Source organism: Prionailurus bengalensis, chromosome B1 (genome assembly GCF_016509475.1).
Source record: "Prionailurus bengalensis isolate Pbe53 chromosome B1, Fcat_Pben_1.1_paternal_pri, whole genome shotgun sequence".
Taxonomy (NCBI): Eukaryota; Metazoa; Chordata; class Mammalia; order Carnivora; family Felidae; genus Prionailurus; species Prionailurus bengalensis.
In genome coordinates, this window is record NC_057344.1 from 201,929,714 (window position 1) to 201,997,959 (window position 68,246).

Below are 68,246 nucleotides of genomic sequence, written 5' to 3' on the forward strand. Positions count from 1 at the left end.
GTTAAAAGAGAGACAACCACGACGGGCCCAGGGCGGAGTCGCTTGTGCTAAGCCCACGTCGCCAAATGGAGAAACTTAATTAGTTTCGGCTTCTCCCAGCTGTGGAATCTCAGTCCCGTCGTCAACCTGGAATCTCCTGGTCCGCACCAGCGAGGCCATCGGCCTGATAGGTCCCTGCCGTCCCCTAAAGGAAGGTGACCTTGACCCCAAACAGCCCACTCTGCTAGTAACTTCCTTGTCTGGCCCCCTTCTGCCTCCAAAAATCCTTCATTTTGCACGGCTCTTCGGAGCTCCTTGCTGCCTGTTGGGATGCTGCCTGACTCATGAATCATCCCATAAAGCCGGTAAGAGCTTCAACATGTGCTCAGCTGGATTTCATTTTTTAACGGATTGCTTGTGGGCCGGATTTTATTTCTTCTCTCCTCTATTTGTAATTTATTGTTTTCCTTTTCAGTTGAATCAAGCTTCTGTTTTATTCTCTCTAGTCTTTCCGTTTTCGTCAGTAGTTACTTCCTGGGATTTTTTTTTTTTTTTTTTGCCCGAATAATCATGAATAAATCCATATTTCTTTCTTGGAATATCAAAATAATCGTTATACTTCGCCATCACCCAGAGGGCTTTGTCACCTGTGCTCCGTCCTCTTTCTCTCAAACAAGATAAAGCCTGTGAGCCACGTTAACATCCCCACTCTCCCCATCCGTCTCTGACAACCTCAGGCTTCCGTTCAGGTCTCGGAGAAGGCGGTCCGTGCTCCTGTGGGCCAGCAGGGCGTGAGCGACAAAGAGGGAGGAGGAATGTCAGTCTCAAAGTCCTTAGAGGCAGACGCCAGCCAGGGTCACCATCTCCCTTAACGCCCCAGGAGGGGTGCAGCTCCAGTGTCCTGAGAGTCCTGCTGTCCTTCTGACTCCTCAGCCAAGCATGAGACGGGATGCGAGAGCAGGAAAGGTAGGTTGCAGGGAGGCCACCTGCTTCTGGAGTTTTGGTGGATAAGACATTCTAAAATGCTCTTCTGCTGCACCCAGAGGCTGCACAGATTAGAACAAACTTGCCTTTCAAGGCATTGCTGAGCTTGCAAGAATGTAAGAGAAATCCCCAAAGGTGGCCAGAAGAGGGGTGAATAATAAAACCAAATGCACGAGCAAAGAGCAAATCCAGACCTACCAAGAGCAGAAATATGGGGGGTGAGGAACTATGTCCGGGAGGGGTTGAACCAACCGTGCCATTGAAAATCTTCCAACTCGTGCAAAGCTACCAGTTTGTGTATCCTGATTATAGGTGGAAAGAGTTAATAAAAATATAAATACAAATTTGGAGAAAGAATTCTGCGAAGTTGCAATTATGGGATCGCTCTCAACTCTCTGGAGGCTTGTGCCCAACAGACACAACCACAAATCCCTGCTGGAGTAGCTCTCTCAACCAAACCTGTTAGGATTCTCCCAAATTAAGTGGCTCAGTCAGTTGGGTGTCCGACTTTGGCTCAGGCCACGATCTCACGGTTCCTGAGTTCGAGCCCTGCATCAGGCTCACTGCTGTCAGCACAGAGCCTGCCTTAGATCCTCTGTTCCCCCACCTCAAAAATAAATAAATCTTAAAAAAAATGTATGTTATACACATACATGGAAACAAAACACCATGAATGAGTCACAGAAACCAAAAGCAACTCATATTGGAATTATCAAATGAAAAATATAAAATGGCTTTTTGTGAAATATTTCAAGAAAGGGACGGTGACTGAAGAAACAAAAGACTATCAAAATTAGCCAGGCAATGTTCGCAACATCCCTGGACTCTACCCACTATACGCCAGCTGTGACAGTGACAGCCAAAAATGTCTCCAGGCGATGCCAATTTGTCCCTGGGGGACAAACCACCTGCACTTGAGAACAGCCTGTTCTGGAGCAAGGTACAGGATCAGACACTACAGAAAACAGATCACTGACCAAGCGGCAAAACACAACATTAACATTTTGAACTGATATGGGATTTTGTCAAATCTAAAAAGCCGTCAGTTTTAAGATTTAGCCTTCTTTCAGGTAATGCTAAGAATGAGAATACCCTACAATTAAAGTGTGAATCATTTTTTTTAAATCACAGAAAATTAAAGATGCAGCACAGTTTCGGAGAATTTAAATGTGAAAACAGGTTGCAGGGACAATCTGTGAAAAATATTACTTTAATAAAACAAAAGAGGAAGAAAAAATTGGCCAGGCAGACAGACGCGGGGCGGGGCGGGGGGGGGGGGGGCGGGCGGGAACCTTTTTGAAACTTCAGTTGCTACCAATGATATGAGTCTAACCTCTGTGCACCGAATACGATATCTGCATATGTATGTTACATGTGCAAAAAAGTGACAGAAGTGAATAAATCCATCGATATAATGAGATAATTGGTAGGTGAAGCAGACAAGTTAATGAGGTTATAGGAAATTGAAAAATGCTATTAATGTCTCTTTTCATTCGTTTAGCAAATGATCAAAGACCTTAAAGGAGAGAGCAGAAGCTCATGTTGATACCCGAAAGAGCCCTGTTGACCTTGAAAATAAAAACGGCCAGTTATTTTACCAGCAAAAGACGGGTTTTTTCGGGGCTAGCAGAGAATTGCAACCAGCACAACCAACCAGTGGCAAAAGCATAGGTGAGCGTGCACAACAAACGAAAGGAACCCTCTTTTAGAGGAAAGGGGAACTTAGGAGGGCTGTTGTCAACACAAAGTCCATTGGAGTAAACTGGGAGTTTGAAGTGTAGCGGCTTCTCATTGGCTGGACTGTTGCCAGGGCGAAGTAAGCCCCTCTTCCTCCTGCTAAGGATCATAAAGCAGCGGCCAAAGTAGAATCCACCTGCAAGGTGGGGCGCCTGGGTAGCTCAGCCGGTTAAGCATCTGACTTTGGCTCAGGTCCTGATCTCGCGGTCGTGAGTTCCATCAGGTCTTGATCTCGTGGTCTGTGAGTTCGAGCCCCGAGTGGGGCTCTGTGCTGACAGCTCCGAGCCTGGAGCCTGCTTCTGTTTCTGTGTCTCCCTCTCTCTCTCTCTCTCTGCCCGTCCCCCATTCTCTCCCCCCCCCCTCTGCCTTTCAAAATAAGTGAATAAATATTTAAAAAAAAAAAAAAAAACATCTGTGTGCAAGTTTTTGTGTGGATGCCAGTTTTCCAGTCATTTGGATAAACACCAAGGAGCACAATTGCCGGACTGCATGGGAAGAATATGCTTAGTTTCGTAAGAAACGGCCAAACGGTCTTCCACCGCAACCGTGCACCATTTTGCATTCGCCCAGGCGATGAATGAGAGCTCCCGCCGGTCCACATCCTCACTAGCATTTGGGGTTGTCAGTTTTCTGGGTTTGGGCCTTTTTAACAAGGCCGTAGTGGCATCTCATTGTAGTCTGAGCCATTTATTTTTATTCATACAAAAAACTTACGAGCTAGCTGCCCCGGATATATTAAGGAAGCCCAAAAGTTGGATTTTTAGTAGAGCAACTGTAACCGCTTTTTTTTTAAAAAACCCAGATTTTTTTGTTTTGACAGAGCTGAAGAATGGAACCGGCCAACAAGGCAAAGGGCAGCGTAGACATCAAGTTTATTAGGGAGAGAATGAAACAAAAGAAAAAGCCTCCTGTTACCGGGACGGGCTCCTTAAGGAGGAGGCCTCAGAGAAGGAGGTTTATATCAGTTAGTGGCTCGTCCTTTTGAGGCGGAGGAACCCTGTAGTTGCTGCACCAGGATACGGTTCTGGTTCCAGGCGGTTCGTTCCAGGGAGTGGGTATTTCAGAAGGTCCAGTACTTTCTGCTTCCTTGTGTTAACAACTTGTTGTTATCCCTATCTACCCAAGGTCAACCGGTCTCCTGTCTCACAACCAAAATATAAACAACCTGAGAAAAGTCTAAAATGTAAGGACTTTACATGTGTATATGCTTGGTATTTACAACACATTTTTATGACTGCTTTATCTTTTCATTCTTAACTCTGCCATCTTCAAAACTAGGATTTGTGTCCTTTTAACGGACAGGAAAACAGAAGCCCAAAGCGAGGCACTTGTGCAAGCTGGATTCCTGACATTTTTACTGCTGTTCTGTGACTGGGTCAACGGGCTAGGAAATTAACTTATCTTTGCTGAAAATTCTGTTTAAAGTTTGCTGATGTGTGCCGAGCTCTGCCCAGGGCTTCAGGGACACAGAGCTGAACAAGAAGACACCCCCCCCCCACCCTCTGCCCCCTCCCCCCCCCCCCCCACGGGGCCTTCAACTGGTAAGGTGTTCGGGCTCAACAAAACCTTCTTCACATCCACCGAGCTTTGGGTCCCCTGGGACCTCAGGATGAACCACACTAGGCCTTGGACTCTAGAGTTGGGGGACTGAGGGGTGGGGGGCTCCGCTTGGTGAAGAGACACCCAGACATTTCTGACTGCAATCCCGGAAGAACGGAAAACTACACTTAAAGACAGCTGCCAGGGGTCCGACTGCCCTACTAAAGAGGAGGGGGCTACCACAGTCTGGGGATGTTCGTTTAGTGTAGGAAGATCGCGTTTATAACTTAAAAGTACCCAACACAGTGCTCACGGAGGCCGCCAACAAGAGGGCGCCCCGGGAAGGGCTCACCCCAAAACGAGGGGTGCGGAGGGGCGCAGCACAGAGGCGGAAGGGGGAAGGGGCGATGAGGCGGGGCGCGAGTACGTGCGTGCGCGCTCGCCGCCGCGGTGGGGCGGTTGCCCCGCCCCCCATTGACGTGCGCGCGGCCGCACCTCGGTCGACGGGAGGCGTGGCCGTAAAGAGGCACGGCCGTGTCGCGAAAGGGGCCGCAACGCTCAGGGCGCTGGTTGACGGCTGGGACTCCATTTTGTTCGCGGCTTCTCTGCTCGTAAGTCGCTTGTTTCCGTGGCTTGTGCGAGGCGAAAAGTTTTAAAAGGGTAAAAGTTGTAAGGAATATTCTGGAACTCTGTTGGTAAGCCTAGCGAGTCTCCATTTTCTCTCCGCAGCAGACGTCGATACCGCGGTTCCGGAGAGGCGGGGAGGATGCGGCCCTTGGACGTCGTCGAGCTGGCAGAGCCGGAGGAGGTGGAGGTGCTGGAGCCCGAGGAGGATTTCGAGCAGTTCCTGCTGCCCGTCATCAACGAGATGCGGGAGGACATCGCGGCGCTGACCCGGGAGCACGGCCGGGCGTACCTGCGGAACCGGAGCAAGCTGTGGGAGATGGACAATATGCTCATCCAAATCAAAACGCAGGTGGAGGCCTCGGAGGAGAGCGCCCTGAACCATCTTCAGAATCCCGACGAGGGAGTCGAGGGCAGAGGGACCAAACGGTGCGAGAAGGCGGAGGAGAAGGCCAAGGAGATCGCGAAGATGGCAGAGATGTTGGTGGAGCTGGTCCGGCGGATAGAGAGAAGCGAATCGTCGTGAAGGAGGGCGGGCGGTAAGGCCGGGGGCCGCCGGGGCCCGATGCGGGTCCTGGTGGTTGCCAGACCCTTGGTTAATCTCCGACGAGACGTGTTTAATAAGGGTCCACGTGGGGTGGAAGTTGGAGGCAGGAGAAATACAGGCGTGTTCGATTTTTACCCCGGGTGTGCGTAGCAATCCGTTAAAAAATCCTCTACGCTGCTGATTTGGGAAAGCCAGGTTTGGGAGTGTTGGGTTGAAACCCAAAGGCCCGCTCAGTAGAGTGGCTGCAGAACCGTGATCGTACAGGCCTTTAAGGAGACAAAGTCACAACAGGGGCCGTTGAGCAAGGGGGAATAGAAAGCGGATTATCCGAGGGCAGGGCTCTTACTGGACGAGTTCAGGTTTTGCCAGAAGACTGGAATGGGTCAGGGGGCCTGGAGAAGAGCTGGCGTCCTGCACGGTTAAAGGTGTGCCGGGCTTTGGTTTGTTTGTTCCTTCAGGATGAACTTCTTAACGATGACTTTTCTCCGATTGCGCTTTAGGTTAACAGCCAATGGATTCTGGTCAACTGATGGAGATTGGCTGACATCGTTGAGAAGCTGAAACCAGAGAGCCTTTTGTTTTCTCTCTCTCTCTCTCTCTCTCTTTTTTTTCCCCCCACTCTGTCTACACTCTGTCCTCACTTACACTACGTTTCCGCAATGGTCTGTGGTTGATGACCTCAATATAAGTTTTGACTGTTCGATGTTTTTGTTTGGGAAGGTAACTTTTATTTGGAAAATGCTCTCACACGAGAATTAGGGCCTAGATTGTAAGCTTTTGCAGCAGTCATGTTTGTTCCTGGGCTTTGGTTATTTCGAAATTTCGAGGCGCTTTGCTCTTTCTTGTGTGACTTGAAAGCTCCCTGGCACTTTGAGTCTGTGTCACACGAGACGCAAGAGTTGGAGTTTTCCAGCTCTGGAGGTGCCCAAGGCGCGCTGGGTTACTTCTAGAAGAGTACTTCCTGCGGTAACTGCTAACGAAGCTGAAGAAGGGACCAGACTTGGACTTGGAATGTGAATGGGGCTGATCTGGCTAGGACTTGGTGAATCAGAAGAAGGGGTGGAGGAGGGTAGTGTCTGTATTTTGGGACTTTAATTTCTGTGTGAGACCAAAGGAGAAGAGATGTATTTTGTTCGAAATTTACATTTTATGTGGTACACTATCTGATGTAACTTGTCTGGTCAGTTTGTTTGGACAACCCAACTCAGCTTTATTTGACGTGGAACCTAGAATAGGAGACAAGATCTTGGTATTCTGTACAAGATGATGTGATACCCTGATGCATCTCGGGGATTCTGGGCATAAAATGAAAGAGATACTTGCAAAGGCTCTTGAGGGGCAGGGAAAGGAAAGGAGGACTGTCTGCGTTGGACCCTAGACTGGACAGGGACTAGGTATTTTTGAAGTTCATAAGTTGTCCTGCTCTAAGTTCATTTGAGTAGCAGACCTGACAAGCATTTGAGGTCAAAACCCTACCATGTGTAATAAAAAGAAAAAAAAAAAAAAATGACCATGTTAATAAAAGTATTCATTTGCTTGAAAAGACAAAAGACCTAAAAAAGTTATTGACTAATTTTTTTTTTCTCTCAAAATGAAATCCTTTCCTTTGTCATCATTGCCAAATGGAGAATGAGTGTCCTAAGCCTCTGATCGTGGGGAAGATTTAGCTCCGCCTGCTACTAAAAGGAACTGGTCAGGGGAAGGACAATCTCGGTTCTTAGTGCAGGAAAGAACCCCTTAAAATCCGGTCGCCCCCGCGGCTCTCTTCAGACAGCCAGGCCAGAGTACTTTCACTCTTTTAACCTAGACGATCGGAACGTAATTGTACCCTAGTCCTTGCGTTAGCAATATTAAGGGAAGCCGCAATTACAGTGGTGTGGTGGGCCACACGCACCCCTCCCAGCCCCTTCGGCCGTGAAGGGCTTGCTCCCCGGCCGCCGGAAGTGCTGCCGACAGCCTTCAGCTGGTCAGTCCTTTTGAGAAGTTCCTCTGCTTAAGAGCTGCCCTAGCCAAGGCCAGGCCCCCTTTCCTGGGCGGCCCATGTCCATTGACTGATGGGCTGGGGGTCCCAGGGCTCTTTTCCTCTCGCTGCAAGTTGGAACAACTTGGAAGGGCGTCTCTCTCAGCTCCCTGCAGGGGGTCTGCTGAGGCTTTTGCTGGGTCTGCCTCATTGCCCCACTTCTCTGCCTCATCTTACTGGACCTTCCCTTCCACGGGAATGGATCCCTAATAAATTTAACCCGCGATGTAATTTTCATCGTGGAGTCCGCTTCCTCGGAAGCCCAACGGATAAATGTAAAAACCGCGGCAAACCGTGTGTCAAAAGCTACATACCATGTCTCTGGAAGCGTTAAGAAGCATTTCAAAGCAAATAACTGGTGAACGTGGCCTGGAAAGAGGAATACAGCTCTGAGGACAAAAGAATGAGAGACCTCTCAGGCACAGGGAACAGTGTGAAAAAAATGGCGGAAGTTCCAGATTTTCTACATAGGTTTTAACAGAAGTGGGTAGGATGGAATTATGAACGGAGAAGCAACGACCACCAAAAAAATTTGCGAAAACTAGGAAATTAATATTGGTATGATACAACTAACTAGATTCCAGACTTTTCTGATTTTGCCAGTTTCCAGTAATGCCTCTCTTCCTGTCTCCGGGTGCCATATTGCGTTTGGTTACTTTTAAAACGAGCAGCACAATGGCACAAAATTCAAAAGATAAAAAAAGTGGACCCATTTTCCCCATCTTCCCGAGGAAGGCAACGGTCTACCAGTGTCTTGTGTACCTTTCCAAATTATGCATGTTTGAGCATATACATAATTCTCCCCAACCTTGGGGGTTTTTTGAGTTTTTGTTTTTACATAGGTGGTAGTACACTGTACAACCTGCAAATGTCCTTTGTGTGTTTTCTCCACCTAAAGCTCTGGTTTGAAAATCTTAGCCTATCTAAACATCTAGACGCGCATTCTTTTCTTCAGCAGCTACATGGTGTTCGTTGTTTATCGTCCTACGGAGTGTGAAGTAATCAGACGATTCTTAGAGGTTTGCAAACTTTAGTCCTCGATTACTTTCAGTAACTGCTTACTTCCTCTTCGTAAGCAACCACTAATTCCAGAGTCCCCAGCTCCTGAAGTCTCCCGGATTGCTAGCAGTTGGAGGAGTAATTGAGTCTCTTGCATTTTGTAAGCAAAGAATGTTCTAAGGAGCCATTCTGAGAGGCAGTCTTAGGAGACTGTACAATCACATCATTGCGTACAGCCAAGGTTGCCGGCATTTTTTATTGTAGATCTGTATGTCCTTTACAAGCCCCAGGCTCTCTGTCCTTTTCCCGGCTGTCCTTCAGAGCTCCGGTCACGGACAGCTGTGCAGGAAGGACCCCTGGGGTTGTTGGCCAGGTTCTCTACATTGCACAGCCTCCCTGAAGCCGGGACCTATCTCTGTTCAGGTGCTTCAGGTGTGACAAATGTCCTTTTATTTATTTTTTTAATGTTTATTTTTGAGAGAGAAAGTGCACAAGCGGGGGAGGAGCAGAGAGAGAGGGAGACAACAATCTGAAACAGGCTCCAGGCTCTGAGCTGTCAGCACTGAGTCCGACGCGGGGCTCAAACTCACAAACCATGAGATTATGACTTGAGCCGAAATCGGACACTTAACCTACTGAGCCACCTAGGTGCCCCTACAAGTGTCCTTTTATATCAAAATCCTATCACAGAAAGAAACGTGGGGGCTACGGGAGCATGGTGGTCTGGAGAGGCATTGGAGAGGAGACAGACAAAGTGGTATGTAACAGAAGCTCTGATGAGAAATGGAGGCAAAGTAGGGGCCCCTGGGTGGCTCAGTTAAGCATCGGACTCTCGATCTCAGCGGAGATAATGATCTCAGGCTCATGAGTTCAAGCCCTGCGTTGGGCTCCATGCTGGACGGTGTGAAGCCTACTTGAAAGAAAGAAATGGAGGCAAAGTATGCAAACTGTTCACAATCCGCTGGTCTCACACTTGGTAAGAATCAGGCTGGGAAGACCACTAGGTCCCGCAGAGGCTTCTGCATCCAGCTGTTTCATCAGCTGGCGTGACCCCTGGGAAGAAAGCAAACTTAATTCTAATGACGTGGTAGGACCGACAATAGCCAAGGATGCAATCAACACTTGGACGAGCATCCACAAAAATGACTCCGGGGGCCCCTGGCTGGTTCAGTTCGTAGAGCTTGTGACTCTTCATCTCGGGGTCGTGAGTTCAGACCCCACGTTGGGTGTGGAGCTGACTTTAAAAATAAAGTGGAAAGCTTTTTTTCTTTTTTTTTTTTTTTTTAATGACTCCAAGTGAAGGGAAGACACTCCAAAGAGTTCTTAAACTTGCTGAAGATAAAACCCTGGAGTCCAAGCTACCACGGAACAGAGGGGCTGGGAAACAGATCTGGCTCCCAGCCATCCTGCTACTGCTCTCTGTGTGATCTTGGGCACGTACTGGCTTGTCTGGGGTGACTTCCAGCACGGGCATTCTGTGTGACCTCTAGAACTAAAGCTCATCTGGGACAAAATGCTGTAGGGATCATTCGTGCTATTCGCCAAGTACATTCCAAGTATCCACCTTCCAGGCACGCAGTGGAACTGGACTTCCCAGCCCTCTTGTGCTTGGGGGGGGGGGGGGGCGGGGGGAGGGAGGGTATGGGAAGGAGGAAGAGGGACAGTGGGAGAGACTAACCCTGGTCAATGAGCTGTGAGGAAAGCGGCACATCTATAATCCAAGCCTGAACCTCCAACAAGAGACCCCCCCCAGGGTTCTGTCTGTGGCACAGGGACGAGCAGCATCCAAGATGGTGGTGGATCATCAGCCTATGTTCCTTCAACAAGAGTAGATCCCCTGCCAACCGATGACGAACATGTAGCACAAAGGAGGAGACCCGTATTGTTCCAAGCGCTGAGATTCGGGGGTTGTCAAGATGACGTGACCTACGCTAACCGACAGCTCTTCCTCTCCCGTGTTTTGATGGAAGGGTCGTCCTTCCTTCTTTCTAGGCTTATATCCTCGTTTGTCATCCACATCCCTCCCACTTGCTCAGGGCATTCATTGTCCAAACAACAATCTTCTTTCTCACTCATTCATTTGTAGCTGTTCACTTTGCCCTGCCCTCAAACAACTCCAAGGTGAAAAAGCCCCAAATCCAAGTCCCTGGTCCTGGAACCTTCCCCCTTCCAGGGAGCAGATAACTATGGAGTGGTCTGAGTTTCCACCATCTTCCAAAGATAAACGCAGAGCTGTTACCTGGTTGACACTGGCCAGATAAATAAATCCATCCAGAGCTTGCTTTAGTGCTGCTCTGAAAAAGCTAGGGCTTCCCCTGGTCAGTTCTGTTTTCTCCTTTCCTGATGCCCATAATTCTCTGTGGTTCCTTTCTCCTGTTTGTACCCCATCCCTCCTTCCTCAAACCCCATGATTCACAGAACCCTCCGTTCCATTGTTATCCATTATTCCCAAACTCGCCCATATTATTCTTTGCCCCTTGGAAGACATTTCTTTACCACCAGCTGCGACTAGACTCCCCCAAGCCCTGGGCTTTCCTGCAGCCTCTTGGCGATGGTTCCTAGCGGCACTCAGCTGATCAAGGGCTGCAGTTTCCATACTGGGGTAAAGCTGGGGGAAGGAAACCAGGAATAAAAGATTAGGGTTTTGACGAGGACATTGTTAGAGCAGTGAATGGTAAACACTGAAGGGATAAGTGCAGAAATGCAGAGCAGGAGAAAGCCGCTGTTAATGTGAATTGACGGGTCGGTGAGTTTAAAAAAAAAAAAAAAAAGGTGTTGGAGACTATAGTACACATGTCACCCAGGAGGATGGGGACATGGTCAGAAAGGAGGAGGGCTGAGCAAGGACTTGGAGCCGGTTTGGGGCAATAACAAACCCCAAGTCACCCCCGGGAATGAGCAGCCAAGGGACATCAAGGAGAGCCCATCAGATGTGAGGAGGGCACGGGGGCCCCCGTGTGGGATGGCCACGGACCTTGCCCAGGATGCTGGCAGGACACGGGGCGGAAAGGAGCCAGGAGCTGGGTGCCGAAGTGTGCAACGAACGAGGGGGATTGGATGGGGGAGAGCAGTTGGAGGGTGGCAGCGGTGGGGAGGTGGAGAGGGCGGTCGGATGAGCAGCAAGCCCTCTAAAGGAACGCCGCTTTAGACAAGAGGAAGGACGAGGAGTGCCGTGACAATGGCCAGGGGAGAAGGCCGGCCCCAAGTCCTGACCGAGGCACGAGAGGAGCGAGCAGCTTTCCCTTCACGGGCCTGAGGACCACGTGGCAGAGTTCTCTGGGGACAGGCTGGCAATGGGTAAGGGTGGGGCGGAGGGCAGGGAGCCAGGCAATGGCCCACCAGTTCCTACAGGACCAGAAGAGTGTCTGAGCTGGAGAGCATTATGGGAAACTTGTCCTAAGAATAGCGCCCTAGGCTGATTTCTACTAGGTTCATCAATGGGACAGATGGGGTGATGGGCATAGTAAATTCAAAGATTTTTTTTTTAAGTAATCTCTCCACCCAGCGTGGGGCTGAAATTTACAACCCCAAGGTTAAGAGTTGCACGCTTTAGGGTTGGAGCCAGCCAGGCGCCCCCAGCATGGTAAATTTAGTCCTGAGTGCAGGCTGAGGGCAGATGGGCATGGCCTTGGCATGACCACCATGGCAGAACCAAAGAAGTGGCAGCCGGAGGTTGTGAAGTGTGCTTCCTACAGTAGCTTCTTCGAAGGAGACCTGAGAGGCCACCTCTACTGGTCATTTGGGGTTGAAAATGGCAGGGGTTAACTGATGAATGGATGAAGAAATTGTGGTTTATATACACAATGGAGTACTACACGGCAATGAGAAAGAACGAAACGTGGCCCTTTGTAGCAACGTGGATGGAACTGGAGAGTGTGATGCTAAGTGAAATAAGCCATACAGAGAAAGACAGATACCATACGTTTTCATTCTTATGTGGATCCTGAGAAATTTAACAGAAACCCATGGGGGAGGGGAAGGAAAAAAAAAAAAGAGGTTAGAGTGGGAGACAGCCAAAGCATAAGAGACTCTTAAAAACTGAGAACAAACTGAGGGTTGATGGGGGGTGGGAGGGAGGGATGGGTGGGTGATGGGTATTGAGGAGGGCACCTGTTGGGATGAGCACTGGGTGTTGTATGGAAACCAATTTGACAATAAATTTCATATAGGGAAAAAAAAAAAAGGAAAATCTTCAACAAAACAAAACAAAACAAAAAAATGGCAGGGGTTTCTGCATCCCAAACTGAAACAGTTTTAAGAGATGGCTCCAGGGGTGCCTGGCTGGCTCAGTCAGTAGAGCGTGAGACTCTTGATCTTGGGGTCCTGAGTTCAAGCCCCACATTGGGCGTGAGGCTCAGTCATTGAGTGTCTGACTCTTGGTTTAGGCTCAGGTCATGATCTCAAAGTTTGTGAGTTCGGGCCCTGCATTGGGCTCTGTGCTGATGGTGCGGAGTCCGCGTGGAGTTCTCTCTCTCTTACTCTCTTTCTGCCCCTCCCCCGCTCGCGCGCTCTTTCTCTCTCAAAATAAATAAAAACTTAAAAATTACATATATATGTATAAATTAAATTTTCTTAAAAAGACAAGCGTTGTCTCCAGAAGAAGCCATCTTACAGATGAGACAAGCCTGAGGCCCTAAAGTCTCTCTCAAGCATGTTCTTTCTCTAAAGGTTCTTCCCCAGGTAGCAGGTGCCGGCCAAGCGGTGAAGACCAAATTACGACTGCCACCTTCCTATCAAAGCCACTGGCTCCACCTGGGCACCACTGAGTCGAGAGGCTAGGGGAAGGACATAGCACAGAGACTCATTTACAAAAAAAAAACAACTAGTCTTCACCAGATTGGTGGCTGTAATTACACGCACAGTGGAACTGACTGCAAGAAAACGGACAGGAAACATCCTGGGGTTTTGAAGAAATTATACTGGCAAAGAAATTCCAAGCAGGGTGTGCTGAATCCCATGGCTGCTCAACCTCTGTCAGAATTCCTGAGCCCTGCGCCCTGCGGCCGCAGGAAACAGGCTTCGGAAGCTGCCCTCCCCTGGAAGGGTACATATTTCATCTGTGGCCCGGGAGGGTAGAAGTCAAGAGCCTCCCTAAGGAGCTCCTCCTGGAGACGGAGACCAGGAGGGGCTAAATGGGCTCAGCCGGGCGCTGTGCACTCCTGCCCGTGGCCTCGACACAGACACGCTGTGTGCTGCCCTTGGGGAGGCTCAAGATGGGGCAGCTGGCATCCCCCCAGGGGGTTCTCCCAGTCAGAGGACCACAGATGAAAGACACGGTCCTTCTACAGCTCACGGTCACTGGCGCTAGGCCATCACTTCTGCTGTTTCGTTTGTTGGCAGCGACCCCGTCCACAGTCCCGGAGGGTAATCGAGTTCTGTCACAGGTCTGACCCCCTCCCCCAAACTCAGGAAACTTCTAGCAGAAGCTTCTGCCCAACAGTCAAGCTTACCCTTTAGAAACAAACTAACTGACTGATGGAACAGAGAAAGAAACATTTTTTTTTTTAATGTTTATTTATTTTTGAGACAGAGAGAGACAGAGCATGAACGGGGGAGGGGCAGAGAGCGAGGGAGACACAGAATCCGAAACAGGCTCCAGGCTCTGAGCTGTCAGCACAGAGCCCGACGCAGGACCTGAACTCACGGACCGCGAGATCATGGCCTGAGCCGAAGTCGGATGCTCAACCGACTGAGCCACCCAGGCGCCCCGAGAAAGAAACATTTAAAAAGACAACTGCTCAGAAGATCAGAAAGTGCCAGAAGTGCCCGACAGTTACCTCCATTTCATTATAACGTTAAAACTCCCCTCCGGATATTCATCCCAAACCCTAATAGGGAGTCAGGCTCTGGAAATTATTCTTCACAATCTTCTTACTTGTACAAATAAAGATGACCTTGTGAGACAACTCCCCCAGTACAGTCTCTGCCTATAACTCATAACTAACCAAGGGGCAGAACCATGAGGAGAAAAGAAGCAAAAAACTTGTGGGCATGTTTTTTAAACTACCACAGCTATTAACCATTATATTCTCATGATAGTTTTTTTTAACGTTTATTTATTTTTGAGAGAGAAAGAGACACAGAGTGAGAGCGGGGGAAGTGCAGAGAGAGAGGGAGACACAGAACTCGAAGCAGGCTCCAGGCTCTGAGCTGTCAGCACAGAGCCCAATGCGGGGCTCGATCCCACGAGCTGCGAGATCATGACCTGAGCCGAAGTCGGCCGCCCAACCGACTGAGCCACCCAGGCGCCCCTAATAATAGTTGTTTTTTTTTTTTTAAGTTTATTTACTTATTTTGAGAGAGAGAGAATCCCAAGCAGACTCCAAGCTGTCAGCACAGAGCGGACACAGGGCTCAAACTTACGAACCGTGAGATCATGACCTGAGTCGAAATCAAGAGTCGGACGCCCAACCAACTGAGCCACCCAGGTGCCCCTCTAATGATGGTTTTCTAAACATCATCGGTTTGAAAGAATCTCAGTTGTTAGTATTAGTAGGAGAGCTTAGCAAGGTGTCTAGAAACGAAATCGAAACATGAAAGTCAGCAGTGCTCCCATGCACCAGAAAGAGAAAATGCATTTTCTACAAGGTGTCCTCTAGTCCGTGCATAGATAAATGGATAAAGAGGATGTGGCAGGCATACACATGGAATATTACTCAGCCATAAAAAAGAATGAAGTCTTGCCATTTGCAACAACGGGGATGGAACTTGAGTGTATGATGCTAAGCAAAATAAGCCAGCCAGAGAAAGACAGATACCAGTTGATTTCATTCATATGTGGAATCGAAGAAACAAAACAAAACAAATGAACAAAGGAAAAAGAGACAAAAAACAGACTCTCCGCTACAGAGAACAAACTGGTGGTTGCCAGAGGGCAGGTGGGGGGGGGGGGATGGGGGGGTTACATGAAGGGGATTAATGAGCACACTTACCGTGATGGCCACCTGAGTAATGTACACAATTGTTGAATCACTATTTTGTACACCTGAAACTAACAGAACACTGTGTTATTTATACCGCAATTTTAAAAATAAGTAAATAAAAATTAAACCCAACTACCTCTGGAGTGCCTGCCTGGTTCAGCCTCCAACTCTTGATTTGGGTTCAGATCATGATGTCACAGTTCATGAGACCCAGCCCCATGCTGGGGTTCTCTCTCTCTCTCTCTCTGCCCCTCACTCGACCCTCACAAAATAAATAAATAAACTTAAAAAAAAACCTACCTCGGGGCGCCTGGGTGGCTCAGTCGATTAAGCGGCCGACTTCAGCTCAGGTCATGATCTCATGGTCCGTGAGTTCGAGCCCCGCGTCGGGCTCTGTGCTGACAGCTCAGAGCCTGGAGCCCGTTTCAGATTCTGTGTCTCCCTCTCTCTCTGACCCTCCCCTGCTCATGCTCTGTCTCTCTCTGTCTCAAAAATAAACGTTAAAAAAAATTTTAAAAAAAAACCTACCTCTCAAAAAATAATAATAATAAAATATGTCATTTGTAATAGGATCAAAACAGTTTTTTAATGGTGTGTTATTTTTTCTTAATTTTTTTTAAAGTTTATTCATTTTTGAGAGACAGAGCATGAGTGGGGAAGGGGCAGAGAGAGGGAGACACAGAATCCGAAGCCGACTCCAGGCTCCGCTCCAAGCTGTCAGCCCAGAGCCCGACGCGTGGCTCGAACTCACAAACCACAAGATCACGACCTGAGCCGAAGTTGGACGCTCAACCCACTGAGTCCCCCAGGCGCTGCTTGGTGTATTATTTTCCTAAGAATACTGTAATTGCCACAAACTGAGTGGCTTAAAGCGGTGGCTTAAGAGTGGCTTAAAGTGGCTTAAATCCATTCTCACAGTTCAAGAGGATAGAAATCAGAAATGAAGCTGTTGGCAGGGCCATGCTCCCTCTGAAGTCTCAAGGAGAGAATCTTTCCTTGTCCCATCCGGCTTCTGGTGACTGTTGGCAATCCTTGGTGTTCCTTTGATCAGCTCAACAGAAGGCATTCTGATTCTTTTCCAAATTGGCCCAGTGCATCGAAGAAGTCTCATCAGGTGGGTCTGGTTGTCCTGGTGAAACTTAAACAAGGAATTCAAAGTCAGAACAAGCAGAAAAGCCAGGACATTCCCAAAGAAGCAGAAGCAGATGGGGGGGGGGGGGGGGCGGGGAGGCTTATCCTGCTTAACCAGATATCGGTACTTACTACAAAGCCTACTTAGTATAAAGTAATTAAGTCACTAGAGTAACAGCCCAAAGATGGAGACTAATGGAACAGAATGCAGACATGCGACGAATTGACAGAGTTGACACCTGACAGCTGTTACATCGCAGAGCAGACGAAATGGATAAAATATTCAGTAAGCAGGGCCGGGATAACTGGGCACAAACGGGGGGAAAACCGCTAGTAGATCCCTGCCTCGAACTGTGTTTCTAGGTGGATTGCCCACGACCATGAGAAAACCAACATCAAGGCTTTTAGAAGAGAGTATATGACCTCAGGGTGGTCAAGGATTTCTTCTTTTCTTAAATTTGTTTTAATGTTTATTTATTTTTGAGAGAGAGACTGAGTAGGAGCGGAGGAGGGGCACAGAGAGAGGGAGACACAGAATCCGAAGCAGGCTCCGGGCTCTGAGCTGTCAGCACAGAGCCCGACGCGGGGCTCGAACCCACGAACCGTGAGATCATGACGGATCAAGTCGGATGCTCAACCGACTGGGCCACCCAGGCGCCCCAAGCATTTCTTAAAATAAAACCGGGGGGCGGGGGGGAAGCATAAAAGGAAACCTTGATATTTTGTCTTCATCAAAATTAAAATATTAACTTGTACAAGGATGTTTGGAGCAGCATCACTCATACTAGCCAAAGGGTAGAGACACCGCCAGTGGCCACCAATGGATGAACAGATAAACAAATTGTGTCACGTTCGTGAAATACTTTTTGGCCCGAACAAGGAATCAAGTGCTGATACATGCTACAACTTGGATGAAGCTCGAAAATATTATGCAAAGTGAAAAAAACCCAGACACAAAAGGCCACACAGTGTAGCATTCTTTTTTTAAAAAATTTTTTTAAGTTTATTTTTTTTAGTAAATCTCTACACCAATGTGGAGCTCTAATTCATCACCCCGAGATTAAGAATCGCATGCTCTTGGGGCGCCTGGGTGGCTTAGTCGGTTAAGCATCCGACTTCGGCTCAGGTCATGATCTCACAGTCCGTGAGTTCGAGCCCCGCGTCGGGCTCTGTGCTGACGGCTCAGAGCCTGGAGCCTGTTTCAGATTCTGTGTCTCCCTCTCTCTCTGCCCCTCCCCTGTTCATGCTCTGTCTCTTTCTGTCTCAAAAATAAATAAACGTTAAAAAAAAATTAAAAAAAAAAAAAAGAATCGCATGCTCTTCCCACCAAGCCAGCCAGTGCCTCTGTATGATCCCTTTTATCAACGTTTATTTATTTTTGGGACAGAGAGAGACAGAGCATGAACGGGGGAGGGGCAGAGAGAGAGGGAGACACAGAATCTGAAACAGGCTCCAGGCTCTGAGCCATCAGCCCAGAGCCTGACGCGGGGCTCGAACTCACGGACCGTGAGATCGTGACCTGGCTGAAGTCGGACGCTCAACTGACTGCGCCACCCAGGCGCCCCTGTATGATCCCTTTTATATATTTATTTATTTTAATGTTTGTTTATTTTTGAGAGGGAGAGACAGAGCACAAGTGGGGGAGGGGCAGAGAGAGAGGGAGATAGAATGGGAAGCAGGCTCCGGGCTCTGAGCTGTCAGCACAGAGCCCGACGTGGGGCTCAAACTCACAAACCGTGAGATCATAACCTCAGCCGAAGTCAGAGGCTTAACCAGCTGAGCCACCCAGGCGCCGCTATTCCTTGTATATGATGTTATGGACCAAACTGTGTTCCCCCAAATTTGTATGCTGACATCCTAATCCCCATCGTGACTGTGTTCGGAGACAGGGCCTTTGTTTTAGTCCATTGTAGCTGTTGTGACACAATACCACAGACTGGGGGGGGGGGGGGTGCTTATAAGCAACAGAAATTTATTTCTCACAGTTCGTAGATTTGAAATAATCTAACGATAAATCATCAGCACTCGTAGTAGAGTTTAGCAAGGTTTCTAGAAACAAAAATGGCTGTAAATCCAAGATCAAGACACCCACATGGCTGAACTCTGGTGAGGGCTCTCTTCCTGGTTGATAGCAGCCGGGGACTTCTTGCTGAGCCCTCACAGGGCACAAGGAGAAGGCCAAGGCTTTGGGGAGTACCGTGGGGGTCTCTTTTATAAGAGCATTAATCCCAGTCAGGGGGGGCTCCACCGTCATGACCTAAGCCCTCCCAAAGGCCCCCCTTCTAACACCATCACATCGGGCCTTAGGATTTCAACATACGAATTTGGCAGGGGTGGGTGGGGCGGACACACCATTCAGATCATAGTAGCCTTTAAAGAAGTAATAAAGGTGAAATGAGGTCACAGGGGTGGAATACTAAGCCAACAGGACTGGTGTCCTTACAGAAAGAGGAAGAGACACCAGGGATGCTCAGTGAGCACAGAAAAGACCATGCTAGGACACAGTGGCGAGGTGGCCATTTGCGTGCGAGCCAGGGACAGAGGCCCAGAAGAAACCAAATCTGCCAACACCTTGACCGTGGACTTCCAGCCTCCCGAACTGGGAGAAAATACATCTCTGTTGTTTAAACTCACCCATTCTGTGGTATATCGTGGAAGCCTCAGCAGAGGAGTGCGTATGATATACCAAGAACAGGCAAATCCGTGGAGACAGAAGGGAGACTGATGGTGGCCAGGGGGTGAGGGGAGGGAGGCTGCGGGGCGATCACTGAGTGGCACTGGGGGAGCATTGAAAAAATTTTAGAACTAGAGAAAGCTGGCGGTAGTATAACACTGTGAATACACAAAATATCACTGAATTGTACACTTTATGGAAATTTAGTTATATATTACATGAATTTCGCCTCAAATTTGTTTTATTTTTTTTTTAATTTTTTTTTTAATGTTTATTTATTTTTGAGACAGAGAGAGATAGAGCATGAACGGGGGAGGGTCAGAGAGAGAGGGAGACACAGAATCTGAAACAGGCTCCAGGCTTTGAGCAGTCAGCACAGAGCCCGACGCGGGGCTCGAACTCACGGACCGCGAGATCATGACCTGAGCCGAAGTCGGACGCTCAACCGACTGAGCCACCCAGGCGCCCCAACCTCAAATTTGTTTTAAACACTAGAGCATTCAGCCGGGGGGGCTCAGTCGGTTAAACGTCTGACTTTGGCTCAGGTCATGATCTCACGGTTTGTGAGTTCGAGCCCCGCGTCGGGCTCTGTGCTGACAGCTCGGAGCCTGGAACCTACTTCGGATTCTGTGTCTCCCTCCCTCTGCCCCTTCCCTGCTCATGCTCTCTCTCGGTCTCTCAAAAGTGAATAAACATTAAAAATAATTTTTTTCTTTTAATGTTTATTTATTTTGAGAGAGAAAGCATGTGAGCAGGAGAGGAACAGAGAGAGAGAGAGAGAGAGAGAGAGAGAGAGAGAGAGAGAGAGGAGAGAATCCCAAGCAGGCTCCACGCTACCAGCACAGACACAAGGCTGATCCTACAATCCTGGGATCATGACCTGAGCCAAAATCAGGAGCAGATACTCAAATGACGGAGGCACGCAGGCACCCCACTTTTAAAAGATTTTGTGTTTTATTCTAAAATTTTTTTTAGTGTTTATTTTTCAGAGAGAGAGAGACAGAGCACTAGCAGGGGAGGGGCAGACAGAGAGGAAGACACAGAATCCAAAGCAGGCTCCAGGCTCCGAGCTGTTACCACGGAGCCTGACTTGGAGCTCCAACCCATGAACCGTGACATCATGACCTGAGCCAAGGTCGGACACTTAACCGACTGAGCCACCCAGGTGCCCCAAGATATGTTTTAAAATTTCTTTTAATGTTTATTTATTTTTGAGACAATGCGAGAGACAGAGTGCAAGCAGCAGAGGGGCAGACAGAAGGAGACACAGAATCCAAAGCGAGCTCCAGGCTCTGAGCTGTCAGCACAGAGCCCGATGCAGGGTTCGAACTCACGAACCGCGAGATCATGACCTGACCCGAAGTCGGACATTTAACCGACTGAGCCACTCAGGCGCCCCAGCCCCAAAATATTTTTTAAACTAAAATCTTATGTTTATCAAAGGAACCTTAATCAGAGTGGGAAGTTAAGCCCGCACACGGAAGGGAGAGACTCTAAATTGTATGAACAGAGCTCAAAGGATAATAAGGTTGTGACAAGTCCTGAAGGATCTTTATCCACTTTCCCCCATCCTTAGGCTCACGACTGACTTTTTCCTCACTTCATGTAAACGTCCTGTGGACTAAGTTCCAAGCCCCACTCACAACCAGACCTCTCCGACACTAGTTTTCTACTGATGCTATAAGAAACTACCACAAGTCTAGCGGCTCAAATCAATACAATTTATTATCAGCGTTCTGAATGTCAGACCTTAGCAGGTTTCTCTGCTCTGGGTCTGGCAAGAACAAAATCAAGGGGTCGGGTGACTGACCAGGAGGCCCTAGGAAGGAACTAGTTCCAAGCTCATTCACGGTGTTGGCAGAATACAGTTCTTTCCTGTTGTAGGACTGAGGTCCCTGCTTCCCTGCTGGCTGCCAGCTGGGGGCCACCCTTAGTTCCTCCGTGCCTCTCTCTTGTCCTTGCACCCGGCCGCCTGCAACCCAGCACCAGCAGCCCTTTTCAGGCTTGAGATTTGCCCAAAGTCTCCCAGCCAGCATATCAGGAAGCTGGGGTCCAAATCCGGGATCTAATTCCAGCGCTTTGCCCACAACCACCAGAGACACACGGTCTACTAACAATACCATTTGCCACCGTCCGATGGTTTCATCAAGTCTGCAATGGGCCTCGACGCCATTTCCCCCCTAATCCTTTGAATGACCCTGACAGCTTTCAGAAGTGGACCTACTCGCTCCGTCTGATCACTGGAAAGCTCAGTCCCAAACAGGCAGCACTCAGGCAGGCAGGATCCCCCAGTCTTTCCTTTTAGCCCGTCCCGGGGGGCCACAGGCCTAGAACATAAAGTCACCCACTTATCGCCTCCCCCGTTCCCCCCTCCCCCAGATAGTGTAAGGGAAAAAAAATTATGGAAACCCTGCTGGGTGGCAGGCCTTGAGAGCAGTGTGGGGACAAAGTGAGGGTGGTGGGGCGGGGGAGGGGGGGGGGGGCCGACTGCAGCCCGGTGTTCCGGGAAAGTGCATCTCTGGGGCCGAAAACTCATTTTTGCAAGGGTTAAAACCTATGCCGCGAAACCCCTACCTCCTGAAGACCTGACCCCAGGTCCTCGACAGAGAAGAGCCACGACCGGGAGAGGCGAAGGTACACAACTGCGCGCGTGCGCGCGCGCCACCCCCCAAGCACGCGGCGGGGGAGCCCAGGGGGCGTGGCCGTAAAGGGCTTCTGGCTCTGTCGCGAAAGGGGCTGCGAGGGCGCCGGGCGCTGGTGGGCGGCGGGGAGGCCAAGTGGGACGTGGCTTTCGCTCTTTAAGGGGAGAAGTTGGGGGAAAGTTTTGCTTAAGAGGAGACAAAACTCCGAGCCCGCCCCTCGCCTCGGCGGCGCTCCCGCCGAGCTCGGCCCCGCACCTGGCGCTCGCGGCCGGCCGGCCTCCAGACCCGGCGGAGCGGCCCGCGGGGGCGGCCGGGCGGCGGCGGCGGCGCGATGTGGCCCGAGGGCGCGGACGAGCGGCGGGCGCCCGAGCAGCCCCGCGACCGCCCCCGGAGCCCCGCGCGCGCCGCCCTCGAGCGCGAGCACGTGCGCGCGCACCTGCGGGCCCGCCTGAAGCTGCTGGAGGTGGGGATCCTGCTGGACCGGCTGCAGAACGAGGTGGACTCGGTGGAGGGCGCCGTGGGTCAGGGCCGCTGCGGGAGCGGCGAGGCGGAGGAGCGGGTGCTGAAGCTGTACGAGAAGGCGGAGAGGAAGGCCGCCGAGGTGGCGCGGATGGGGCGGAGGATCGTGGAGCTCCACGGCCAGATCGACAGCTGCGGCTTCTCCTGAAGGACGCGGGCGCGGGTAGGTGTCGGCCGGGGCGGGGGCGGGGGGGAGGGCTGCGCGCCGGGGAGGGGGAACGGGGTGGGGGGGCAGGCCCCGAGGGTCGGGCTTGTCGGTTGGTGAAGTGATTTGGCGTTCTTAAAAATGACACGTGAAGGTTATTGGTAGCAAGTAGAACAAGAAAAGGTGTAGGGCTGCCTACTGGCTGGGGGCGGGGGGCGGGGGGCGGGAACCAAGGAAACCCTAGGCCGTAAAGCAAACTACGGGGGAGGAGAGGAGAATTTTAAAGTGGGAAACGGCAGACCAGTACTGAATAGTTCAAAATTTTGCCGGGAGTGCGGAGCGTTTCGCTTGACCCTTTTCTGCGAGAAGCGGCATTCTGCATGCGCAGTTTCACGGTTTATCCCGGGACAGTGGACTCTTACAGGTGTCAGAGAGAAAGCTGGACGCTCGTCGAAGCGGTAAGGATGGATCTTAGTGAGTGGGAACTATTGCAGCAGGGGAGATAATCCAGCGTGAACTGAAGTCGGCTTCCCCGCGCCGGACTTTTTAAAGATGAGATTGTGCGGGGGGGAAGGCACTGAAGGCTAAAAAGACGGCTTTGGTCCGTGTGACGAAGCCATCTGGATTTGCTAATTGGAGCGTATTCAGAGAAGCAAACTCTCATCTTTGTGACGGGCGCACAGGTGCCAGCTGAACCTTTCGGGCACCCTATCTCCCTACACCCCTGCGGAGAATGGGAGGGCAAAGAGATGGCTTTCCCGTCCTTGAGGAGACAGTTTTGGGTAGTAGATTTACGTTTCAGAGCACGCGGAGAGCCTTTATAAGTGCAGACCTTCCATAAGGTAGCTACTCTAAGAGGGGGTCCTAGTGCTTCTCCGCCTATCGGTAGGTTTTGGCTGGAACAAACAGTAAATTTTCCCAGCAACTTTGACCTTCCCCCCACCCCTCGCAGGCACTTGAGGGAGGGCTGGGGTCACAGCCTTAAGATGGGGAAGCCATGCTAGAGTTTGGCCAGATCTCTGAGTGCCAGACCTTGAACAGAGTGGTTGTCGATCGAGAGCTCTACGATTCTCACAGGCAACGTCTTGATAATAAATTTCTCCCAATTGTCCAATAGGTTCACCGTCAGACTCTGGGTGACCGGTCCGCTGACGCCCTGGAAAAGCTGAAACCCGAGAACCTGTTGTTCTCACTTCTTTGTTTTTCTGTAGACGTCGTTTCTACGTATACTGTTAAATCCGCATGTTAGTCTGTGTGGTGACCACGGTGTGGTTATAGATTGCCAAATGTATCTAGTTCTGCGGAGAACTTTTACTGGGGAGAGGTTCTCAAAGCAGTTTTGAGTCTCGATTGTAAACTGATGAGGTGGTCATGTTTTTATGCTTGGAATTTCTCGATGTTTTACATTTTTCTGTTTCTGGGCATTTGACTCTCTCTCATGTGACCTAATCGCTGCTGGAAAGTCTGGGCCGAGGAAGACACCGTGTCGGTTGTCAAAGAGCAGAGTTGCCGAAGGAGTTGCGCCTGCTTCGCTGGAAAGTGCCACCAGAAAAGGGATGGGAAGTGGTGGCGACAAGTTCAGAACTTGTCATTTCTCTGTGACACCAACAAGGCTTCCCTCTGAAATTAAGTCGCAGTATTTGGCGCATGTAACGTGAACTCTTGGGAGAGCTTGGACAACCCGGCAGAGTCTGATTTGTGGTTGTGTTCTTACATATTGTTTGTGGTCTGGCTTAAGGTTCAGCTTCACGGACGGCTCTCGGTAGTGCATTTCCGGCTCTCTGAGGCCTGGAAAGAGGGATGTGCCTTAATGGTCCCAGGAAGGAGCTGTGGACTTAAACTGAACAGGGCCAGAACCATTTCATGGGCTGTTAATTGTCTGGTTACGCTCATTTCAATAGCACACACACCCCCACCCCCCGTCCATTTGAGGTTAAAACAATGTATGTAATAAGCATTTGTAAGTTTGCCCAAATAAACCAAAGCCCTGCAACTTTGCCAGGAAACAGATAATAAAAAACGTTTCTCAGGGTTATCTTGTGTGCCGTGCTATCCTCGTCATCAAATGCAGTAAACTCCTTGTGGCTCAGAAGGCGCTCCATAAACCCACAGTTGGGAAGGGCAGGTCAGCAAGCACAGTTCTTACAGCAGGAAAGGTTCCTCGTGGAATCTGCTTGTCCGGGCTCTGGCCTGGAAGTACATCTGTTTGACATCCTTGCATCATGTGCTCCACAGCCTGAACTAGGAACACAAGAGATGAGACGTGGCGGAGAAGACCTACGACAAAACACTGCAGATACAGCGTGCTCAGTCTCCTGCCAGGTACTCTGAAACAGAACAGGAAAGGGGGACAGTGTCTTGCCCTTAACCTCCTTCTGGTGGATGAAGCGGACAACAAGCAAGCAAACCTGTGCCCTGTTGTCCAGCCGTGCCCCGTGTTCTGAAGAAAAGTCCGAGCAGGGTCAGAGGTGTGAGCTGTTTTAGGCCAGGGAAGTCCGGCCTCCCAAGGAGGCAGCATTTGAGCAGCGAACTGAATGGAGGACCGAAGGATGGAGCAGAGCAGGCACCCGGGAGGAGGACAGGAGATTTGTGCTTTCCCCGGGGCCTGCCTGCCGTCTTCTGGCTGGAGACGGTGGCTGGAGACGATGGCTGGGGGAGCCGGAGATCAGGAGCGTGTTGCAGTGAGAACCGAGTCCCTGACGCGGGCTCCAAGCGGATTGGAGGGTCGGTGGCAAGTGGAGCCAGGAGAGGGTGCTGTCGGACTGCTTGTGGGCAGCCGGCAAAGGCATCGGTCAGCTGGTCAGCCCCACTGGGGGGAGGCACAGGTTCCCGAGAAGGGGAGGGGAGATGCTCCGGAGGAGAGTCGCTTCCTGCCCTTGACCTAGCAAGGCTTTCCGAGGCGGTAGACCCACATGACCTGGCCCCTGCGCTGTCTGGCCGCCTCCTGCCGCCGCTGGAGTTTCCTCCAGCCGCACTGGCCTTGTGCTGCCTGTTAAGGGCTCCTGTCCTTGCCCGAATAGCCCCGCTGCAGCTGAGAGGTGGGACAGAGTCCAGCCTGAAGCAGGTAAGAAGTGGAAACTGTGTGTACACAGAACTCCTGAAAAACGTGGATGGACAGGCGCAGGTTCAAGGCAGGGTCTTCCCTTCTTAAGCCGGCTGACGGGAAGGCGTGTCCTGTGCTGGTGGCCGCACCCGGGGAGGTGGCGCCCTCTCCAGCTGTGGGAAACATGGCCAGGCCCCCCCCTCCCCCCCCTCGGCCCTCTCTGCGCTCACTGCTGCAAAGCCTCTTTCCATCCTTCGCAGAACCGAGGGGCTCTGTGGCCTCTGGTAACCGACCAGAAGCATGGGACACCCCAAGAATTCTTCCCTCCTGAGGTTTCTCAAGCCAGGGAGCAAGGAGGTACAGCACTGCCATCGTTTCCCTGGGGAGCGCCTGCCATCTGCAGCCCAGTGCCCGCCCCCCTGCCCCCGCCCAGATCCCCTCCTCGCCTTCCCTCCCCAGCCAGAGTCCTGAGCTCTGTGCCAGGCCACCTCCAGCCCAGCTGAGGGGCTCCCGCCGTGGCCTGTCTTAGGATGCTCTGCCCCCCACGCTGGGCTCTGCCGCCTTCTAGGCTGCCTGTGTCTTCTCGGCAGCCCATCATGAGTGTCCTTCCCTTCTCCTGGATCAACCCAACTTTTCTATGAAATACCTGACGGAACGATACAGGTTCATGCACCAATGTTCCTATCAACCCCTTCCAAGTACTTCCAGGGATGATGACCAGAAACACAGATAAAAACGGAGTCCCAGCTTTCTGGTTGCGAGAGCCGTGTACCATTTTTCTGCTTTCTGCTCCAGTGGTAGCTTTGGTGAGCCTGGTCCCACATCCACAGCGCTTTTACTCACAGGTCAGAATTCCTCGTGCACTTGGGTTAGCCCCCTGCCATTCCCCACCACACCCCCGCCCTGAAAGCACTTGGTTACCCGTCTGAGCTAAGCCGTGGGTGGGCAGGTACAGTCCATCTACAAGTAACAGCCCCGCCGTGCGTTGACCATTCAGAGACCTGGGATGCTGGCACGTGTTGTCTTCACTGAGTCTGTTCCAGATGGACATCTGGATTCCGTGCTCTGCTGGCCGACTCTGCCTGTCATCTTGCTCCTCTGCCCCTTCTGCCCCTTGACTCCTCCTTCAGTGCCGGCCTGCTCTCCTGGACCCCTGGGAAACCTGAGCTCCTTCACAGTCCCTTGACAAAGCTGCCCTCCTCCACCCTAACAAAGCTGCCCTCCTCCACCCAGCCTGGAGGGTAATGGGAGGCTGAGGGGGTAAGAAAATCCTCTGTAACAAAACTTTTTCATACAGCGGATGAACACGAAGAGGGAAACGGAGACTCCCTAAGACGTGCGGGATGGAGATGCTGCCCCTCGAGATTTGCTTTCAACGAAGTCAGGAGCGTTTAGAGGGGAGGCGGTCCACACAGAGGGGCTTCCTATGTCCCAAGGAGTTGGAAGAACGGGCTTCCTCGATCACGTGGCGCTTCGTGCCCGTGTTGCTCCTCCCTCTGTTCCAGGTCACACACCGCGGTGTTTGACTATTGAGTTACGTGGGTGGCGGGTCACTGGCAGGTTAAGCAGAGCAAAACCAACGCCCGATTGCCTGGGATTCTTCAAGCTCAACTTCCGTTATCAGAATTCTGCCTCTCGCGATCTCCGCACACGGTGCTGCTTCCACAAACGCGCTGTATTACAAGGCCAAAGGGACTTTGCAGACGTAATTCGCCACGTGGGTCCCGTGTAAGCCTGTGGACCCTTCAAAGCAGAGAGCTGGAGCTTAAGAGGAAATCCAGGCAACTTAAAGCACAAGAAGGATTCGATGCACGTCGCTGGCCTAAAGATGGAGGCAGCCACGTGTCAAGGAAACAGGAACCCGGTCCTCCAAACCCAAGCAACTGGATTCTGCCAACAACCTGAAGGAGCTTCAGCATGGTTTCTTCCCCGGGGCCTCCAGCAAGGAACGTAGCCCAGCTGACACCAGCAGAGACTCGCGCCATGCTGGACTTCTGCCTTCAAAAGCGTGAGATAATCGGCGCGTGTTTTTTCACGCCGCCAAGTTGGTGATGAGCTCCACAGCCAGAGAAAACGGACTCAGCTTTGTGGCAGAAGGTACTTCAAGCCTTCACCAAACCGCAGCCTCTTGCACTCTGTCGTGGTGATCTCTCGCTACACAACAAATCTAAAATCGAATAGGTCTGGGCCCCTGAGTGTCTTAGTCGGCTGAGCATCCGACTCCTGGTTTCGGATCGGGTCATAATCCAGGGTTGTGAGATCGAGCCCTGCATTGGGCTCCACACTGAGTTTGGAGCCTGCTTGGGATTCTCTGTCTCCTTCTCCCTCTGCCCCTCCCTGCATGTGTGCATGCTCTCTCTCTCTCTCTCAAATAAAAAAACACATGTATTAAAATTGAGTAGGTCAAGAATTTGGAGGACTCAGCTCAGCATTTTGGGCTGTCAGGTGGAGGCTGGGGTTGGATTCTTCTCAAATGCTTCTTCCCTTCAATGTCTGGTGCCTGGACTCAGAAAACCAAAAAGCTGGGCTCCTGGGCATCTCCTTGGCTCTCTTCCAGTGGTCTCTCCAGTTGTGGTGGCTTTGGGTAGTTGGATTTCTTGAGACCTTAGGACTCCAAAACTGCATGTACCAGGAGAGCCACGCAGAAGCTGCAGTGTCTTTTTTTCAGCTGGTCCCGGGAGTCATAGCATCACTTGGGCCATACTCTCTTAGGTGGCCACAAAGGCCCATCCAGATTCCAAGACAGGGGACGTAGATTCCTCCCCTTGATAGGGACGTGGCAAGGTTCTAGAAGAGCACGTTGAACCAGAAATGCCATGGTGGCCATCTTTGGAGAATGCAGCCCGTCCCTCTGGCCACAGCAGTGACGCTCCTCCCTATGGAAACCCACACTCACACTTTTCCCTAAGAGCCTCCAAGTCTTACTGCATTATGTCAGCAGGCTGAGGCCCAAGGTCCACGGTCTGGTCATCGAGATCAGACCCAAGGATGGGAGAGGCTCCCCAGGGACAGCCCCTGAGAACTGCTTCTCCATATGCAGGCTGCACACTGGTGAGAGGCACTGTCTGCCCCATACACCCACCGTGGTGGGACCAGCATCACCCAACTGCTACAGACATGACCCAAAAGAGGGGAAACAGCAAGTGGCCATCACCAGTCTGCAGCAGTTCTGAGATGCAGCAGGGCTCTGTTCCCAGTTCCTCCATCAGGGCCCAGTCTTACTCTCTGGGAACAATTCTCTGGGAATCTGGCTCCACCCTCTGGGCCCTCGGTCCCAACCTCTGAACCATCTTTCCTTTTTTCAGATGTAGCTCAGGACTGAATCCGAGTAGTTTCTTCCGGTTGCTTCTTGCCTGCAGAAATTTGGGGTTCCAAGACCCCCTTTTCATTTTCTGTGGTATGTCTTCCTTTAACTCAAACTGATGTGCTTCCTTCTGAAACAGTGCTTCTTATTTATTCGTGATTGATTAACATACCCATGAAAGCCACATCCACAAAACTCACTCTACCTCACTCTACGTTGGGCTTCCAGTGGTATTTGCAGGGACAGTGTCCTTCAGATTCTTAGAGATCCTGTCGTTTGCAAGAGAAGATGCATGAGGCGTGCCTTCAAGATCCTCAGAAGGCCTTTTTTGTGTCTGAAAGGCTCTGTGAGGTAACACCATAAATCTTCCTGAGGTTTTAACGGAGGATTTCTAATCGTGCTTTTGGGTTTCATCTTTAAACCATATTCTCCTGACAGCAGCGTGGATTTGAGCTCTGTTCAGAGCCCTTCCTAAATGGTAGCACTGTTTGCCATCCAGAGAGGCTGGGAATGAGAACCCAGCAAACCCAGCAAGTCCTGGCTCTCTTATCTTTTATTTTTAGAGAGAGAGCACGTGCATATGAGTGGGGGAGAGGGGCAGAGGGAGAGAGAATCTCAAGCAGGTTCCATGCTCAGCACAGAGCCCAATGCAGGGCTCGATCCCATGACCCTGGGGCCATGACCTGAGCCAAAATCAAGAGTTGGACGTTCAACCAACTGCTGGCTCTTTTGTATTTAACGGCTGTTTCTTCCTCTTACATTCTACTACGAACACCGCCCTCACGTGTCCTTAGTTTGGCCATTCAGTTCATTAGGTACACATTTTCTGTAGATTGTCAGGTTCTCTGCTGCTGTGTAACAAAGATCCCCTTTCCTCCAGAATCCTGTGTTTTCAGCCTTCACTGAAAACCTTCACTAGAGCCTCAGCTTTCTCTGTCTCTTCAACATCTTCCCAGCCCCTGCCCACTGCCCAGTGCCACACTCATGCCCACGTTTGACACTGTGTCTCAGGAGTAACCATTTCTAGAGACCAGCACCTCCTCAAGTGATCTGCTGTTATGTACACAATCTCTTCAAAACTTAGTGGCTTAAAACAACAGCCATTTATTTCTTGCTCTTCCTGTGGGTCAGGAATTTGGGAGCAACCCAGCCGGGCAGTTCAAGCTCAGGGTGTCTCATGAAGCTGCAGTCAGGTGGCGACTGGGGTCATCTGGAAGGTTTTATCCACTCACACATCTGTGCTTTGGCCAGTTGTCGTGGACGAGAAGTGTTAAATGGTGATTGGAACTTACCAAATCTTCTACATTCGCTCTGATAGAAATAAATTCTCTTTACAAGTCATTCTGTTGCTGGCTACGTGAAACAGACTCACCGTGCAATAATCATCACTTGATGGAAGACCTTTCCCAAGTGGGTTTTGGGTTCACAGATTGTGGATCAATCTGGGAACGGATCGCACTGGAAAAAGACGGAATCCAGGACTTGTTCCTTTCTCTTCTGTCAATTCTATCCCTCTCTCTGATGTAGCATAATGCAGTCTGCAGATGGCAGCAGCAGCGTGATCTTGCTTGTAAAACGTACAAGTTTTGGAAACATCATTTTTACATATGGGAGTGATACTAAAAGCGTCTGTAGTGACGACCGATTTATATTTTCTAGAATTTGTAAGTCTGGTGCTGTGATATCCCGAAAAACAACACACGGAAGAGACTGGGTTCAGAGTGAACATGGAATATGGAAGAAGCTTCGGAGGTGCAAAGGGGCTGAATACCACTTCCTGAAGAAGATACTCCAGGCCCAAGTTTCTAAAGTGTTTTGTTTTTTTTTAGTAGATTCTATGCATAATGTGGGACTTAAACTCAGGACCCCAAGATCAAGAGTCAACACTCTGCTGACTGAGCCCGCGAGGCACCCCAGGCCCAAGTTTCTAAAGACAAAAAAAAACAACCGAACATCTGGGCATCTGAGTGAGATTCCTCCAATCAAGACTGGATGGAGTAAAAATATGGAGGAAAAAGAGTTTGGCATTTTAATTTATCTGGGACCATAATCTAACCTAGACAGGCTTCACATCGAATGGACCCATTAGCTTTTGCTGCATAAACCACCCTAGGTCCCGGTGACAATAAACATTCCTCAAGGGCCTGCACCTTGGCTGGGACTTGGGTGATCCAGACTAGCTAAGTAATGTGTCTGTGGTGCCAGCTGGCCTAAGCTGGGCCTGTCTAGGGCACCTTGGTCAAGTGTTCCTCCCCTCTTCTTCCTGAGACCAGTAAGAGAAGCCGGCCTGTTCTCGTAGCAGAGACCAGAGTGAAGACGGCCCAACCACGTTAGCACACCTCGAGCATGTGCTTGTGTCACGTCTGCTAACATTTCACTGGCCAAAGCAAGACACAAGGCAAAGGACGAGGAGGCAGGAAGGGGTGGAGAACTGGGATCTTTTGTACGATCTGCCACAATCTGTCTCCTTGCCAATTACTCATGTAAAATTTCCTCATCCTCCTCTAAGGATCCTCCCAAATTTCTTCCAGTCATGCCATCCAGCTAGAAGTCTGGGATCCTGTGACCCACATCAGCTTTTCTGTGGCACAGAGGCTTATGAACTTTTTAAAATACCTGTTCTTGCCCACTTTCTCTGTTCAGACTACCATGACAAATACCATAGACCGGGTGGCTTAAAACAACAAACCGTTTCTCACAGTTCTGGAGGCCGGAAATCCGCAATCAAGGTACTGGAGGATTTGGCATCTAGTGAGAGCCCTCCTCCTGGCTGGTGGACCAGCTGCCCTCCCACTGTAGCCTCACAGGGAGGAGAGAGAGGCTAGTTCTCTGGGGTCTCCGCTTTGAAGGGCACTCATCCCATCACGGGGGCTCCACCCTCAAGGCCTAATTACCTCCCGAAGGCCCCGCCCCCACATACCATTTAAATGGGGACTTGGATTTTGCCCTATGAATTGGGGGCAAACACAAACATGTAATCTATAACACCCGCACAGAGACCAACGCAGTGGTGACGAGACAGGATAGCGTCCCTATGTAAGGACGAATTACAGCAGCTGATGACTTACAGCAATGTTGATGTGCCGTAGGCAAATACTGTCTGGTCTCTCACTGTTAAGGATAAGGAATATTCCTTGATTAGGCCTTGGTCCTGGAACCTAAAAACGGTTCACTAGTGCAGGTACTGGCACACTTTTTTTGGTAAAGGGCCAGATTATTCATTTTTTTTAGGCTTTGTGGGTCAGTTTGTGTGTGTGTGTGTGTGTGTGTGTGTGTGTGTAACAACTCTTTAGATATGTGAAAAGCTTTCTTTGTTCAAGGGCTGTAGTTTGCTAACCCCGCCCTTCTTCATTGTTCTGCACACTTGTCTGGGCTCTCCGAGTGGGTTGCAAGTGGGTCGCGTTCTTCCTTTTCCATCACACTCCTTGGCCACTTCGGAGGAGGGAATTGAAAAATACGTCCGTTTTGGCTACTGAGCCTGCTTTCTGCTAGTAGAAAAATTGGGAGCCAGGAAACCTTTCTACATTTTGGAGAGTCCTAGTCTTTCTTCATCCAAGTTGGCAGCATTTTTGCTAACATGGCTGCCTCCAAAACTTAGCGGGTTTTCTCTGTATTTTATTCCGTTCCATTCATGTACCAAAAGCCAAGCAATTCTTATGTTTAGCTCTCTAGGCCTAATTGCTGCTACTTTGGTCATATCTGGCTGCTGTGAGATCATGCCCTTCGGATCCCTAGAAGCCTGTGGTAGGCAGAATTTTAATACCAGTCCTCATGAGCTGTGATACCTGGTATTAGTCCTGTGATTACATTACATTATATGGCAAAAGGGGGATTATTCGGGCACACATCTAATCACATGTCCCCCCCATAAACCCTTTAAGTTATAAAGTAGAATTTTCTCTGGCTAGGAGGTGATCTCAAAGATTAAAATGTTAAGAGGCACCTGTGTGGCTAGGTGAGTTGAAACAACTGACTATAGGGGCGCCTGGGTGGCTCAGTCGGTTAAGCATCCGACTTCAGCTCAGGTCGTGATCTCGTAGTCGGTGAGTTCAAGCCCCACGTCGGGCTCTGTGCTGACAGCTCAGAACCTGGAGCCTGCTTCTGATTCTGTGTCTCCCTCCCTCTCTGACCCTCCCCCTATTCATGCTCTGTCTCTCTCTGTCTCAAAAAAAATAAACGTTAGGGGCGCCTGGGTGGCGCAGTCGGTTAAGCGTCCGACTTAGCCAGGTCATGATCTCGCGGTCCGTGAGTTCGCCCCGCGTCGGGCTCTGGGCTGGTGGCTCAGAGCCTGGAGCCTGTTTCCGATTCTGTGTCTCCCTCTCTCTCTGCCCCTCCCCCGTTCATGCTCTGTCTCGCTCTGTCCCAAAAATAAATAAAAAACGTTGAAAAAATAAATAAATAAATAAATAAATAAATAAATAAATAAACAAACGTTAAAAAAATTTTAATGAAACAACTGACCATAAATTTCAACTCAGGTCATGATCTCCCAGTTTGTGAGTTTGAGCCCCACATCAAGCTCTCCCTCTCTCTGCCCCTCCCCTGCTCTTGTCTCGTTCTCTCAAAATAAAAATAAACTTTAAAAAAGAAAAAATTAAAATATCTGTCAATACGTTAACCACACTTGTAGTTAACATTCCATAACGTATAGAGCTGCCAAATCACTACTTTATACACCTGAAACATCGTGTGTCAACTACGCTTCAATTTAAAAAAAAAAAACAGTGTAAAAAAAAATTTAAAAAAAATAAATAAATAAAAATTTAAAAAAACAGTGTAAAAAATGTTGGGAAATAACGTTAAAGCAACATTTATTGAGCTCTTGCTGTGTGCCACGGCAGGTGAGGGCTGTGGGGAAGCTGAACCAAGAACCTGTCCCCAGGGTCTATTGCCTTAAGGACGGGCTTATATGATCTGATGAAGAATCAGTTCTGCAGAATTACTGCCCAAGGACACACTGCGCGCCAGGCGGGGCTGAGTAAACAGTGTGCACCCAGACCTACACTACAGTCCGGGTAAAGCGAGGCGCAGACTTGGAAACAAAACGCAAGGCAGAATGAAACCTACGCTTCGAGCAAAAATCCGGGCGGAGGCTGGGCTGGGCGGCATGGAGAGCAGGGCCAGGCAGGGAGCGTCGGAGGCAGCCACCTCCCGGGAGGCCAGGGCGGGTGGCGGCCGGCCCAGACCCAAACCCCTGACGCTCAGCACGCCCCCCCCGTAGTCCGCTGCACTAAAGGATTCTAGCAGTGCCGACCCAATTCGGCTACTCACGACTGAGAACGTTAAGCAGCTAAGAGTACAACGCAGTCAGCGCCGTCCCCGGACCGCGCTGCGCGCCACACGGGCGCAAAGAAGCCGACGTCTACACCGCCGAGCCTCAGGACCCAGCCCCGCGCCCTCGGCATGCCGGGACCTACGGACCGCGGACGGAGCGCGGCGCCGGGGCCGCGCGGCCGCAAAGGAGCTCCCTCGTGTCGTAAAAGGGCCGCACGTGAGCACAGCTCTGCCAGACGGCTGGGGCTCCATTTTGGACGCCGTCTCTGCTGCGCCAAGTTGGGGGAACCTGTTGCTCGTCACGGAGGCGCTCCCGCCGAACTCGGCCCCGCACCTGGCGCTCGCGGCCGGCCGGCCGGCGTCCTGGCTTCGGTGAGCGGCCCGCGGGGCCGGCCGGGCGGCGGCGGCGCGATGTGGCCCGAGGGCGCGGACGAGCGGCGGGCGCCCGAGCAGCCCCGCGACCGCCCCCGGAGCCCCGCGCGCGCCGCCCTCGAGCGCGAGCACGTGCGCGCGCACCTGCGGGCCCGCCTGAAGCTGCTGGAGGTGGGGATCCTGCTGGACCGGCTGCAGAGCGAGGTGGACTCGGTGGAGGGCGCCGTGGGTCAGGGCCGCTGCGGGAGCGGCGAGGCGGAGGAGCGGGTGCTGAAGCTGTACGAGAAGGCGGAGAGGAAGGCCGCCGAGGTGGCGCGGATGGGGCGGAGGATCGTGGAGCTCCACGGCCAGATCGACAGCTGCGGCTTCTCCTGAAGGACGCGGGCGCGGGTAGGTGTCGGGCGGAGGGGGCACGGGGTGGGGGGCAGACACAGGGTCGCGCTTTTACGTTGGCAATCAGAAGAAAGCAGTTAGTACGTTGTTGTGAAACGTGACGATCGTTTGTAGTAAAGCAGTTGCAGGCAGGAGGGGCCTGGGGTGAAAGCGTAGGCCGTCGGGCGAACGAAGGACGAGGGGGCCAGTTAGAGAAGCGTGAAACCAACTACAGGACGGAAACTTGCAGGTGCTGTGATATTGGAGCGCTTCCGATGACCTTACAGCATTTTTAAAATTTGTGTTTGTTTATTTTGAGAGAGAGAAAGCATGTGATGGGAGCCAGAGAGAGAGAGAGAATCCTAAGCAGGTTCTGTGCTGTCAGTGCCGAGCGGGACGTGGGGCTGGAACTCATAAACGGTGAGATCCTGGTCTGAGCCGGTAGTTTAACCGACTGAGCCATCCAGGCCCCCAGACCTCACAGCATTTTGCACGGGTGGTTGATTGAGTTCGTTTGACTCCGGATATGCGAGTCTTAGAATTTCAGTTGTGACCGTCAATTTCCCCACTCGGACGTACTCTAGACTGACTGCTTGGAGAGGCTGTAATCGAGAATGTTTGGTTTTCTCTCTCTTATTTTTTTATACTTTCACTATGTTAAACACTAAATCTCCAGCATCATTCTGGGGAAATGGTTTCAGTATTACGTATGCGGGTATGATTATGATTATTAGGTGAATTCCGTTTCAAAAAGACAGCTTATAGGTAAGTACTCTTAAGGTAAAGGAATAGGGTCTAGATTGTAAGCTGCTGTGTGGTCATATTCGTTACTGTGATGTTACTGTGTTTTTAAAGTTCCAAAATAACTTTTTTTTGCTTTTTTTTTTTTTTTTTTTTTTTTTTTAATGCTTCCTGGAATTTGGGGAACCCATGAAAGAAACTTGAGGTCGGAGTTCTGCAAGAGAGAAGACGCTACTTGGCTGCAGTTGCTGACGCAAGAAGCCAGACCCCCTTCAGGGATGTGGACGCCACCGCTTTGGATCAGATTGAGAGGGCCCCCGGTGAGATCGGGGGCTGTTGGGCACGGAGAGCGGTGATGTCTGCGTTTTGGGATTCTGCAGTCCGTCAGCTCGGAGCAGGAGAGCTGCGTTCTTTTCATTTTCTTTGTTTGGTTGTTTCTTTTCTTTCAGAAATGTAATTTTTCTGTGGCCTGTAAACTGGTGCACATCGTGTAACGTGTCTGGTGAGCAACCTAGACTAAAGGATGAGATCTAGGTACTGTGAGTCTTGGCTGACTCTGAGATAAACTTTTTTGATCTAGTCAGGCATTTCAGGAGCTTCTCTGCCACAACTGCACGTGATATTTGCATGGCTTGGAGGGTTTGGGGAGGACAGCCTGGCGCTGACCGGGGTGGGCCCCAAACTGATAGCAGGGAGCATCTTCCAGGCTTAGAGGACCTCTGGCCGAGGTCCTCAGAGCACTGCTCACAGGAACTGAGAGCAGGGCTCTAGCTTGTGATAAAGTTCGTTTGCCTGGAAAACAAGCATTGAAAGCCAGTTTTTGGAATCTTTGTGCAAACTACCAAAGCCATTGACTTGGCTGGGAAAAGGTGAGATAAATAAATTTTTTTCACAATGAAAGTTTCTCTTTGACTGTCATCATTTTCAGATGGAGGTCCAGTGCTTCTGATTCAAAGCCTGTGGGCAGAGGGAGGTTTGATCTGCAGGGAGAGAAGCCAGAGCAGGAAGGGGCCTCGTGAAAGCATTTGGTCTGGCCTCTGCCTTCAGGGAGCTGAAGTTCATTCAGTCACTTAACTTTCGCTGTGACCATGTGTCACGTTAGACTCTGCTGGACACTCACAATCCAGGAGAGATGATCTCAGGTTGAGACATCTCTGTAAACATACAATCGCAGTCCAGTGCCCCTGGTGCTGGTCTTCGGTTAACCACGTAAGTTGAGTGTCCGCAGATGCTGGGGGTACATCCATGAACAGAGTGCTTATCCACTTGGGTCTGATATTTGTAAGCTTAGAACAGTGCCTCATCGTTGTAAGGCAGGAAAAAAACGTGTGTGTGTTGGGTGGTGGTAATTTCTGTAGAAAACACAGAAGTGGGGATTAGGTGCGGGGGAGGCGTTCCTGTTTATATAGGATGGTCAGATGACACATACGGAGATGTTTGAGCATAGACAGGTCGTGTGGAATATACGCGAGGGCACCTAGGGAAGGAATATCCTGTAGGTAGGTGGAGCGAGCAGGGCAAAGAGGTGAGGACCAGCGTGCGGCCCAGGTAGCATGGGAGACGATGGCAGGCCGGCGAGGTCAGAAGGAGCCATCGCCCTGAGTGCAAATGACGTGGAAATGGTTTGAAGGTCTACGTGGAGTAGCAGCAGCATCTGAGCGGGTCTGAGGAGACTCTCTGGCCGCTGGGTTGAGAACTGCCAGTTGGGCGAGCAAGGGTGAGAGTGGGCAGGCAGCCCACAAACTGCTGGGGGTGCCCGGGCAGAGTGGTCGCTGCAGGCGCCGGTGGGCGTGTGGACCGCGCTCTGAAGATGTCACCAGGGGACTGTGGGTGCGCGAGGATCCAGCAGTGGTTCTGGGGTTCGGGGCCTGAGCCCCTGTTGAGGGTAGCCATGTGTAGCCGTATCATTTGCCAAAACTGGGGCAGTCTTGAAAGTGAGAGGTGGCCCTAGTAATAATGTGGTTTGGGACGACAAGTGTAAACTGGGTCTGGCAGACAAGGAGGTGTAGGTAGGTACCCCTGTTTTTAGTATGGTGGGAGCACTAAAGAGGGAGTCCACTGAGCATCGGGAGCTTGAGAAAACTTTTCAGACGAAGCGAGTCTTGGTTTGGGCCCAGAAGCGTGAGCTCAGATGCCTGAACAGCAGTCCGGGCACAAGGAACTGGCGTCCTGGAACCGACCCCGAAAGTCTGTCAGTAGGTAGAAATGTGACGTGATGGAGAGGGTTTGAGGGTGTTTGCAGGGAACGGGGAGGCGGTGAGGGGGCTAGAGGGCATGGTTGTAGCGGTTCACGTACGACTGTTGTAGAGTTTAAACTTGACCGTGTGTGTCCATGCTTCTCCCCCTGGGGAGTCTGTGCTCCACGCCGCACCTGGACGTGCCGTCCAGTACTCCATAGCAGGGGTTATGTTGGTATATTCTGAATACTCAGCATTTTTGAATGCGTGACTCATTTTCAAATGACCTACCACTCGCTAAAGAAGTCTCACAGTTGGGGCTGCTTCTGGCTGTGGGCCGGGCCCCTGCAGCAGGGCTATTCAGACTTAACGAGCAGCTGAACCCTTGGGGTCTCCTCAAAATGCAGGTTCTAACCTGTAGTTAAGGACCTGGGGGGGGAGGGGTGAGTTTCTAATAAGCTCCCCAGTGATGCCTATGCTGCCGGTCAAGGTACCGCGTTCTGAGTCCCAGGGCCGTCGAGTTAAGGATGGTTGGCTGAAAACAATCGAGAAGTAGAGTGACGGCGGGACGTGGAAAGATTTGAGCAGGTCAACAACACTTTCACGTTTGTAGTTTAAGACACGGGCACGTGGTTGTGGAAAATGGACAAGGCCGGGGTGTGGAGTGAGGTCGGGGATCTCACCGTTGTGATTGCACGGAGCGGAAATGAGGACTGAACCCACCTCCCTGCCTTTAACTTCCTTTGCCTGCTTGCGCTGTCCCTCCTGGAGTTCTAGCCATTTCCTGTCCAACCGGCCCCTGAGCCTGCGGTCCTTTTATTAGAAGGGCAGTCATCCGCTGTGCCGTGGCTCTTGACCAGTGAATGATCCCGGGAGGACTGTGAACCCAGCCAAGCAGGGCTGGCGTTGCCAGGGTTGAGGACTGAGGGTCTGCACCCCCCTCTCTGGAAGCACCAGCCTCTGAGGTCCCTCACCTCGCTGTTCCCTAAGGCCAGACAGTGGGTGACTGTGCGGCAGGGTCACATGGAGGGTGAGGGGTGGAAATGGGGATTCTTTGGGAGTCCGTTTCCTTTTCTAAACGCTGGTGATCGGTATTACTACCTTTGTACTCATGAATAAAGTCTTTCCAAGACGTGAATGGGATGGAATAGGTCAAATGCTAAACTCAAGGAGCTCAAAAGTGAAAACTGTGTTGATCCTGTTCTCGCTGTCAGCCCACAGCCAGGGTCCTATGGCTCCCGTCTGGGGTCAGGACCCTGGATGTGTGGAGTGATAAGACAAAAGTCTGTATTAGAAGAATCTCCTGGGGCGCCTGGGTGGCGCAGTCGGTTAAGCGTCCGACTTCAGCCAGGTCACGATCTCGCGGTCCGGGAGTTCGAGCCCCGCGTCGGGCTCTGGGCTGGTGGCTCAGAGCCTGGAGCCTGTTTCCGATTCTGTGTCTCCCTCTCTCTCTGCCCCTCCCCCGCTCATGCTCTGTCTCTCTCTGTCCCAAAAATAAATAAACGTTGAAAAAAAAAAATTTTAAAAAGAAGAATCTCCTTGGCATTTGACACTCAACGTACGTTATCTGATTTTCACAAACTCGAGCGAACATTTTACTGTCCTTGTAGTTCAGGTGAGGAAACTGGGGCTGCGGGAACCCTCAGGAACTGGCTCTGTGACCCTGGGCGGGCAACTCTGGGCCACCGTAAGATGATGGTTTGGCACTGTCTTGTCTTTGAGCTTCCTTGGGGCCTTGACATTCACCTTGTCTCCAGTTCACGTAAGGAACCAGCCAGCTCTTGGACAGTCTCAGCCCTGGCCCTTGAGGCAGAGCTTTGAAGGCCTGTGTGTGTCAGGAGGCCTTCTCCTGGGCTTTGGGAGCTCACGGGGAGGTCCGGCTCCCCTGGGACTTGCACACGGGTCCTGTATCTGGACCGAGTCTGATTGGACAGAGGGCGGCTGGGTTCCTCGCAGGCCTGAGACGTTCTCCGGAAAAGGGCACTGAACAAATGATCTTTGATCTTCCTCCACCCCCAGTCCTGGGTCATCTGGGGACACCCATGATGCAGTTCTTGGATAGCCCGAGGCGCCCTGAACTCGGGCTGGGCTGTACAGTCGGGTCATTGATTCAGCGTCACCGAGAGTCACACGTGTTCACCCACATTCCTCAGCTCCCTCGGGCACAGCTTCGTTCCCTCGGCTCCGCCACTCAGGGACGGACGGAGAGTGCCTCAGTGTTTGTTTCAGTCCCTTGAAACATCCCTGCCTGACCCAGCAGTCCTCTTTCGGGCCGGTTGAACTCCCTCCGATGGTGGATTGTCAGTTTGTCCCTGTACTTCTGTCCCCTCTTTGTTCGGGCCCTTTGAAACCGTGTCAGTGGGCACTGATTAGAAAGGTCCTCCCTTCCTGCTGGAACCTGGATCGTGTGGTGACCCTCCGTCCGGCACTAGTTTTGGTCTGCGGCCAGCCGCCCCAGCTCGCTTTTGCTTTGTGATTTTTGATCATTTTCGCTTCAGTCTTTCTGTGCCTCGACGTTTCATAAGCGTGTCTTGATTTTGTATGTTTTGGATTTTTTGTCCAGGTCGACAGTCTCTTGTGTTTTGGCTTGAGAATGACATCTTTGCGCGTCTATTGTAATTGCAATATATGCGGATTTAGGTTTACCATCTTATTCTGACCCGTTCCACATTCCCATTTCCTTTCTTGCCTTACTATGGAGTAAGTTTTTTTTAATTCTTTTCTCCCCACTTCACTGGTTTAAAACTCATATACTCTTTTCCTGTTCCTTTAATTATCCCCTTCAAAATGTGCACGTGCATAATTAGCTTACCAGAATTTAAAGTGGATGGTATCTCTATTGTCCTAAAATACGTAAGGATCTAAACACTAGGATATGCGATCTTTTGTTCATTTGTTTTTTGAGAGAGGGAGAATCCCACGCAGGCTCCACACTGTCAGCGCAGAGCCCGACGCAGGGCTTGAACTCAGAGGCCATGAGATCATGACCCGAGCTGAAATCCAGAGTAGGACGTTTAACCAACTGAGCCACCCAGGCGCCCCTGTGTGTCCTTATTCTTGGAATATGGTTTTGCTGGGTGTGTAATGAGACTTCAGGTATCTCTTGGAACCAACTCCGCGGTCAGGACCATAGAGTGGAAAGGACCACAGGGTGGGCGGGCTTCGGCAGTCTCCAACCCCAGCTCCTTAGCGCTGCTTGTTTGGCTGTTCCCTAGCCTTGACGATCATGTGATGGCCCCAGGGCCTGTGCACAGGTTGTTGCCTCTGGAACACTGCGAACATTCCACCGTATCTAAAAGGGAGTAAGAATGGAGAGAGAACACAGAGCACTCTGAAGGAATTCTGCTGTGGAGTGGAGCAGAGAAATGTGACCGGGCAGTGGCTCAAGGGAGGGTTTCTTCCTTCTTTGACGATGTGTGACATGGAGAGAGGTGCCTGTTGGTGGGACCGACCTGTGTGACGGATGACGCAGGCCGAGCATGGCCCTGGCAGCAGCTTGCCCCTCTGGCTCCCCACGACAAGTCCGCGCCTCTCTCTTCCCCGCCAGCCTCTGGTTGAGTTAATATAGGCTTCCCTGCAGTTCTGTCTGAAACCAGCAGCCAGGGGCGCCTCAGCACTGACATTCCATTTCTAGAACATTTCCTTTGGGAACATTCCAACCACGGTCCACATGCCCCTTACCCAGCACCTTCCTGCTTCCCCTGAGAGGCCTGAACTCCATGTGCTTGGGGACCTGCAGCCCTGCTGAGGCACTCCCGTCGCAATTGGTCCCACAGCTCACCCTGCCCTGCCCCACCCTCCCCTCCATGGCCTCTTGGGTCCCTCTCCCTCCTGGAGCAGTCCCACTTGATTCTGGGGTTCCGTGTTGGATGGTAATGGATTTATGAACCATGAACCAGAGTCGCCCCCCTCCCGCCCCCGTCCCCCAACGTCTCCTGGGGCGGTGACCTGAAAAGCCCACACAAGATGTCAGAGTTGTGGCTTTCTGGTGGAACAGCCACTCGCCTGGCTTCCCTGGTGATGCCGGGGAGCTCACCACCCCTCCGCTTCCCCCCGGACCCCGAGCGGCCCTCTGCCCACAGCTCAGAGGCCTCGGCACCATTCGGCAGACTCGGGCTGTGCCTGCCCCAAACGTCACCCAGCAGGTACCCTTGTGGTGGCGAGGTGGGCGTGCGGGTCAGCCCCTAACCGACGCGGAGGCCCTCCCGTCATCCGCGTAGTATGTGTCAGATCCATTCTGTCCCTTCCCACAAACGGACAGCCCCTGGTGACAGCCGTGCTTGGTGGACCCTGAGGTCTTGGTCGCAGCCGCTCAGCCTCAGTCCATTAATGCAGGCCCCCTGCTGGCAGGTTAGCGGAGGGAACGCGCAGGGTTAGACCCGGGCAAAGCACGCCTCCCACTGCAGCGCTGATCTAAGCTAGACCACAAGGTGGTGTCCTTGGATGTGAAACGTGGCCAAGGTGTTTGCTGCTGGAGCACAAGGGTGGAGGGTGGGAAGTGCGGGGAGAAGGACAGTTTGTTTAAATCTTGACGACCGTGCACCTGGGAGAACGCTTTTAACCCTGGAGACACCGGCCGGCTTTCCTCACACAGCTGTGGGGGGTCACGAGCCTGTCACGGGTGGCACGATGTGCCAGGATGCCGGCCCTCGCCTTGACCCTGACCCCTTCGGCCCTGGCTTCTGATACCCGCCTGGAGCCTCCTGGCCGCCTACCTCCATCCCTGTCCTGACACCCCCCGCAGCTCCAGGAAAGGGCCCTGGGTTGGTCTCTGGACACTCAGAGGAGGGTTGGGCCCCCTACCCCAGCCTTTGCGGAGCTCCCAAGCCACCGGTGGGGCAGCCCTGTGGGAGCGGTGCCATGGGAGGGAGGCTGGAAGGAGGGGTAGACGCTAAGGAGGCTGTCCCCAAAGGGGCCAGGAGACAAGGATGAGGCCGCGCTGAGCACTTGCCGGGAGGGGTTGGGTGGAAAGCACCTGCGGATCAGGGCGGACGATGGCGCTCGTGAGCCTGAAAGGAAGGACATAGGCTGCCGCGCGGGCGGATTCCTGGAAGCTGGGGCACACGCGGACACTTCTGGAAGGAATCACGAGCACCTGTCAGTACTTCCCTTGGAGCGGGGGTGCTGGGCAGCGCAAGTGTTCTCGGTCCTGGCCCGTGCCTTCTAGTCCTGCTGGGCCCCCAAACCGCTCAGGAGCCACCTGTTGTGTCAACAGAAGTTATCCGAGTGGGAAGGGCAGGGTCCGTTATTTTGGTTCTTTTATACTTCCCTAGATTTAAAAAGCAAAATAATACTAAAATCGTAAATACAAAATAAAAAAAAAAGTTTTAAGGTCTATTTTTGAGAGAGAGAGAGAGAGAGGGAGCGAGTGGGAGAGGGGCAGGGAGAGGGGATCTGAAGCGGGCGCCGCGCTGACAGCCGCGAGCCCAGTGCCAGCAAAGGGTTCTCCTCTCCGCGTGTTTGCTAAGCTGAACCCGGAGCGGGCCAGCGCCTGGGAAAACTCAAATCGCCGGAGTGCACAAACGTCCGAGTGTCGGGCAAGGAAGGGGAGCTTGGCTGCCCAGCTCTCGCAGGAATGTGTGCCCGGTGGGGTTTCCGAGTTGGGAACAGAGCACGGCCGTCGGGAATTGGCTCACACAATTGTGGGCACTCGGCAAGTGTAAAATCGTGGGGCCGGCCCGCAGGCTGGAGATCGAGAGCAGCGTCGATGTCCGTCTTGAGCCCACTTTCTGCAGGCTGGAAACGGGCAGCGCTTCTGTTCTGCGGTCTTGAGTAGAATTCCTTCCTGTCCCTTGCTGTCCTGGAAACCTCGGTCTTTTCTCTTGAGGACGGAAACCTCGGTCTTTTCTCTTGAGGACGTCCGCTGTTCGGGTGAGGCCCACCCACATGGCGGGTCACCTGCCTCCCTGCAAGTCCACCGAGCAGTATCTTTGCAGCAACACCCAGACTGGCGCTGGACCCCGTCGTCCAGCCAGGCTGACACCTAACATCGCCCGTTGCAGCCATCAGCGGGCAACCTGTCCCTCCCCATCACAACCCTCGGGTTACGCTTCATCTCGAGGGGAAAACTGAGCTCCCAGAGGTCCCCCACCAGTACGCGGCAGAGCCAGACTCAAACCCAACCCTGTCGACCCGGGCACCAGCTCCCCCGCCCCCCATCAGAGAACTCGGCCCAGAGCCTGACGCTAGGCCCTGGCGGGGCTGGGAAGCGGAGTTTGGGGGACAGGCAGCCTGCAAGTGTGGGACGAGCTGACTTCAAGCATCACAGTGGCTTCAGTGAGGCCACAGCCTCTCAGCTCCTCTTCCTCTGTGTTCTCGAGATCAGCCTTGCCCTGTGCTCACACAAGACCCACCTAGGGGAGGGGACGAGCCCCGCTCACACAGGTCAGGATGCCGGGTCCCACGGCCGGCTAGCGGGGCGGCAAGGACCATCTTGCAGGAACCGGACGAAAGGGCCCGGGAGATGGAAAACCACAGGTCACTGCAAGGCTCCTGCTTTCGCTCGAAATTTTCTGTGAGCTTCTCGACCTAAATAGGAATATTTTTAAGACCCTGGTTGTTCCAGAACAGCACACCCTGTGCACCCCAAGGATAATGGGCACCTTGAAAAGGTGGGACTCAGGAGTTCAGAGTCCTGGAGCGGGTCTAATCTGAACCGTTCATTTTACAGGTGAGGAAAGTCGTCCTACAGGGGCAAAGGGACGCGCCAGTCACTCAGCGTGTCAGCTGCCCAGTGGGGCTAAGGCCAGGTAGGCCCCAGGCGCCCAGGGACAGGAGACAGGTTCCTGCCACCACTCTTCCCAGCATCCCCTGTGCTTCTGCTTAAAAGGCGGATCATGGGGCAGAATTGAGGCTAGTGTCGGGGATCCCATGAGACAGACACTGGAAGGACGTGAACATGTGAGAGTCAGCCAGGCAGGGGGTTAACTATGTAGAAAGGTGTCTGGAGCCCCCTTTACCTCAGCCAGCCTGGATTTTACTCTGAGCAGCCCAAATGGTCACGGCTTTTCTGATCCCTATCACCTGCAAGTCTTGACTCGCAGAAGAAAACTCCGCAAAGTTTCCTAAGGTGTGGCTCTGGAGGAGGCCCTCAGCCCCTGCGTCAGGGGCTGTAGGGCATCAGAGATGACAGTGAGGGTGGGCTTTTTCTCTCCGTCAAGGCCCTTCGGCAGCGCCCACATAGGCAGAAATTGGAGGTAAGCGGCCTGCAAGCCCAGGGATCCCGAGGACTTCAGGCAGTCACTGGAAGCTAAGAGAGAGGCAGGGAACAGTCTCCCTCTGAGGCCCCAGGAAGAAACCAGGCCTGCTGACAGCATGAGTTTGGACTTGCAGAACTGTGGGAAGACCCATTTCCGGTATTCTCAGCACCTAGTTTGTGGTCATGGATTACAGCAGCCCCAGAAAGCTAACACAGCCAGTTGGAAATGCTTCCAGTCACGAGCCATAAGAATCCATCATGGCCTCATCCACATGGTGGCAACGTGGCTGCTGCTTCTCCGGATGTCACTTCCAGCTTTCAGAGGGAAGACCAGGGGAGACTGGAGAAAGGTTTGCAGGTGGCTGCTCGGGGGCCCAGGGCTCACTGCCACCTTCCCAGGAGTCCTGTGCCCGGGGCGAAGACAGGGCCTCTGCCCTCACGGCTACATGGTACATGCATGACCCCTGACATTCAGCTTATTCCTGAGAAGCTCATTTCCTCAACTCTCTCAGCCTCCTCCCTCAGCAAATATTTGTCGGCTACGTTACTGAGGATCAAACCGGTTTGTGCAGTGAGAGTGGAGAGGAGCCTGGGCTGCTCACCCACGTCCTCGCTCTGAGCCTCAGTTTCCCCTTCTGCAAAGCGTGGATCAGATGCTGCGGCCCCCTCCTCTTCCTTCTCTTTTCTGCCCCCTGTTGAGGCCTCCCCCAGTTCCCAGATGTCCTTTGGGCAGTGACTACAGGACCCCTGAACTTTCAGGGCCGGAGGGCTCCTTACCCCGCAGCCTTCGCCCTGGCCTCCCTGCCTCCATTCTCACCCTCCTTATCTGAAGCTCCTACCAGCTGCTGAGTTCGCCTAAAAGGAAAATCTGACTTGTCTCTTTCCGGCTGCAAACCCTCCAGCCCATCTGGTCTCCACCTGGCCGCACAGCAGGGTCACCTGGGAAGCTTTGGGGCAGTGCAGCCCAATGAAATTGCAGCTCTGGGCGGGGGGGCGGGCAGGACCCTGACAGGTGGCGTTTAAAGTCCCCCAGGAGCTCTACTGTGCCATCAGGGCTATGAGGACCGGGTTTCTGGGACCAGGTCCCAGTGAGGCCGGCCTGCAGGGCCCTTCCTGCTCTGGGCCCGTTCTCCTCTTCAGCCCACTCCAATTTCCCCCCTCCAAAGCGGCATTCTTTGTGCCTCTGTTCCTTCGCTGTGCCCCTTTGCCCCCTGTTCCGAGGGTCTGGCTCTCCACGCCCACCCCCCACCGCAGACCTCCCTTCACCCTGCAGGTGCAGCCCTGGCCCAGGGCCTCCGTGCCCCTCTGCTCTCCCTCCTCGCCCTCGCGGGCCTGTCTCTGGCCGGGCACCCCAGAGGTCAGGGCCTGCACCCCCAACCCCGTGCAGGGGCCTGGGTGACTCAGAACTGGCCGCACCAACATGGCTTGGGGCCTGTGCCTGATGGGTCTGTGCCGACCTGGGCCACACGCGAGGGGCCTTGGGTCATGTTTGCTGAGCATAGATGTCCTCCTCCCAGTGACCCGGACCCCAGAGCCTGCCGAGCGGTTCCCATGGCAGGCCACGCCTCACCTGCCCCACTGCCCACGTGCCTTTCCCCGAAAGCCCCTGACCCCACCCAGGGCCCGGACCCACAGGAGACATTTCCTGGCAGCCCGTCCCCCTCAGAAGTGGGCGACACTCTGGGCTCCTAGTGGGCAGGCAGCCTGTTGTCTCTTGGGCAGGGCCTGCCGGGTCTTTGTCTTTTTGTGGTTCCTGTTTGCCCTGCGTGCTGTGCTGGGTGTGGGGGAGGGCCCACACGCAGAGGGCTGGCTCAGCCTGGTAGGCGATTCCGGGGAGCATAATGCGAGGGGGCACTTTTCTCTCCCAGCTCAGCCTCCTCCGAAGAGCCACGCTGGTCCCTTCCCGACAGGCTGGCCCGCGAAGACCACAGCCTCCCAGATCCTGTGACCCCTGACCCCAGAATCTCCATGCTGTAAAGGGGCACCAGCGACCGCGGGGCGTCCAGGTCTGGAGGGTGGGACGAAAGATCACCCCGGACCTGCTCGGGGACAGAAAGGTTTTTCTGCGTGATGCAATTCGCCATCTCCTTTCGGGAAGAAACTAGCTCTGCAGGCAAATGTAGTGTTAAAAAGCAAAATTCAACCTAGTACACTTGAAGGGCTCGTTGGCTTTGTTAAGGGATTCAGGAACTGGACAGCACCGCAGATAGCAAGTAGAGGGGAGCTTCCAGGAGGTGTACAAAATGGAAGGTTTTGACAAGAAAGGGGGCTGTGAGAGGTTATCAGCAAAAGGACCGTGCGGGCCAGCACACTTTCCCTGGGTAGGGAGGTAGGGAATCAGGGAATCGCCTGCAGACCGTCTGTCTTTGGGGGGAAGGGGCTGAGGCCAGCTACTTCACCGGGCTGATCAGATAATTCTGACCCGTTGGTCAGGTTGCATTCCTGGGGGAGGCCAGAGCTGCAGCTAGATCAGGTACGGAGGCCCAGTTTGGGGACTCGGCCCAAGTGACACCACTCGGGCCTGTGGTTTTCTTTGTAACAGCAGTTGCTGTTAAAATGTTAAGAGTTGAGACCTATCTGGAAAGTTAGTCACAAGGGGCGCCTGGGTGGCTCAGGCGGTTGAGCGTCTGACTTCGGCTCAGTCATGATCCCGCAGTTTGTGGGTTCGAGCCCCGCGTCGGGCTCTAGCTCGGAGCCTGGAGCCTGCTTCGGATTCTGTGTCTCCCTTTCTCTCTCTCTGCCCCTCCTCCTCTTGTGCTCTGTCTCTCTCTGTCTCTCAAAAATGAATAAGTGTAAAAAAAAAAAAAAGTCACATGCCCCCATGTTACCTCCTGCGTGGTCGGCTGTCGGAGGCGGTCAGTGACTTCCGCTGGGCCTTCTTTTCTGCGTTTACTCTGACGGTGATCATCTAACTGCTTTAAAAAAAAATCCCCACAAAGATGGGGTGCCGGGGTGGCTCAGTCGGTTAAGTGTCTGACTTCAGCTCAGGTCACCGTCTCATTGGGTGTGAGTTCAAGCCCCGCGTCAGGCTCTGTGCTGACAGCTCAGAGCCTGGAGCCCGCTTCAGAGCCAGTGTCTCCCTCTGTCTCTGCCCCTCCCCCTCACACACTCTGTGTGTGTGTCTCTCTCTCTCAAAAATAAATAAACCTTAAAAAAATGTTTTTACAAAGATCTCCATCAGGAGAGGTTTTTGGCCGTGCATTGACTTTTGCAACAAGTTTGAAAACAAAACATTGGAAAAAACCCACACACTCACTAAATTATCGGGGTGGGGGCGGAGAAGCATCCTCTGCCGTGTCCTAGATAATGCTGGCCAGCCCCTGCTGGCCCCCAGCCCGGTCTTCACCCCGGGGTCTGGCAGACTCCCCTTGACCCGCCTTCAGGCTCCTCTGCACCTGCCCCCTCCTTGGGCCCGACTGTCTTCTGCCCGCCCAGCCCAGCTGTAGCAAGAATCTGGAAGTCACCTCCCCACCCTTGATGTCTGACCAAATTCTCCACCCCTCACCACCACCCCCCCCCCCCCCCCCGCTTTGGAGGGTAAGCCCTTGGCCTGCTTTCAGTCAGAATCCCCCAACCCTGTCTGCCTCCTCTTAGTAATTTCCCACCCCCTGACGCCCGCCCTCTGCTCCCCAGCCGGCTCTGCTGTGTTGGGAGTTGAGCCAGTCCCCTCTCCTTGCAATTGTCCCAAGCCCTGTTGTGACATCCCTGAACACTCTTCCTTCCCTTTCAACAAGTGTCATGACGGGACCTCTGACACCCTTTTGTCATGGTGGTGAGGCCCCAGGAGACAGGGACCTGGAGTCTCACCCTAAGAGGGACTTGGCCAGCACAGCATGAGCCCGCCTGGGCCTGTGCCTTGCTAAGCCTCCCCTGCAGGGTCTTGGGAAAGGAGGAGGGACTGTCCTAGGACCCGCTGCTGCTCCTGAAGGGAGCCAGGCTGGGGCTGAGTGTGGAGCCGGCTTCACCTCCCACCACCCTGGGGTTCCCTCGGTATCTGGCATCCAGGCCAGGCAGCCGGGCCCCCAAAGTGCCACCCCTGGGGACCGAGGGAAAGGCGGCTGGTGCTCATGGAGCTCTGGCTCAGCTCCGTGGGGCTCTGTTGCATCTGCCACAGGCCCTTGAGGTTCTGATAGACTGTGAGTCCTCCGCACAGGCCATCGGGAGACACGGGCTTAGCATTTCAGGTCTGGAAAGCACACGGTGCCCCTGGGGCCCCCTAGCCAGGTGGCAGGTGAATGCAGGAGCAGACAGGGGGGCTGAGGGGCCGGGCAGGGTGGGCCCTTCATCTAGCGGTGTGGCCTGGATGCCTCTGCCTGCCTCACTCATCCAGCTGCGGCTTTGGGGAGCGGGACCGAGGGGTAAGCTGGTCCTGGCTGGAGTTCTGCTAAGCTCTATGGGAGCAAAACCATGCTGCGTCCCACGTTCACTCAGACAGCCTCCCTGACGCTGGCCCATGGCGTGCAGGTCCCCCTCAAGTCCATGTGCACAGGGGCCAGAGGACCGGACAGGACCGGTCCACACATCCCTTACTCGACAAACGCCCACCAGGCCCCCGCTTACTGTCCCCCGACCATGGTGTCGGCGAATCAGTGAGGAATGACCCCAAGACAAGGGAAGCACGGGGAAAATGTGGGTGCACCACAGGTGTGGGCTGGGCGAGGTTTCAGGAAGTGTCGACAGTGCATTTCAGGGACTGAGCAACGCAGAGGGGGGAGGGGCAGGGCCTGCAGACCGTCCAGCCCTGTTTGGCCCACCCTCTGTGTCAATATGAGGCTGGGCCTTATAAGGCGCCAACAAGCCTCCCGTGGGACATTTCCTCGGCCGAGCCAGCTCCCGGCAGGACGGTGGGTCCACATCCAGCACCATGACGGAACTGGAGACGGCCATGGGCATGATTATTGACGTCTTTGCCCGGTACGCGGGGGCTGAGGGCAACAAGCAGAGCCTGACCAAGGGGGAGCTGAAGACGCTCATGGAGAAGGAGCTCCCTGGCTTCCTGCAGGTGAGCGCCCAGGGGCGCGGGCGGTGGGGGCACGCAGGGAGGGCGGGGAGGGTCGGGGAGGGCCGAGGGGGTGCCCGGAGCAGCCGGCAGGGGGGCAGGGGGAGGCTACCCGTCCAGGAGAGGATCAGCTGCCCTAGGGGCTGAGGCCTCCAGAGCTGTGGGAACGGGAGCCGGGAGCCAGTGCAGCCAGGTCAATCCTTAAAACAGGAGTTTGGAGCTAGAGTCACAATTCACTTAGCACCAGGATTCTTTCTCAGCAGGGGAGGGGGGGGGGCAAGCGGGAGAGCGAGGGATGCAAACCTGAACCTGAGTGGTGGGGGTGGGGTGGGGGAATCCAGGGCCATCTGTGAGGCTGCGTTTGCTGGTCCCTCACAGCTGCACCCCTCCAAGGCTGCGGGCCACAAACACCCCTGCTGCACTGCCTGCTGGGCCACCTGCTGCCTGGTGTTAGGGGGGCTGACAGGGTACAGATGGCAGCTGGTCTCACTCTGCTGTGGGCTATGTCTGCCCAGGGGGCCTCCCCAGGGACCTGTAAACCCGGGGCCTGCCCTCCTCTGCCTCCCTGCTTCTGGCTCCCCTCCCCCCTCCTCTCCCCCTCTCCACTCCTCCTCCCTGCTCTGTACCCTCCGGCTGCCTTCTCTTCCCTCCTTCTCCCCCCCTCCCCCTCCCTTCCTCTTCCTCCTTCCCCTCCCTCTCTCCCCCTCTCCCTCCCCTCTTCTTCCTTTCCCTTTCCACAGGGATCCTCCTCCTCTCTGCTCCCCTCCAGCTCCCCTTCTTCTCCCCTCCTCCCCCCTCCCCCCACTAAACTCCCCCCTACCCGCCTTCTAAGGGCTCTAACACTGAGCTGATTCCTGAAGATGGAAGCCTGAAATTTTCGGTCTTCAAACACACTGAGCGTTTCAGTATGTAAATGCAGTGAGGATATATATATTTTTTAAATGAAGTTCATCTGTTTTTGTCTATTATAAATATGTGTTTGTGGTCGAAAATGTAAGAGTACAGAATTGTGGAGGCAAGGAAGCCCCCAACACACCCCTCTCTCCTCTTCCATCAGCCTTTTCCCCGTGGAAAGTTGATGTGAATGAAAGTCTAACAGATGCAATTTAATTTCTTTTCGAATTTAACATTACAGCAAACAGCCTCAAACCCCGAGGCTCACGGAACGCCCCGCCCACGGGGCACTGGGCGTGGGTGCAGATGTTCTGATAACCAACCAAGTTTAAGAGTCTAACCCATGCGGATTTTGAGACCAAAGCCTGGGGGTTGCGGGAGGGGCGGGCGCAGGTGGTCCGGGGAACATGACTTGAGAACCAGTGGCCCAGCCCGGGATTCTCAACCTCCTGCCGAGGCACTTGGCCAAAACAGGGGCTCAGGGCCCTCAATACTGCAGGCCTCCAGCTGATGCCGAAGCCCCCCGGAGCTGCAATCCTGGGCTGTCGGCCGCAAACTTGGGGAGCTCAGCGTGGGTGGCTGGGGGCACTGGGCCGCGGGGACGCCCCCGCTCGAGTTCCCCTGGGAACTCGGCGGCTGCAGCGCCTCCTGCCGCTGGGTCTCAGCCCTGCACGGGGTGCGGCCGGGCCTCCGCCGTCAGGTGGGCGGACACTTCCAGACCCCTGGGGGGCGGGGGACGCAGCCTGGGTGTGTCCCTTCCCCCGGGTGCCTTGGGCCCTCCTCCTCCTCCTCCCCGCCTGGAGCCCGGGCTGGTGCCGCCGCCCGCCGTTGGGCGTGAGGATCCAAGGCTCGCGCGGCACCAGACGGGTGCTGGATGCGTGGACCAGACGCGGTTCAGTGAGGTGACCTTGCAAAGCAGGCGGCGTGCAGGGGTGGCGCGCGAGTGGCTGCGTTTCCTGGGAATAGTCACCACCCTAGGGCATCTTAACCAATCCAAAGACGACCCCCTGCAAAACTTCAGGAACGCGCGCGCCTGCACAGCACAGCGCAATTCAAATTCGGCCTAAAACAAAGAAAGCGTGAGTTAGTGCGTTAGCTCGAGCCGGCACACACCTTCGGGCAGTTCAGAGCTTCCTAGAGCCCGGCGACTCGGTGACTCGGATGTCCCCCCCCCTCCCCCCACCGCCCCTAACGCCCAGCCCCAGCGCTTGGCCGAGGGCCCTCCGCGCTGACCCCGGGCCTCTGTCTCCAGAATAAAAGGGACAGGGACGCCGTGGACAAACTGCTCAAGGACCTGGACGCCAACGGAGACGCCGAGGTGGATTTCAACGAGTTCATGGTGTTCGTGGCCGCCCTCACAGCCGCCTGCCACAAGTACTTTGAGCAGGCGGGGCTCCACTGACGCCCTGCAGACCCAGATCCCTGGGCGGGGGGGGGGGGGGGGGGGGGGGCTCCGGACCCGCCCCCAGCTTCCAGAACCCTGGGGGTGATTGCTTCCCTGGGCCCGGCCTGCCCCCGACCCTCTGATCAGTAAAATGCTTGTGACACGCGCCTGTCTCCCTCAAATGGATGATTTCCTTCCGCCCTCAGCGCCCCCACCCCCAACACAAGTTTTCTAATGGGTCACTTAGTGCTCCTGGCCTGCGGGGAGATGGACAGACACAGGGTAAGGGTTGGTTCAGGGGCCACTTTCCCGCGGCTGAGGCTGGCCGAGGCACCGTCCCTGCTTCTGTGGCTTCCAGGGCCCAAAGTGAGCGTCCCCCTGTCCTGGATCCAAGGAGGCTCACGGGACACACATCCATCGGTCCAGTCGGTCAGGCAGCCGCTCTCCAAACCCTGGCCCCTCTGTGTCTCCACCCGCGTTTCCAAGCCCCATCTTTTTAATGTCCGTGCTTGCTCGAGGGCAGGGGAGTTAGGTCAGTCGTTTGCCCTGGTTTGGAGACTTCCGGTCGCCTTCTGAATACCCAGCAGTTGAAGCCTCCCCTTAGGTTTGAGGACGTGTCCACAGGAGCAGAGATGGTGTCCGGAGCCTGGCTGGGGACACACTGGCAGGAGGCATGGTTTACCCCTCGCCGGGGCGAGCAGGGCACAGGTTTTCTAAGAGGGGAGCCCCGGCAGGTTAGATGGGGGCGGATACACCATTGAAAGCACGGAAAGTCAAGCTAATGGGACGATCGGGGGCGGGGCTGGAATCGGATTTCTTCCGGCTGCTTCACAAGTGAGTCACAAATTGGATTTGTCCTGGGAATGATCAGTCGCGGGGGCAGGGCTCCCCCGGAAGCTGCAGATACCAGAACCCTCGATCCCCGCCCTCGCGGATCGCTGGGGTGCAGGCCCCTGACCCGGGTCCCCCAGACTCTGCCCCCACCCCAGACGCAGAGAGGGGGAACCTGGAAGAACACCCCCCTGTGCGGCAAGGTCGTAGGAGAGGTTTCCAGCCTCGCAGCCTGAGCCTGGCCCTCCGGGCCTCCCCCGTCCTGACACCCTGAAAGCCTGGAGGGAGGGGTCTTCTCTGAGTCGTCACCCCGATGGTTCGCACGCGTTCCAGCTGAAAACCCCACTGCTGGGGGATGAAAAGAGCAGCTGGCCGCTCCCTTCCCGTGCGCCTGGGGCTCCTCTGCCGGCCCGCACGGTCCCCGGCCCTCCTCGTCCCCAGACAGGGCCGGTCTGTTTTCACCCCTCAGGACAGGCTGTATCAAAGCGTCCTGCTTTGAAGAAGCTTCTGCAGTTCCCATAGCTGCCCGCTTGCCCTGAAATTTCCTTCACCCCATCTGGCTGCTCCCCTCTCCTCTCTCACAACTGGGAGATTCCCTCTGGAATAAAGAACACTCCCGGCTCCCAGAAACTAGCCTCCTGTGGGGCTCCGTCAGCCCCCTGGGCAGGCTGCGGAGCGCCCCTTCCTCCTGGGTGAAGTCCACGGTCACCTCCGTGGGCTTCACAACTTCCGGGGGGCTGGGGGGCTCCCGGCAGCCAGGTCCTCCAAGGCAAAAGCCATGTCCAACCTGCGTTTCTTGATGGCCACAAGGAATTTGCCGGCATGCGTGGACCCACATTCACCCATTATTAAAGATATGGTTCTTCGTAGTTTTGTTTTTTTAAGTTTGCTTACTTATTTTGAGAGAGAGCGCGCACGAGAGAGCAGGGGAGGGGCAGCGAGGTAGAGAGAGGATCCCAAGCAGGCTCGGGGTGGGAGGAGGGGGGGGGGGCGTGCCAGTGCAGAGCCCCACCCGGGGCTCGAACTCAGGAATCATGAGATCATGACCTGAGGGGAAACCAAGAGTCAGACACTCAACTAACAGAGCCACCCAGGCTCCTATTTTTGTTTTTGAAAAGTAGGCTTTTCAATTAATATGTTCACGCCTAAAACTTCGTCTCCAGCTCAGATCAGTTCCCCAAAATGGACTCCCTCTGTAACCTGGGATTACTAGCTTAAAGGAGGTTTGGGGTTTTTTTTCACTGCGGTGAAAACACGTAACATTTCTAAGTGTACGCACAGCGTTAAGTAGATTGACGGTGTTGTGCAACCAAGCTCCCGACTTTCTCTTCTTGCAAAAGTGAAACTCTGTATCGGACAGCATCAGACATCAAGTCCCCCCCCCCCCCCCCCCCCCGCCCTGGCACCCACTATGCTATTCCCTCCATGAATTTGTCTCCTCTGGGGAACTTCTGTGAACGGAGTCATACACTGTTTGTCTTCACGGCTTGTTTCACTTGGCAGAATGTCTTCAAGGTCCCTCCCCGCTGTGGCATGTGGCAAACTTTCCTTCCTTTTTATGGCCCACATTCTTCCTTCTCTGAATCACTCACTCAAGCCCCTACTCTTGGAGCATGCTCCTCGTCACTGGGCGGGCACTGATGCACCCAACTGGCCGCCATCCCTCTCCCTCCTGGGTCACAGAGGCCCAGTTTTGTTCAGGCGTGTGGCAGAAACGTACTCCAGGAATATGGGCTCCTCAGCCAATCCCTGCCCGCTGGCCGCTGGGAAATTTGAGAGCTGCTGGTGGCTCTGAGGAACACGGCCAAAGCCAGCCTTCAAGGTGTGTTCCTACAAATTAGGAAAAGGCCCCCTTCCTCAAGACCCAGTAGTGGCAGGTGCAGGAAAACTGTCACAAGAACTTTATCAAAGGTGCAAAGACTGTAACATGAATGGCATCCCCTAGAGCTGTGCAGTGCACGACCTGCACGACCGTATATGCCGCCCTTAGCTGGCAGAGATTTTCCTCCCTGATTAAAAAAGAAACAAAGCACATAGCTATGAAAACGCACCCTCTCACTTTGTCAGGTCTTAGACGTTGCTGTGTGATGGCGTGATGCTTGCTGCAGCAGCCACTGGGCAATGAGGACAGAGTTAAGAGGGTCATAGAAGAGCTTGAGTGGCCAGCAGGGTCACTCCACCGCACAGCCCCAGTGGGTGCTGCTTACATCACAGTCTGTGAATGGTGCTGGGAGGTCCTGGCTGCTAAAAGGACAGAGCCACATACCTCTGGACTTACGGGAGATACAAAGCCATATTGCTTAAGCCACATTTAGTTAGCATCTCCCTCATAAGCACTGCATAGTGGATCCTTGTGACTCATTTTGGCCATACAACATCTGTACCCCTTTTTATGTTTGGGGAATTCATCACTTATGCACCTTGATAGGTGCCAAGTCTATCTACCCCAATTTAAGTTGAAAATACTAGACTCTCTTGCACGAGTACTGTCATGTGACCTAGCATCCACCAATCGGATTCATCCACGCCCAATGTGACTAGGGGCTAGTGAAACCAGTGAAGGGTTGGGAGAGCTAGGGGGCTGTTTCTGGCTGGCGGTGCAGACGGCGGGAGTCCAGGCGCTGGGGCAGACGAGGGCACAGTAAACCGAAGCAGCATCCTGTGCTCAGAGCAGGGCCAGCTTCCTCCCAGGCCGCTTCTGCGGTGTGGACTGCTCCTGGAATCGTCACCCTGAGTCTCTTCTCAAGCCCTCTCTGAGCTTCTGGAAACTGCCTAACTGGCTAGGGTCAGCTTCTGTGCCAGCAACTAGGAACCCTGACAGATTTCGGCCATAAACCTCTCGCATTTGTCATTTTAAGGCAAAGCAATGTGTAATAGCAATAGTTATAATAATAGTTATGAATTGTAGGAGCAATAACATCACACATATAAATAATAACAATGCTTAGTGATTTTATTAACAACTCTTGGTCAAAAGGGAAAGAGGCAGACTATCTATCTATCTATGTTTTTTTTTTTTTTCCAACGTTTATTTATTTTTGGGACAGAGACAGACAGAGCATGAACGGGGGAGGGGCAGAGAGAGAGGGAGACACAGAATCGGAAACAGGCTCCAGGCTCTGAGCCATCAGCCCAGAGCCTGACGTGGGGCTCGAACTCACAGACCGCGAGATCGTGACCTGGCTGAAGTCGGACGCTTAACCGACTGCGCCACCCAGGCGCCCCTATCTATGTATGCTTTTAACATTTATTTATTTTTGAGAGACAGAGCATGAGCGGGGGAGGGGCAGAGAGAGAGGGAGACACAGAACCCGAAGCAGGCTCCAGGCTCCGAGCTGTCAGCACAGAGCCCCACGCGGGGCTCGAACCCACGAACCGTGAGATCATGACCTGAGCCCAAGTCGGAGGCTCCTCTGACTGAGCCACCCAAGCACCCCGCCCAGCCAATTGTTCCTAATAAGGTCTTTTATAGAGCAAAGGGATCACGTTTACACCGCCTTTCCCAGACTTGCATGACCTTGACACTTTTGAGGATTACGAGCTAATAATTTTGCAAAATTTCCTTCGAGTTGAGGTTGTCTGAGGTTTGCTCGTGACTGGGCCTGGGTCGTGTACCTTTGGCAAGAATGTCCCAGAAGTGATGCGATGCTCTTCTCACGGCATCTTATCAGATGGCACGCAGTGTCGGTCTGTCCCATTTCTGGTCATGTCCACTTTGATCACTGGATTAAGATGGTGATTGAAGAAACAGCCAGCCACAGGCCCAGCGTTGGGGAAAGGAAAGCACAGGATGTATCTAGAACAGAAAGCAAGGATGCGTTCAAAGAATGACCAGGATACGTCAAAAGGACGCAGAAGCAGCCTTGCGTGGGCTCCCACTGCCCACATCAGAGCCTTCTCCACTATAGCTATTCCTGCCACCTTTGTAACTTGTTAGCATTTTGTAGTGAGGTACTTTGAAGCTACATAAATGTTCTGTTCCTCGTCAAGCATGTAATTCGCTCATGTGTTCATATTTAAGTGAATACGTGGTTTCCCATATTCCTCATTGCACCGTGAACGTTAGCCACCATTGTTTGTTCTGATGATCCCACTGTATCCAATCTGCCAGTGGGGCCCATCCATTCAAGCTGGCCTCTGTGTCCTTCTAACTCATCCCCAACCTTGTTTGGACACCCCCTTGCTTTCCGTCTCAGCCAGATGTCTGCACACATCTCGGGCCCTCCCTGCCCCAGCTCTGGAACTGACTGTTTCTCCATGAAGTTCTGGTCCCTTTTAGTGGAAAATGGTATTTAGAAGCCAAGCTCTGAGAGCCAGGGTGCTCAAGATTATTGGGATGTCACTGCTTCCAGCTGCTTCCAACAGACAGAACTAGGGAATATTTGTAAGTGTGTACATAAATCATACACACACATCTGTGGTTCTATATAAACGTAGAATGTATACACAGAACCACGAGTTTACACGGATACCTCCAATTTCAACCCAATACCATGGAGCTCATTCTAGTGTTCTTTCTTTTCATCTTTCTCTCCCTCTGCTGGCACTCCCTCTCCTGCATGCAAACCTTTTCCCTGATCGGCCTCCAGTCCCTGTGCCAGTCTGCCCCCTGAATGCACACCCTTCTCTCCCCTTGGGCTGAGTCACCTCACAGGACTGACTTCCTCACAGCTTCTCAGGCTGTGACAAGCTGCACTGCATCGTTCCCATGCGTGGAGGCTCTCCTTACCCCACTGGGCTCTGACCCCCAGACTACCAGCTTGGGGACTCCTAATCCTTCCTGGGCTTTCATGTCTCAAGTCAAATGAATGAATGAAGGTCCTTGGCACTCATCTCTACGTAACAAGCTACTTGATTTCCCCTGTTTACCGTTATCTCCACCACTAGAATGACTAGGGGCAGGACTCTGGGACTGCCTCTTCACGGCTGCATCCCCCAGGGCCTAGAGCAGTGCCTGATACATAGCAGGAGCTAAGTAACAGTGGTAAGTAAATAAAGACTTCTGCAGCAAAATGAATTTCTGAAATGGTTCTAAGCAGGGAATCAACATAGCCAACTCACGCTAGCTGACAGCGAAGGAGGAAGATTGGTGTTAAGCTGGAAGGAGGGAGGAGTCAAGAATAACACTGACGTTTCTGTGGTTTGAGTTCTCTGCATTGATAAGCAGACACAAATTTAAATTACATTTACATACCGAGTTGGTACTCATTCATTCAAGGAGTATCGTGTACCAACCATGTGGCAGCCGAGCACTGGTCTCTGTGCTAGGAATTCAGCAGGAAACAAAAATTCCTGGGGCGCCTGGGTGGCTCAGCCGGGTGAGCATCCAGACTCTTGATTTCAGCTCAGATCATGATCACAGGGTCGTGGGATCAAGCCCCACATCGGGCTCCAAGCTGAGCGTGGAGCCTGATTAAGATATTCTCTCTCTCTCTCTCTCTCTCTCTCTCTCTCTCTCTCTCTGCCCCTCTCCCCTGCACAATCCCCAGCTTGTGCTGTCTAAAAAACAAAACAAAACAAAAAACAAAGAAACCAAAACAAAAATCTCCTGCCCTCCAGGGGCTGACATTCCATGGGGAGAAGTGGGTAAGACACAAATTAGTAATCACATGTCAGGCAAGTGAGAAGAAAAACGAAGGAGAGTGAGTGGGTGTCACAGAGAGTGACAGGGATTGGCAGTGCTGCTTTAAACGGGAAGAAGAAGAGGGCCTCGCTGGTAAGCTAACGCTTAAGGAGAGACTTTGAAAAGTGGCCCAGTGAGCCATGTGGACGGATACCGGACACTCGGATGTTTTCGGAAGAAACAAAACCCTGAGAAGTATGGCCACAAAACACTATTGAAGACTCAGTCGTCGCCAGCCAGCCGATGGCAAATGACGGCTGGAGAAGAGGACAGAACATAGAATTTCAAGGGGAGTTTGGGCACGAAGGGCCGATTGCAGAGCAACTGACAGAAGGCAATTCAAATTTTCTAGGGGACCCGGAAGTCGTTTCAATTCCACAGATACATAATCCAACTGGGGGGGAGGGGGAATTTATGAGTTACAATAGGAAATACACACAAAGTCCTGGACGCCTCCAAGTTCCACCACATCTCAGGCAGGAGTTGGACCACTAGCTCGTCACCACAGTGCTCCGCAGAAGGGCCAAGGGTCAAAATGCTCCGGAAGACTCTTAAGGCCCTGACCATGAAGGAGGCTTGGCATCGAGACTGAACACATAAGGGGCGCCTGGGTGTCTCGGCTGAGTGTCTGACTTCCGCTCAGGTCGTGATCTCGCGGTTCACGAGTTCGAGCCCCGCGTCGGGCTCTGTGCTGACAGCTCAGAGCCTGGAGCCTGCTTTGGATTCTGCGTCTCCCTCTCTCTCTGCCCCTCCTCCGCTTGCGTTCTGTCTCTGTCTCTCTCTCAAAAATAAATAAACGTTAAAAAAAAACAACAACAAAATAAAAGACTGAGTAGATAAAATGCAACCCCAGCGGAGGAATACAATCCATGGTCAATTAATCAGTTAATCAAGGGGAAACACGTGCATGAGAGTTTTGCACCCTCAGAACATCTCTTTTTAAATCAGTAAGTAACTTGTAACTAAGTTTCCTGAATCAAGGTCCCTACTATCCCCACAGGGGTGCTCCTTCAGCCAGCTCCTGGAATTAAGAGAAAACGGAGGAACTAACCTGCAGTGTATATCAACAGGAACGAGAAAGAACCCTTGGGGGTTGTGGCCACAAAGACTTTGGGGTTGACGGATGCAGAGAGACACCGAGCCTCAATCCCAGGAAAGGCTGGCCGGTCCTTCCCACGCCCCTGATCCAGCGCAGACCCTCAACTCCCGCCCGCACCAGCGCCCACATTCTTGCTTCGCCTCCCCGCCTCCTCCCCCGACCCACAGACCTCACCAAGCTTCCCGAGCCACAAACGTGACCCCTGAGGCTCCCTTGCTCCTCGGTCTCAATGGCTCCCGGCACTACCTCTGTTCCCACTGAGAAATTCAGAAGGGCAGGAGCACAGACCAGGATTCCAGAGACCGAAACAGCCTCTGTAAAGGACTTGCCTTTGTGCCCAGGTACTTTCCTATAAAAATGCCCGTTTCACACGTTATTCCCAGACCTGTACCTCGGCTTGTCATTATAAACATGTATGTGTTCTCATCGAACCCCCTCTAGCGATTCTGGAAATTGCACCCTGCCTGTCCTGTGGCTTTGAGCATCCATTAGCACAGGCTCATGAACAGGAATCAGTTCTCTGATGAAGCCCTCTCTCCTCTGCTCCCTCCCTTTTATTGGTCCCCGCAGTGCCCCCCAGTCACTCCCCAGTGCTGCAGCTCAAGTTTCTTCCTGAGCTTCTGATGCCCCCACTGGTTTCTACTCTTAGAAGTTGTACTTGGCATTCAAGGACAGTCAGTCATTTGCTCTCAGGCACCCTGCGGTGCAGTTACCTGTCCCAGCTGGTCCTGGTCCAGGCCTTCCCTTCACATTCCTGGTGCCCTGGAGCAGACGGGAAGCACATTACACGCCCACTGGCTACACAGACCTCAGCTGCTGAAAAGCAGGGGCTCAGGCCAGATGACGGCCTCCAGTTCATCCCTGTCAAGAGCTGACTGTCCTGTCATCTTATCCCCACAGCACCAGCCACAAGCGATTCTCCCTCACCGTTCCAGGCTCACAGAGAACCTCAAACTTCAAGCAGCTCGGTCCTGCTTGCCGAGGCTGCGCTCAAAGAAGCACGTTCGTTTCAAAAGAAATGTATTAACACACGCAGGGACTTTGGCCATTTGAACAACGTATTTATTTGAAAAAAAAAAAAAGGGGGGGGAGTTTTAGAGATCTTTGTTTTTCAAGGCAAACGAACACTTATTTATTGCATGTCTGATTTTGACTTCCAGTCCTGGTGAGGTCTACCCTGATCAACTAGATGGGCCCTGATGATGCCTTTTCCTTTCTCCAGTGTCCCCAGACCCTTTGTAGATGGTCTCTTTGACGCAATACTCCGGAACGCACCCATTTCATTCCCTATCCAAACTTCTTTGTCATTCAAGGTCGGCTAGGTTATCTACATAAAGTCACCTGGCAAGTGGCGCAACACAGCCCAGACAATATGCCACAGAACACAGCTCTCCTCGGTCCCACGGGAAGTGAAGTTCCAGAACACACACACAACCATCTTCCATCTACGACTGCCTTCTACAAGTCCTTCTCCGTCTTCCCCACGGGTCACCAGGTACACCCAAGGAGTGTCGTCCATGCACCTCTGAAGGTAGAAGATTCTGGTCCCACGTCTACACAAGTCCCAGACAACAATCGGGTCACATGGATAACAGCAAGGTGCAAGGCCATGCCCCAACATTTCAGACACGGTAAAGTAACGTGACAACGGAAACAACTTTTCATTAAGCCCCATTTCCCCTGCAAGAGTATTCCTCGGACAAAAGTTATTTTTCAGGACAGTCTAACCCAACTCAAGCCGGCATCCATCGTGTTAGTTCAGACGAAAGAACGAATTCTGGAGATCTTACTGTCCCCAGGCACGGCTGGACCAGGCCAGGAAACATGCAGACCCAGGCCCAAGAGACAGGAGTGCTTGCATATCATTCAAAGGAATGTGAAGGAATGTGACCCCCCCCCCCCCCCCAGCTTGTGCACGTACAAGCGGTTAGTTTAGGCTGCTACAAGCAGCTGGTCAACATAATCATCAGATGTACCTAATGAAATCTCTAACATAAGAAATAGAGATATTTTTCAGATTCCAAGTCTCTCAACATAAAACACAGTTCCTTGAGACCACACCAAGGGGCAGCAGAAATAACTAAGTAACACGTGTTAAACGACTTCACCTCCAATCTACAGCTCTCAGGGGACTCCTGCCCCAAATTTCGCCCTTAAAAACCCTCACTTGGGTGGGGGTGGGGGGTGCCTGGCTGGCTCAGTCAGTAGAACCCACGACTCTTGATCTCAGGGTCCTAAGTTCAAGCCCCACACTGGGCATGGTGCCTACTTAAAACAAAAACCAAAACCCTCACCTGTAAGCCATTGGGCAGTTTGGCACTTGGAGCATGCGGTCCCCATTCTCCTAGGTGGTGTCATACCTATAAACAGCCTATCCATGGGGCGCCTGGGTGGTGCAGTCGGTTAAGCATCCGACTTCAGCCAGGTCACGATCTCACGGTCCGGGAGTTCGAGCCCCGCGTCAGGCTCTGGGCTGATGGCTCAGAGCCTGGAGCCAGTTTCCGATTCTGTGTCTCCCTCTCTCTCCGACCCTCCCCCGTTCATGCTCTGTCTCTCTCTGTCCCAAAAATAAATAAACGTTGAAAAAAAAAAATAAAAAAAAAAAATAAACAGCTTATCCTTCCTTCTTCACTGCAAAAGCTCTATGTCAGTTTTTTACTGGCTTGCTGTGCACCCAGGAGACACATCCTCCTCTGGTGCGGATACATAACCATTGACCCTAGGGGAGACTGTTACACACGGATAAAAACCAAACAAAACCAGAATAAACAACAAGCTGTTTCAGTTTCCTCGAGTTGTCAGCCCAGCCTTACCAGGTGACCAGAGTCCATGAGCTATGCACCCAACGCACAACTGGCAGAAATTTGCCATCAAGACACTGAGTCCCAGATTTCTGCAACCTGATGTTTAAAAAAAAAAAAAAAAATTTAAATTAACCACCCACCCTCTGACACGAACCTGGAAATTTCTAGTAAACGCCTACAGCTTCACATTTTCCCATTTTTCCCCCCCTGTGTTCTCACCCTCTATTTTTGCTCTAAGGGCTAGGTTTTCTTTGGTTCCCGCCCCCGCCAAGTGCCTAGGCAACTCTCCCTGCGGCAACGGTCCTATTGGGACTGACTCTGGGGTTTCACAAAGACAAACTCGAAATTATTTTAACTCTTCTTGAATTGCCAGCGGGGGCGGGAGGAACCACAAAACTCAGGACGTCCTAGCACCTCTCCCATCTAGCACGCACCCATTTTCCTCTTGACCTCAACTTGGCTCCCACTCCCCAATTTCCGACGCAGTGCGACTGAGGCTGTACCTTCACTCCTGGATTACTACCACCCAGAAAACTGTTCAATCACGCAGACGGCAACGACCAGGACCCGCATGGGGCCCCGCCGGCCCCCGGCCTTACCGCCCGCCCTCCTTCACGACGATTCGCTTCTCTCTATCCGCCGGACCAGCTCCACCAACATCTCTGCCATCTTCGCGATCTCCTTGGCCTTCTCCTCCGCCTTCTCGCACCGTTTGGTCCCTCTGCCCTCGACTCCCTCGTCGGGATTCTGAAGATGGTTCAGGGCGCTCTCCTCCGAGGCCTCCACCTGCGTTTTGATTTGGATGAGCATATTGTCCATCTCCCACAGCTTGCTCCGGTTCCGCAGGTACGCCCGGCCGTGCTCCCGGGTCAGCGCCGCGATGTCCTCCCGCATCTCGTTGATGACGGGCAGCAGGAACTGCTCGAAATCCTCCTCGGGCTCCAGCACCTCCACCTCCTCCGGCTCTGCCAGCTCGACGACGTCCAAGGGCCGCATCTGTCCCGCCAAACCGTTGCTGCGGGCGTCGACGGGTCAGCAGTGCGGCCGAATTACCTCTGCGAGTTCCTCCTCTCACGCCGTCCGCTTGCAAACCGCTCCGGGAAGCAAAGCCTGGAACCCACACGGAGGCCCGGCGGCGGAGCAGTCCGCGCAGCCGTCACCGGCGGTGGGCGTGTTCGCGCCACTTTCGGGACTTGGTCCCGCCCCCTTACGGCCACGCCTCGGGCGGAGCCCAGGCGCGGGCGCGCGCACGCAAAGGGGACTCCGTAGCGGGCGGGCGCACGCCAGCCTCCACCTGCTTCCCGCGCCCTGCCCCGCCCCCTTCTCTAATAGGCCTTTGGGAGCGCAGAGGTTCTTAGGTCCCGGACTTTTTCTTTTACTTAATTTTTTTTTAAGTGAAAGCAATTCTCCCTCCCTCGTATTTAAATAAGACAGGCTGGCGTTCAGAGCGCTTACCATCCAGGGACGCACTGCTGTAAGTGCTCAGATTAATTCATTTAACCTAAGTCAATAAACCTGTCAGATGAAAAACTGGTTAAAACCAGTGCTTTTGGTCAGAATTTGAACCTGAGCCATTTTGGGTCTACTGCAGTCGCTACTCTTAACTACAGTACCTGCTCTCTCTTCTGGGACAGGGCCCTTAAGTCAAAAACTGGGGATCTTAATTCTGTACTCTCCACCACTGGCTCCCAGCTTTTTTTTTTGTCCTGGGGGGATTTCTCTCGCGCTGGGTTGGGTTGTTCTGGTCAGAGTGTTTTGGCCTCTCTTTGAGGTAGGGGAGCTGAAGGGACTCCATTTTGGAAAGGCTCTGTCTCTGCTGTTTTTCTGCTAAGCTCCATTTACTCAAGTTCTATATTTTGCATCTGAATAAGCCAAAGAAGCCGTGTTCCCACTTCCAGGGGGAAAGGAGATAGATTTGTCTTAGACCCCCCCAAACACCTGATAACATCTAAAAAGAGCTGGATCCCAAACATGTTCCACGACATTAGCTTTGAACAAACCTCAGCGGATCAGTACTCCCCTACCTTCGATGATCTATAAATAACACCTTTATTCACCTGCCATTCGCCTTCGGTCAGACCCTGCCCTGGATTCCTGAAGGAACACACACGCTACACCCCTTTCCAATATAAACCCCTAACCCCAAGTGAGGAAGAGACTCATTCTCCCTTCCTTTCTGAGTCTCCCAGACACTCTATCTGCTAAATGCTCACTCATGCTATTCAGTAAACTCTGTTTTTCCTTTTTCTGGCTCACAAAGCTGGTCCTGCAGGGCCCACCTCTGGGTCCTTGGACCCAGGCTGCCTGCATCGTCTTCACCGGACTGTAAGCAACCCAAGACAAAGGGCCACTTCTGATTCGGCCCTGTCCTTAGCCCCTCCTCACCACCTGGACTCAAGGACCTTAGGCAATGTTTTAGAGAGAAGGCCTCCTTCCCTAAAATATAAGTGTCTCTGCCATACCGGAGGTTCCTCTAGGGCAGGTTCTGGTCTCAGTCCTCACCACCTACAGGACCTACAAAACAGCAGGGCCCCGTAAATGCTGCTTTAATATTCATTTAACAAAAAGTTTTTGAGCACGGACAGAAGGCCATTGTGGAATGGATGGAGTCTATTTCCAGGCATGTTCAACCTGTGCCACCCTAGCAGTAATTTGGAGGGACCCTGCTTGCACAGTGGCACAGATCAGAGCTTTCGTTTTCCAGTCTCATAAATAAAGACCAGTGATCCCAGCCTGAGTATCTGTCAGTGGGAAGATGCATAAGTGAGATGATGCGCATGAAAGTGTTTTGCAAATACCAAAGCACCAGCAGATACTAGTGGTGATAATATTATAACGATTATGATAGTGAATGGAGGTTGTTTGATTCCAAAGGTTTTGGGGTCAGACACATCCTTCATTAGGTCCCAGTCCCTCCAATTACTTGCTCTGTGGCCTTGGGCAGGTTGGTTAACCTTGAACACATCTTTCTGGGTGTCAATTTCCACCTGTCGCTCTAGGGTGGGCATTGGACGTATGATCTCTAATGATCATAATATGATCCTTATAGTCCATAATAATTATATGGTTTACCCAAGATTTTATATCTTGTGTCCTGAGTGCCCCCTTTCACTCTCAAAACTGTCCTTGTTTGATGAATTGGAATTTATTAAAATTATGAAGTGTTCATCAAAAGCACCACTAAGAGAGTAAAAATGCAAGCCAAAGAGTGGGAAAAGATCTTTTCAGTAGCTATATGACAAACGACTCATATTAAAATTGTACTGAGAACTTCTATAGATCAATAAGGAAAAGACAACGCAATTTAAAAATCGGCAAAAGACTTGAGCAGGTACTTCACAAAAGGGAATATCCACATGGCCAGAAAGTATATAAAAAGGTGCAAAAGTTCATGATTCATCAGGGAAATGCAAGTCAAAACCACAAAGAGTTAGCAATCACTATACATCCACTAGCGTGGCTGAAAAGTAAAATATTGACAATACCAAGTGTTGGGGACTATGTGGAAAGAAGCTGAGAACTTTCAAAGTCATCAAGAATATCAAGCTTTCAGGAACCTTCCTTTAGTTTATTTCCCTTCTCTTTCGTTTCACTGTAAGCAGCAAGAAGAAACTAGGGAAGGTAGGAAGCTCTTCACGGGCCCTTGACATGTTCTATGTCTGATCTGGATGGAGGTTACACGAGTGTGTAAAAGTGGACTGAGGATGTACGCATCTCAAAATAGTTCCCTTATACCTTCGCGCGTTAAAAAGGGTTCAGTGTGTGAGCACGTGCGCGAGCACGAGCGTTCAGGGGCTGGAAACCGATTGGTGCGCGTGCGTGACCGCCCGTGTGCGCGCGGAAGCCGGAAGCGAGGGCGTGCGCGCGCGCGGAGGGGGCGGAGCAAGGCGGGGAGGCCGGAAGTTGGGCGGCAGCCCGGCCGTAGCCGGCAATGGAGGGGCTTCCAGCCGACCGTGGGCTGCCGCCCGAGGGGCCGGCGGCAGAGGAGGCCGAGTTGCAGGGAGCTGTCTGGAGCGGGGACAGCGGCAACGTGTCCCAGAGCCACAGCAGCGCCTCGGGGCCGTGGGAGGATGAGGGCCCAGAGTCGGGCGCGCCGGGCCGCGACCTGCCGCTGCTGCGCCGCGCCGCCGCGGGCTACGCCGCCTGCCTGCTGCCCGGAGCCGGGGCGCGGCCCGAGGTCGAGGCCCTGGACGCCAGCCTGGAGGACCTGCTCACCAGAGTGGACGAGTTCGTGGGCATGCTGGACATGCTGCGCGGGGACTCCTCCCACGTCGTCAGCGAGGGCGTGCCTCGCATCTACGCGAAGGCCACCGAGATGCGGCAGGTCTACAGCAAGATCGACCGACTCGAGGCCTTCGTGGCGATGATCGGCGCCAGCGTGGCCAGGATGGAGGAGCAGGTCGCCAGGGCGGAGGCCGAGCTGGGCGCTTTCCCCAGCGCGTTCAGGAAACTGCTGCACACGATTACCGTGCCCTCCTTCTTCAGCAAGGCGCCCTCCGGCCGGCCCCAGCAGAGCGGCTACGAACCCCCCGTCCTGTTTCGGACCGAGGACCACTTTCCCTGTTGCAGCGAGGGACCTCAGATCTGAGTCCCCCGGGCAGCACTGCAAGGGCACGCTGCCTGAGATTGTCTCGAGTATTAAATCAGTTGGAAATTCTGCTGATAGACATACACGATGTTGGAGTCTGACATGTTTATATTTTGCACACTCTTATTTCCCCCTGTCTTCTTGATTTCACGTAAGGATGTTTGGTTTCGTGTGTCTTCCAGTGCTAAGCGGAGAGCTGCCTGGTCCGGGATGGGACCGGGTTCGGAGAAGAAAACGAAGGAGCTTTTCCGTGCACTGTGGCCGAACTGCTATGCTTCTGGGTTTTACAGCTCAACTCACAGTATTATTTTTTCAAAGTTTATATATTTTATACTCTTAGGAAAAACTGCTGAGCTGTTCAGGTCTTGTCATTGTTCGATCCTAGCAGCGATTCCATTTTCTGTAGCTTACTTTGAGGGTAGATGGTAAGTTGTTTCACGTTATATTGAACTTTTCATATCATGGGTTATACACCGAAGGAAACGGTAGAATTTCTGAGATGGATTGATTTATCGCGTCTAATTCTGAAGTTGTATTTGAAAGTATGCCCCCACAATCTTCGTTTGTCCACAGCAAACAAGTCTACATGTGGTTGCCAACATTTGGTCTGTAACTTAAATATTAATACAAAAGTTTACATTTTACTGGAAAGGCTTTTCTTCTGAAAAGGACTTCACATATTTCCTTTTTTGTTTGATTGAAAATAGACCTGTTGCTCATGATTTTAGGGATAAGGAAAAGTGGCTTGGGAGCACCTCCTTTAGAAGGCTAATGTGAGGAGTGCCTGGCTGGCTCAGTCGGTTAAGCGACCAGCTCTTGATTTTGGCTCAGGTCATGATCTCACAGTTGGGAAGTTCCAGCCCCGAGTCAGGCTCTGTGCGGTCAGTGCAGAGCCTGCTTGGGATTCTCTCTCCCCCTCTCTGCCCCTCCCACACTAGCACACTCTCGCTCTCTCAAAATAAATAAACTTCAAAGAAAAAAAAAAAAAAGGCTGAAGTGAGAAACCTTACCTGGTATTTCACAGAATTGTATGTTTCTTTCCTCTCAAAGTAAACACTTAAATCACTTGTGTGGATGAGT

At 52.7% G+C, this 68,246-nt stretch overlaps 6 protein-coding genes and 1 long non-coding RNA gene across 9 annotated transcripts; 5 read left to right on the forward strand and 2 right to left on the reverse strand.

Annotated features, from left to right (window-relative positions):
* The first annotated feature begins 4,728 nt into the window (after positions 1 to 4,728).
* Positions 4,729 to 6,960, forward strand: MRFAP1 (Morf4 family associated protein 1). 2 transcript variants are annotated; one of them, XM_043573019.1, is made up of 3 exons: positions 4,729 to 4,850; positions 4,969 to 5,402; positions 5,911 to 6,960. In XM_043573019.1, the coding sequence occupies exon 2, from the start codon at positions 5,006 to 5,008 to the stop codon at positions 5,387 to 5,389; it is 384 nt and encodes a 127-aa protein (XP_043428954.1). In that variant the 5' UTR covers positions 4,729 to 4,850; positions 4,969 to 5,005; the 3' UTR covers positions 5,390 to 5,402; positions 5,911 to 6,960. The 2 variants fall into 2 exon arrangements, with proteins under 2 accessions (XP_043428954.1, XP_043428953.1); XM_043573018.1 differs by having other exon boundaries at positions 4,790 to 5,402.
* Positions 6,961 to 10,909: 3,949 nt separating this feature from the next.
* Positions 10,910 to 34,194, reverse strand: LOC122479073. 2 transcript variants are annotated; one of them, XR_006296224.1, is made up of 4 exons: positions 34,082 to 34,194; positions 16,269 to 16,490; positions 15,362 to 15,420; positions 10,910 to 11,037 (listed from the first exon to the last, which is right to left on the reverse strand). It is a non-coding gene; the product is annotated as an uncharacterized LOC122479073 (long non-coding RNA). The 2 variants fall into 2 exon arrangements; XR_006296223.1 differs by lacking the exon at positions 34,082 to 34,194 and adding an exon at positions 20,968 to 21,531.
* On the forward strand, positions 21,883 to 24,498 carry LOC122479072 (putative MORF4 family-associated protein 1-like protein UPP). The gene is made up of 2 exons (XM_043573022.1): positions 21,883 to 22,481; positions 23,581 to 24,498. The coding sequence occupies exon 1, from the start codon at positions 22,131 to 22,133 to the stop codon at positions 22,464 to 22,466; it is 336 nt and encodes a 111-aa protein (XP_043428957.1). The 5' UTR covers positions 21,883 to 22,130; the 3' UTR covers positions 22,467 to 22,481; positions 23,581 to 24,498.
* LOC122479071 (putative MORF4 family-associated protein 1-like protein UPP) lies at positions 34,093 to 36,469 on the forward strand. Its single transcript, XM_043573020.1, has 2 exons — positions 34,093 to 34,846; positions 35,766 to 36,469. Exon 1 carries the CDS (start codon positions 34,214 to 34,216, stop codon positions 34,829 to 34,831), a length of 618 nt encoding a protein of 205 aa, XP_043428955.1. The 5' UTR covers positions 34,093 to 34,213; the 3' UTR covers positions 34,832 to 34,846; positions 35,766 to 36,469.
* A 13,243-nt stretch (positions 36,470 to 49,712) lies between these two features.
* On the forward strand, positions 49,713 to 52,387 carry LOC122468541 (S100 calcium binding protein P). Its single transcript, XM_043555223.1, has 2 exons — positions 49,713 to 49,946; positions 52,090 to 52,387. Exons 1-2 carry the CDS (start codon positions 49,809 to 49,811, stop codon positions 52,237 to 52,239), a joined length of 288 nt encoding a protein of 95 aa, XP_043411158.1. The 5' UTR covers positions 49,713 to 49,808; the 3' UTR covers positions 52,240 to 52,387.
* Positions 52,388 to 63,148: 10,761 nt separating this feature from the next.
* On the reverse strand, positions 63,149 to 63,642 carry LOC122479074 (MORF4 family-associated protein 1). The gene has a single exon (XM_043573023.1). The coding sequence runs from the start codon at positions 63,572 to 63,574 to the stop codon at positions 63,191 to 63,193; it is 384 nt and encodes a 127-aa protein (XP_043428958.1). The 5' UTR covers positions 63,575 to 63,642; the 3' UTR covers positions 63,149 to 63,190.
* Positions 63,643 to 66,454: 2,812 nt separating this feature from the next.
* On the forward strand, positions 66,455 to 67,810 carry BLOC1S4 (biogenesis of lysosomal organelles complex 1 subunit 4). The gene has a single exon (XM_043573024.1). It carries the CDS (start codon positions 66,510 to 66,512, stop codon positions 67,164 to 67,166), a length of 657 nt encoding a protein of 218 aa, XP_043428959.1. The 5' UTR covers positions 66,455 to 66,509; the 3' UTR covers positions 67,167 to 67,810.
* The last annotated feature ends 436 nt before the right edge of the window (positions 67,811 to 68,246 follow it).

Excerpts from the sequence above, each read along its gene's own strand:
- MRFAP1 (XM_043573019.1), top strand. The coding sequence starts at position 5,006 with ATGCGGCCCTTGGACGTCGTCGAGCTGGCAGAGCCGGAGGAGGTGGAG.
- LOC122479072 (XM_043573022.1), top strand. The coding sequence starts at position 22,131 with ATGTGGCCCGAGGGCGCGGACGAGCGGCGGGCGCCCGAGCAGCCCCGC.
- LOC122479071 (XM_043573020.1), top strand. The coding sequence starts at position 34,214 with ATGCCGGGACCTACGGACCGCGGACGGAGCGCGGCGCCGGGGCCGCGC.
- LOC122468541 (XM_043555223.1), top strand. The coding sequence starts at position 49,809 with ATGACGGAACTGGAGACGGCCATGGGCATGATTATTGACGTCTTTGCC. Across the intron at positions 49,947-52,089 it reads AGCTCCCTGGCTTCCTGCAG|AATAAAAGGGACAGGGACGC; the intron begins GTGAGCGCCCAG and ends CTCTGTCTCCAG.
- LOC122479074 (XM_043573023.1), bottom strand. The coding sequence starts at position 63,574 with ATGCGGCCCTTGGACGTCGTCGAGCTGGCAGAGCCGGAGGAGGTGGAG.
- BLOC1S4 (XM_043573024.1), top strand. The coding sequence starts at position 66,510 with ATGGAGGGGCTTCCAGCCGACCGTGGGCTGCCGCCCGAGGGGCCGGCG.